The 72,089-nt window shown below is 36.5% G+C and overlaps 2 protein-coding genes and 1 pseudogene across 2 annotated transcripts in view; all 3 read right to left on the bottom strand.

The window, feature by feature from the left end:
* The window catches only part of LOC121421293 (cytochrome P450 2J4-like), a 13,970-nt gene extending 13,311 nt beyond the window's left edge, over window positions 1–659 (bottom strand). The window contains exon 1 of the mRNA XM_041615964.1: window positions 481–659. Within this exon, the coding sequence (XP_041471898.1) occupies window positions 481–647 (167 nt within the window). The 5' untranslated portion in view covers window positions 648–659. The remainder of the gene's footprint in view (window positions 1–480) is intronic.
* A 16,807-nt stretch (window positions 660–17,466) lies between these two features.
* Window positions 17,467–46,841, bottom strand: LOC121421428 (annotated as a pseudogene).
* An 8,168-nt stretch (window positions 46,842–55,009) lies between these two features.
* On the bottom strand, window positions 55,010–61,814 carry LOC121421767 (protein artichoke-like). Its single transcript, XM_041616566.1, has 4 exons — window positions 61,535–61,814; window positions 59,234–61,107; window positions 58,234–58,370; window positions 55,010–56,952 (listed from the first exon to the last, which is right to left on the bottom strand). Exons 1-4 carry the CDS (start codon window positions 61,776–61,778, stop codon window positions 56,169–56,171), a joined length of 3,039 nt encoding a protein of 1,012 aa, XP_041472500.1. The 5' UTR covers window positions 61,779–61,814; the 3' UTR covers window positions 55,010–56,168.
* Window positions 61,815–72,089: the final 10,275 nt, after the last annotated feature.

Raw genomic sequence — 72,089 nt, 5'->3', positions numbered from 1 at the left:
GCAAGTTTACAGTGAACCTAATGGGTTTAGCCAATATGGTATAGGTCCAATGGCGGATCCATGATTTTCCGAAAGGGGGGCACATTTTCGAGAGGAAAATTTGACCCCCCCCAAAAAAAAAAAAAAAAAAAAAACGTTTAAGATTTCAAAAAGGTTTCAAAGGTTTCGCTTTCAAAATGGGGGGTTGGCATACCATACTGTTATTAAGGCATATTTACATTACAAATTTTGATTGTGCCTCTCAAAGGAGGGGGCCGCACTCGTGGACCTGGCCACGGAGGATTTACTGGGGGAGCTGTGACATTGATCAGCACCCCCAGTAACAATAGAAAACTCCTCCGTGGACATGCAGGTCCCTGGGGGCACTAGCCGGCTGTGTCGCCCCCCCCCCCCTCTCCCCTTCCTGGATCCACCAATGGGTAGGCTTCTCTGAGAGAGAGAGAGAGAGAGAGACCAACTGATCTAAACCGTGTAATTTACCCGATAAATTTCGTTAAGACCCCAAGTAGAGGTAGTCCAGACGGACCGGGCGGGAGATTCTTTGGTGACGTCATCAGATGTTTTACCAACCACGCAGCCACGAGTGCGACCAGAGCCGTCACCAATGCATATTGAGCCGTAACCAATTCATACCATTTCAACTCCATGATTGCAATGTTATCTGTTCTGATGGAAAAATAACCGAAAGTAATCTAATTATAGTATCAGGTTCATGAAAGTAAAAGTATTAAAAGGTGTCTGTCCCGTGAAAAGATATAATAATCCGCCAGTATACCAGTTGTCTTTTTGCTTTTTGTGATGCTTTACTGCCTTTAATCCAGGCTCAGCATATATTAATTTTAACGTATAATGGAAAAAAAAGATAAATACTCATGAAAATGTAAGTTTTATCTCGTTCAATTGCTTTTAACTTCCAAAAAGTGAATTCTGTCTTGTTTTGTGACAAGACAATCTAAACAGATTGTAACATGTTCTTTCGATTCGTATACTTATAAATTGAACTTCAGAAGGAAAATAATGAAAACATTCAAAGCCCTATATTTTATTTTACTTATTATTTAACTTATTACATTTGATGCAGACGCATCCACTTAATTTCCATTTGCTTTACTATGGCTCCTTTTTGTGTTATATATGATGAATTTTGTTGTTGGATTAAGACGCACAATGTTATTAATTTTGTATCAAATTAATATAATTACAAGGGCGAACTGTTCTTTACATAACTTTCCATTTTCTGTCAACATCATTCTCTTTTACCAACCTTCTAGTGGGCGTGATGTTGCTTTGTATACAAATAGACGTACAACTCACTTTCAATATCTACTCATTCTGTTCGTGCTCATTCAATATGCAACAACAATGCACATATGTTATTACGTAATCTATCCGAAAGCCACAGCTACAATATACATAAAATGCAACCTAAAAGATCTTAATAATAGTTGTCAAAGGTATCTGTCAGGGTGTAAATTCCTACATGATAAAACGTTGCATTCTCATGACGATGATGGGTGAACCCATACAAGAATTTCAAGACTTGTTACATAGTCAACAATATTGTTACATGTGTAAGCAAATATGTCTAAATCACGACTGGAACAATTATTTTTCCTGTTGTAAACGCTGTTTTGAACACCTATTCCCTTTTAACCAATTATATAACAATGAGCTTGATGATGTAATATCGGCTGACGAACCCCCAGAAAACAATTTTGACAGGCTTTCTCATTTACATTTTGATCCTTTTTTAGCACATGAAAGTATTATCCAAAACAATGATGTTGACCCTGACTTCCAATTCTTTACTGAAAGTTCAAATGACTCTCGTTACTACAGCTCTGAGGAATTCAATGAAATATTTGGGAATGTTGATGTTCCGAGCAGTGGAAAATTTTCCAGCGTTCACTTCAATGCTAGAAGTCTTTTAAATTCTTTTGATGACATTACAACCTGTCTTAAATCTTTGGACTTTACATTTGATATAATTGCCATTTCCGAAACCTGGCTAAGATTCGAAAGTCCCCTTGTATATATGCCCAACTATACTTTCGTTTGTAACAATAGGAAATATTCCAGAGGCGGTGGAGTTGGAATGTATGTACATGAATCTTTTAATTTCTTAGAACGCAATGACCTTAACTTAAGCGAAACAACATGTGATTCTCTATTTGTCGAACTGGAACAGTGCGCAGGGAAAAATATAATTGTAGGAACCTTGTACAGAGCCCCATCTTTAGACATTAATGAATTTATCGAGGAGTTCGACAGCCTTTTGATTCGTCTTTCCAGGGAAAACAAACGGATATTTTTGATGGGTGATCTAAATATAGATATTTTAAAGCATAATTCTAGTTCTCAAATTAAAAACTTTGTAAACTGTCTTTTTAGTAATTTTTTTCTCCCTATAATTCATCGGCCCACCAGAATTACACAAACAAGTGCTACCCTTTTAGATAATGTTTTGACTAATCAATTTGATTTACATACTTTAGGTGGATTGTTATACTCAGACGTGTCAGATCACTTACCAATATTTCACGTAACCGACATGAATGTTATTAAAACTAAATCGAAAGATCACGCGGTACCTCGTAGGGCTTTTACGGCATACAATATTGCGAAATTTAAAAATGAAATTGAAAATTCAAATTGGGGTGACATTTTAGATATGCAAGATACGAATCAAGCATATGAAACATTCATAACCAAATTCCGTGCAATGTATGATAGTAATTTTCCATTGAAAAAAACATCTAGAAAGAAAATTAAACTTAAATGCTGGATGACCGATGGATTGCTTCAAACTATTCGTTATAAAAACAGTCTTTATAAAAAATATATCCATAAACCAACAGTTCGAAACGAAACTAAATACAAAGACTCTCTTAAAAACGTTAACTTTTTGAAACGACAGGCTAAAAAATGTTATTACAAATGTAAATTTGAAGAATATAGAAATAATATAAACCGTACGTGGCAATTGATCAAATCAATATTGAATAAAAATAGAAAAACCACCCCCAACTCTTTAGTTTGTGATGGAAGTGTATCGACAGACCCACTCCAAATAGCAAATACTTTTAATGATTTCTTTGTTGAAATTGGTCCTAGGCTAGCTAACACCACTCCTCAAAATTATACAGATTTCAAAACGTATCTACCTGAACCAAATTCTAAATCATTGTTTTTCAGTCCGGTAACCCAACGTGAAATATGTAATATTGTCATGCGTTTTGGTAATAACAAGGCCCCGGGTCTAGACGATTGCTCTCCTAAGATTGTCAAACTTGTAATCGAATTAATAAGCGAACCTTTGTGTCATATATTTAATCTATCACTTGCGTCTGGGATATTTCCAGATAAAATGAAAACTGCAAGAATTTCTCCAATTTTTAAAACCGGTAATAGAGAACAGGTTAATAATTACAGGCCCATATCAGTCCTTTCTATTTTTTCCAAAATATTGGAAAAGGTTATTTACAAAAGGACCTATAATTTTCTTGAAAAAAATAATTGTCTTTTTAAATCTCAATACGGTTTCCGTAGTGACCATTCAACAGAACTGGCTGTCCTTGAATTAACAAATAAAATCATTGACTCTTTTGAACGCGATTCATTCGCGATTGGAATATTTATTGACCTGTCAAAAGCGTTTGACACGATTGATCATACTATACTTTTAACTAAACTAAATAACTATGGTATTCGTGGGACTGCCCTTGATCTTTTCTCTAGCTACCTCTTAAATCGTAAGCAATGTACTTTATATAACTCTGTTCAATCCGAATATAGGACAATTACATGTGGAGTTCCACAAGGGTCATTACTAGGCCCGCTCTTATTCATTTTATTTATCAATGACATATATCGTTCATCAAACCTTCTTTCCTTTATCATGTACGCTGACGATACAAACATAGTTTATTCTGATAAAAATCTTTACCACTTGTGTGAAACTGTTAATACCGAATTGAGTAATGTCTGTAATTGGTTCAGTGCAAACAAACTCACAATCAATTACAAAAAATGCAATTACATTATTTTCCGTAACTCTACAAGGCATATAGATTTTAATCATGTTGAAGTTAGGCTTAATAACCAAATTATTCCCAGAGTTGAAAATACAAAATTTCTTGGTATTATCATTGACAGTAATTTAACATGGTCACATCACATAAATGAAATTGAAAACAAGGTAGCGAAAAATATCGGAATTATATATCGCCTAAGCTTTTATCTTCCAAAACCGGTCCTACGTACATTATATTGCTCTCTAATCTTGCCATATTTTTATTATTGTAATTTGGTCTGGGCTAACACATACCAAACCCATCTTAAAAAATTATGTTCCCTTCAAAATAAAATTGTGCGTATAATTTCTGTGAACGACATCATACCACTAACAGACACGAAATCTTTATTTCATTCCCAGAAACTGCTGAAATTTAACGACATCAATAAACTTCAGCAATGTAATTTTATGTACAGGTGTTTAAATTCTCAAATTCCAGAAAATTTTCGTGATTTCTTTACGCATGTATCAAATATACATCATTTTGATACCCGAACAAATAACCAAATATATATTCCTAAACACAAAAAGATTATCTTTCAACACAACATCCGTTATTCTGGCCCGAAAATATGGAATGATCTTCCAGACTACATAAAAAAATCCTTGTCAGCTACTAGCTTAAAATTTAAGATTAAAAAATCAATTTTATCATCCTATGCTTGAATATCCTAATACCTTACATTCCTTTTGATCTTAAGTTAACATGAATAATGTGCAAATGTTGCGGCATTATCATTTTTATCTCTCCCTCTCTCCATCATACATTGTTGTACGCTCTACTTGCTCGGTACTCGGTAACTCATGCCCGCCCGCCTTCCTGCTCACTTCTCCCTCTCTCGTTTTCTTCCCGTTTTCTTTTCTACTTCTCTTCTCCTTTCCTCGCCCTTCTTATCTTTGTATTGTATTTTGTGTATTGTATATATTTGTCCACAGGCGTATCCCGCCACCAGCATTATGCTTCTAGGGACATACGCCTTCCTCTTTACACATAAGTTGTTTATATTTATATTCTTTATAGAAATTGATTTGAAGTGTATTCTTGTGAACAATAATGAATGTAACTTTGTAAAATGGAGGAAAATAAATGTTTATTTGAATTGAATTGAATTGAATTGTGTTCTTACGCTTGAGAAAATTGACTTTTGTTCCCCTTGCCCCAGAATGACGAGTAATACCTCTATTTAGGGGTTTTGGGGTGTGCAGAATCCATTTCTGCTTTCTATTTTGCAATATAATGTCATCTTCAGGTCAAATCCAAGATGGTCGCCATAAGACACCATCTTGAAATATCAAGTTTTGAACCCTTTGCCCCAGAATCATGCATTATAACTCTATTCATGAGTCATTAGGTATGTTGATTCAATTCATGTAGTTATTTTGCACAAAGGATAATCTTCAGGTAAAATCCAAGATGGCCGCCAACCGCCATCTTGAAAAATTACTGTCTGAGGCTTATACGTGTTAGAACTAATGTAAACAGATTTCAGTAAGATACTCATTTCTTTTATTAATTCTCAAGTTTTTGTCCCAGAATCATGAATAATATCCCTCTTTTCGTGAGTTATTTGGTATGTTTATTCAATTTCTGTTCATAATTTTGCAATGTAGGATCATCTCCAGGTCAAAATAATCCAACATGACCACTAAACGCCATATTAAGAAAAAAAAACTACTTCCGAGACTATTGAACCTTGAAGAAGTGCTGTCCCTAATAAGGTTGTTGTTATGTATTGGAGCTCATGTAAGGGGATTTCAGTGAGAATGATTCATTTCTTTTAATCACTCCATTTTTAGTTCGAGGTCAAGTCATGTCTAAGATGGTCAGATGGTTGATAGATTTCGTCATTAACCGCTTACTTTAGAATTAAACCATTCAAGGTTTGGGCTATGATTTCGGGAGTTTTGATCCCTTTTTTATTTCTGTGCAACCATACTTTTCCAGTGAAATGACTTTAAAGTATTATTTGAATTAAAAAGTGATTTCTCCGTATTTTTTTCAAAAAAATTTATTTAATTGGTAACTTCCTTTATAATTATTATTGTACTTTTCCTCCTGACAAGAGCCATTGACTTGATCAGCAGGAGTCCACAGTGTGCCCTCCTGCAGAAGATAGGCTCCCCAAGACTGTTCCACGGTCAGGATTGTTCTCATTCGTGAAATGTTTTACGGAAACGATGTCGCCCCTGCCTCTCAAGAAGTGGGAGTACAAGACCTAGTCATACATAACAGCTGCCTGTCTTGTGCATGTAAGGGGTTTGGACCATCCATCAGACTTTGAGACAGTCAGAAATCCTGATAGACTCAAGACACCGACTGTCCTCCAGATATGTATATCAACAGCACACACTCGTCTGGTTAAGGTGGACTCCTCACCTACCTTGGACCGACTGTATGTCACTTGTCCCCTTTCACAGGACAAGCATATAAGCATCAGGATTGTAAAATCTGTCACAGTCATGGCCAAGCTCCTGCACGGAAGTAAGTCCTGGAAAACGTACGCCGACCAAGAAAAGTGGCTAAACACCTTCCATGTCAGCTGCCTCGGACGAATCATGCACGTTAAATGGCAGGACAAAGTGAAAAAATACAGAGGCCCTTCAGCGTACGTGCTGGCATCAAAAGCTTATTCTCGCTCCTTAGTCAAAGGCACCTCAGGTGGTTGGGGCATGTTTGCCCCATGAAACCTTGGCGAATCCCTTCTTGGATTCGCCAAGGTAAGGTAAGCTGTGTGATTGGTCTCACCCCATCGATAGATCACACCTCCGTTTTAAAGACACATGCAAATATGACATAAAACTTGCCGGCATAGACACTAACACTTATGAAGGTGTAGATGATAGTCGCCATCCATTCTATGGAGAGCTACTAAGTACAGGGGTCAAGACGTCAGAAAATAATCGGAATGCTAAATTGGCAGACCAAAGGCCTAGGAGGAAGGCTAGGGCAGCATCTCTATATAAACGTGTCTCAGCGCCATCCTCCTTCATCTGTAAAAATTTGCTCTAGAGACTGCCACTCTAGAGTCAGTGGTGCTCTATAGTCACTCTCGAAAATGTAAGGCCTAGCGCTACACCATCGTCTTTTAAGGCGAACTGATGCCTACTAATCATTGGACACATTGATTTAGAAAAATAATATTGATAAAACACTTTCAAATTGAAATAAGACCCTAAAAGCCTCTTCAGTACAAAGGTATGAATGGACCTTAAAAAAATACACTCGAAATGGATAGCCCAAACCTAAAGAGGATTCATTCTAAGTTGAGCAATTAATGTTGAAATGAACTTGAGAATTAATAAAAGAAATGAGTATTCTTACTGAAATCCCTTTACATTAGTTCTAACACGTATAAGCCTCAGACAGTAATTTTTCAAGATGGCGGTTGGCGGCCATCTTGGATTTGATCTGAAGATTATCTTTTGTGCAAAATAACTACATGAATTGAATCATCATACCTAATGACTCATGAATAGAGTTATTATTCATGATTCTGGGGCAAAGGGTTCAACAATTGATATTTCAAGATGGCGTCATATGGCGGCCATCTTGGATTTGACCTGAAGATGACATTATATTGCAAAATAGAAAGCAGAAATGGATTCTGCACACCCCAAAACCCCTAAATAGAGGTATTACTCGTCATTCTGGGGCAAGGGGAACACAAGTCAATTTTTCAAGATTGCATATGGCGGCCATCTTGGATTTGACCTAAAGATGACCTTATATTGCAAAAATGATTACAGAAATCAGTTCTACACATCTCTAAACCCCTAAAACGAGTCATTACTCATCATTTTGTGGACAGGGGTTCAAAAGTTAGGGTTTCAAGATGGCATCTGGCGGCCATTTTGGATTTATGCAAATTAGCAAAATTGCCCAAACGGCAACTTTTGGCAACCAAGCTGAATTTGTTCTAGGACCCCATAGGAACACGAATCAAGAAAAAAACTTCATCGGAAAGAACATTTCTAGGTTCGGAAAATGTCAAATCGACTATAACGCGTCCCTGCAAATGCACAAATTCTGCTCCCAGTCTGCTCTCATCGATTAAGGGTGCGGAAGTATTATGGGAGGCAAAGTTCACTTCATTTCCATAAACTTTGTTTCTCGATTCTCCCTGCATGGAGTGAAACCAAATGCTGCAAGTACAGTCAAATACCCGCGCAGACATCAAACTATTAAAGGAGAATGAAACCTTTGGAACAAGAGAGTGAAAACAGAAAAATCTAAGGAACAAATCAACGAAAGTTTGAGAAAAATCGGACAAATAATGAGAAAGTTATGAGCATTTGTATATTGCGATCACTAATGCTATGGAGATCCTCAAATTGGCAATGCGACAAAGATGTGTGATGTCACTTGTGAACAACTCTCCCTATTACTTTAATTAGTATATATTTCAGTATAAATTGCCTCTATTATCACATCTATCAGTAGATCAAGTGTTCTTTCTATATAGGAGGGCATGTAATACAGATTTTTAAAGAATACATCATTGATAAAGAGTTTGTATCAACACAAGGAAAATCAAGAGACATTTTGAGGGTATTTTATAGTCAATCATCAAAGGGAAAGTTGTTCACATGTGACATCACACATCCTTGTCGCATTGCCAATGGGAGGATCTCCATAGCATTAGTGATTGCAATATTCAAATGCTCATAACTTTCTCATTATTTGTCTGATTTTCTCAAACCTTCTTTGTTCTTATTCTTGGATTTTTCTGTTTCGACACAAGCCAACATATTCCCCTTTAAGTAAATGTTCTGCAGTTTCTTAAATCGGGTGACAACAGAAAGACAAATATTTATTTATGCCCGGGCATATGTGTTTAGAGTCCTAGAGTGACACAAAAGCGTTGTGCCAAATGAAAGGAGTGAACCGGCATGATTAATGGACCATTTCGTCATTATACAAAATGGCCTCAAGAATATCCACACATATTCAAAATGGAAATTTTTTTTTTGTGTGTGTGTGTGCACTCTAAAAAATGAAGTGCTAATTTAGCACTTACAGTGCTTGTATGGTGACTGCACTAAGTGCTGATTTTCTAGTTTAAATTTGAACGAGAAAATCAGCACTCATAGTGCAGTCACTATACAAGCACTGTGAGTGCTAAATTAGCACATCATTTTTTACAGTGTGCATTCACATCATATCGAGAGAAACGGTTCATAAAGATTTCTTGTCTGAATACTGAATACCTCCACAGGAAATCTAGAATGCCCAATGAGTGAACTGCTTCTTTTGAAGTCAAATTTATATATGTGTACATATATATTATGTACATATATATATATACATATTAATCAATATTGACACAAAAATTAACCACTTATAACCAATATAAATTCACAAAATCATACAATAGTTATGCAGAAAATTGATTGCTCAACATTGATTAAACTGAATGAATTTACAATAAAAACAACGAAAGGTTGGTTGGTTGGTTGGTTGGTTGGTTGGAATACGAGCTATATTAACTGGGTATCGTACTGGTTTTCAAAACACGCAACGAGCCTATATATCTAGCTGGTATTGGTATAATATAGGCATATACGCGGGGTAATGCCATTATTACCACTGATAACTTACAGTAGAGCGTGTCATTTATACCGTGAGATATACTACAAGTATGTAAAAATAAAAGAGATATATACTTACTACAGCTTCAATTCAGAGTGCGAAAAAACATACAATCAATTTCTAGTTCATCAGCCTGTTCAAAAATACATGTACGTATATATCTGATATACATGTACATGTATTTATCGCTCAAAGAGATGATGTCGAGCGAGATAATGGCCCCATATTGCTATGGTATAAGTTCATGTTTATACCATGTAATACAATGGATCAGTGTTATGCACGCGCGCTCAGGTATTGACATATACATTTGCTGTAATAGCTTCGATCCTTGACCCATTTTTTGTCCCCTTTGTAGTGTGTTATGAATAAGGAAAGCCAAAGTGGATTCTCGTATATCCTGAGAGGAGTGTTCCATGACAGGACTCTCTTTTTTATCCGATAGTTACCGTGGCAACAGAGCTACTAGGCCGACCAAACTCAAGGAAACTTCAGTGGTAGACGAGAACGTTGATGAAACGCTCTCCTTGAATTGACTTTGTTTCAATAAATAACCCTCAACCACATCTTTGAAATTCAAAGAATTCAATTTTCTAACATTTTAATGAAAACAATCATTTTATAGAGGCCATAGGCCTACACTGCATTTCAAAGATTTAAAATAAATCTGACGGATCGGCTTTGAATATTAAACAGCCGAACATTTGATTTATTTTCAATCCTAAGGACTATTTTTTAAATTTCAATATATTCAATTGCAATATTTTAGCTTTAAATTTAAATCTGCAACGTTTAGATTCTAAGGATTAACTTTTAAATCTTAAAATATTTATATTCATGCACTCTTTGAATTCAAAACTATAAGATATGTTCTGCTGTTCACTTTTTACAGCTGGATTGATTTTAAATCCTTAAAAATTTAGAGTGTATATTCATGAATGTACCAAATAGAGCCATTAATTCGTCCCCCAAACACAGACTATTTAAGGACAATTTTATAAGCATAAAATTAAATTTGTTTCAAATGAGACTCACTCATATTATAATCACAAAGTTGTAATTATTTTAATTTGTTCTACCCAATTTTTTTATGCAGGAATTTATCCTTTTACTGAGCACCGAAAGCCAGGGCTGGAAGATGCCACGACCCCGCCCAAAAATAAGGGGACAAAAAGCATTTTAGCACCACCCCCCCCCCCAAAAAAAAAAAAAACCACACACTCAAAAGAGAGGACAATTTATAATCAGATTTGGACAATAATTCGTGCTTGCTTATAAATCATATTTACCTGAAGTATATTATAATTATTTGGTCGACACTTTATCTGAAAGAAAGTATAATATAAGACGGAGGAATACAGATTTCTTTAAAAAGTAAATATTGATAGAGAGGCAGATAGGCTGACATAGAAGGGAGCAAAAGGAAGAATCAATAGTTATAATGCATATAATATCGAGAGAGGGGAAAGAAGTTAAGAAATAGAGAGAGGTGTAAGAGAGAGGTGATGAAGAAAAGGTAATCATTGAGAGAGGGGGAGAGAGGGATGATGATAAAGAGTAGAAATGTCTCGTGGGGAGGGATGGAAAAAAAGGGGTAAGGAATTAAATGACAAGGCCACCCCAACATAAAGTTAATTTGAATAAAAAGAGAAAATCCAACACGCATAACACTGAAAATTTCATCAAAATCGGATGTAAATTAAAAGTTAAAATGACATTTTAAAATTTTGCTTAATTTCACAAAACAATTATATGCACATCCTGGTCGGTATGCAAATGAGGAGACTGATGACGTCATCCGCTCACTATTTCTTTTGCATTTTATTTTATGAAATATGATATATTCAATTTTTTCCTTATCGTCAAGTGATACGATTAATTCCTCCCTGAACATGTGGAATTATTGTTTAATACTATATGGTTCAGTCAAGTTAAGGTAAAGAGTCTGTGGTGAATATTGGGAGAGAGAAAGCCCTGGGAAGGATCAGAAGAAATGTCTCGAGGGAGAGAAAAAAATAGCAGGAATAAAGATAAGTGTCGAGAAGAAGGAAAATTGAAAAGGGGGAGGGCGGGGTAATACAGAGGGGAGAGTGAGATAAAGAAAGAAGAGAGGAAGAATAAATATTGATAGAGATGGGTTGCCCCCTATCAAAGTACTCTGGCGCTGTCCCCATTAAGAAAATATACATATATTTGTAGACTAAACCATTAAGAAAAAACACTGGATGCAGGAATATTATAATGTACTTATATCATTTTAATGACATTTGATAAATATATTTTTGAAACATGTTATATACATAGTTGAACTAACTGCATTGAAATAATACACCTGAACTTTCTCCCCACTCACAACACAAAAAATCGCAAAGATTTCATTTTTAATCGTTTGTTGCTGTCAAATCAGATATTTGAATAGCAACGTATAATGTCACACACTTAATATATATCTGTACGTGTGCCGTCAACATCTTCGTCTTCTGCACACCAACCCATATATAGCAGGTCTTTCATGCAGTAATACATGGAACCCACGTTCCCAAATTTGTCATGTCGGTGCAAGAACGCCCTTAGCCCCACATTTTAGCACATCCCATGTGCAAAAGTGTGCATTGCGTAAGGGCGCTTCTGCATCGATGCTGTGCGTAAAATGTTTAGCGAAGGGCGTTCTTGCACCGACACGACAAATTAATGTACACAGCCGGGGACATAATCTTAAAGACCTATATTCTTATGAAATTTTTATGAAAAAAATGAAAACCAGATCAAGAATTGATTGCCCGCAACTCACGGCTAGCACGGAGCAATGTGACAGGGCCTAAAACAGCTATGACAGATCAAGAGTATCTGTTCCAAAAAAATATTTTTAAAAATATATTAAAAAATCACTACTATTTTTGTTTCTTAGAAGGGTTGACCAAGCAGGTTTTAGAAAAAAATGTAATGAAAAGTTATATCTCAATAAAGGATGGAATATAGGCCTTCAATCTTCCTCTATCTTTACTTTATATTTACTCATATGTATATAATACTTCATAACAAGTGTATGATATGATATGAACAATGTATAGGCAGCACATAGTGTTATATTACATGAAGGGAATAGCGTACAACAAAACTATTAATACTCTGAATCACCACCGTAAAATCCACTTCAAAAGCAAATCCACTCGCTTCCAAAACGTAAAATATATATACGAACAGGGGCCCGTAACACAAAGCTTTAGCAATCATCATACAAGATTTTTCTACGATTGGTTCCATTGACTACAATGTACAATTGATCGTGAAAATCAAGCGTACGATTAATCGCTAACCTTTGTGTTTCGGGACCTGCATTTGTCTGATGATTTTCCCCCATGTCAACATTGCCCCATCCAAAAACATTGCACCCCTTGACTCATTCTGCATGTTACATGTAGCCTCAACCGGACAAACAAAAATGGTAGGCAAAAACTGTTTCCCAATTATTCATGGTTGACAATATATTACATATCAAGATGTTACACCTAGGAAGAATGTCATGTAAAGGTCCGTCGCATATTTTATCAGACAGTCTCTTTTCTCCGATAGTTACCACAGTAACAGTACTTCTCGCCCAATCAAAATCAAGAAAAGTTGTCGGATCCGATACCTGATAGACAAAATTGTTGCATTTCATAAAAGGAATTGTCAGATAAGAATCAAAATATTTCGTCCAACAGTCACCGTACGAACTGCACTTCTCGGCGGATGAAGATAAGGAAAATTTCAGCTCCGACGACCTGACGGACACATTGAATTGTTGATGAAACGCTCCCATGGGAAGCATTTCATATAAGAACTTTTTTTCCGGACAAGTTTGTTTCATTTCACACTCCCCTGGGGCCTCTTTCATAAAGACTTACAACTATGGTAACTGTGCCATTATTGTAATTACCATAGAAACCTTGATTGTGATTGGCTGCTGAGCCCTGTTACCATGGTAATTGCCATTATATCAAAGTATTAATAGATGCGAGGCTTTCTGAGACCATCCCCTAGTGATAATGGTACATTGGCCCCACTTGGATATAGGCCCACATAATACAATGATAAACACTTTGCTTCATACTATTTGAGGTAAATGGATAGAATAGATATCCCTGCACATACATGTATATAAGGTAAGAATTTCCACACAAATTCTTGGTGAAAAACGATCTAAAAAAAGAAAATATTGTGTGAATAATACAATAACATATCAGTGTTTGGTAATGTCATTTTCATATATATTCCCGTAATATAATATCTCTTATGTACAGGTTCTTAAGAGTATATATGGAAATAGCATAGCAAAACACATTGAATCATAAACAAGTAGGGAAAAACAGAGCCTACAGTGTAAACCGCAGCACACACTAAAGCAGACATCTCAGCAGACACCGCAGCAGATATCTTTTTGCGATCAGATTTTTTTTACTGTAATACATACAGCATTCGATGTGACTATTCCACCCTCTAAATCTTAGTGATTAATGTTCTGGAAAAGGGTCTGAATACTAAAATCTGAATTTCAGTCCATTTCCTGTAGGAATAATATGAGGATCAATTTCAAATCTTAAGGATGTCATCATTAGCTGCATTTTGAAGCTAATTAAGATGACATCTTAAGGATGTCATCATCAGCTGCATTTTGAAGCTAATTAAGACAAGGCTCGTAAGTAAAGGAGAATTCCTACTCTAGTATTCTTAGCATTATGCCAATCTTCAAATAAGATATTTTTACTTCATTAAAATTACATATTTCATGCATTTACATGTAATTCAAAGTGTGATTTGTTAAAATTCAGGTCATAATTGGATTGTATAGTGTGCTGCAGGCTTAATTTGATTTGTAGTATACATAATTACATATATATTTCATATCTAAGGAAAATACATGTAAGATAAGATTATGACATGACCATTCACATAGCATGGGGGAATACATAGGTAGTAATATTTTCTGTTAATAATAGATATATGTCATTTCTGAAAGTAATTGCAGTAAACACCGACTTCATTAGAAAGTCTGTAAATTCAAGGGTAATCCTCACTAATATCATTCTAGCTCTGGACCCGACACTTTAATAGTAAAATGTCTTGCTTATATTCGTTATTTGTCATCAATTATACAATATCTTTGAGAATCCTTGGGCCATATTTTTAATTCATGCAACAGACAAATTTTAATGGTTGTTTCATTGGTTTTTTGCAAATTGTTACCATGACGGGCATTTATCTTTGAATTGGTTCTATAGATCATGAAAAAGAAAATAATAATACCTAATAATGCATTGTCCTATATATGATTTGTGAGTTCAATCAGGAGTTGTAACTAGTATTTGAAGTGTTTGGTTCTGTTTTCATGAACAAAAAATGCACATACACAGAGAAGAAAATTGGCAAAGTTGGACTCGGGACTTAGCAGAAATATAATAACTGTAAATAAATGTAAATATCTTAAAGGTATTGTTTAACTTTGTGAGCTGCCGATTTAAAAAATTCTCAAACCAAGATGAAACATGTGTACAAGTGCATGTATTAGAACTAATAAACCCTGGAGACAACCATTATTGAGAATGAAAAGTTAAAACTACAAGGCAAACCCAGTTATGTAAATAGGCGTCTTATAGACACCTAAATAGTACACATAAGTGTATGGGATGAAATCAAGATGGTGTTTCTGGTCACTTTATATTTCAATTTTTGAAGCACTAAATAATTTTTTTAGAACGCAATTTTTTCTGGGCTTCATTTTTGTAACATATCGCAGACACAGGTGACAAGTGTGACCTTCTAGCTCAGATTTTTTAAAAGTCAAACCAATGTTAACCAATCACTTTAAGGGAATTACTAGCTTTACTGAAGAACCCCCCCCCCCTCTCTGAAAAGATGAATAAAAATAAGAAAATTTCATGGGAGGATATAAAATCAAATTGAACAAAATGACCATTTCCAGAACCTCAAGATTATGGCAGCTTACTGTTATAGTATTGGTCACTACTACAGAAAACTTGATTTTCATTTGCTTCTATTACATACTACTATGTACATATAACCAGGGGAAAGTTACCTATGGGCTCTGGGTGATTTTGCCCCCAAAAATGCTCAAAGGATCAAAGGAGTGCTGAAAAATTTAAAAAAGAGCCCCCCAAAAAAATTACACATTCCCTGCAATATTCAAGCTTATGTTGCAGTTTTATGCAGTAGGTTTTTAAAAAGTAGACCCAACAAAAAAAGATTAATCATTAAAGGACAAATCCACCCCAACAAAAACTTGATTTGAATAAAAAGAGAAAAATTCAACAAGCATAACACTGAAAATATCATCAGAATGGGATGTAAAATAAGAAAGTTATGGCATTTTCAAGTTTCGCTTCATTTCACAAAATGGTTAAATGCACATCTCGGTCAGTATGCAAATGAGGGAACTGATGACATCACTCACTATTTCTTTTGTATTTTATTGAATGAAATATGAAATATTTTGATTTTCTCGTCATTGTCATGTGAAATGAAGTTTCGTTCCTCCCTGGAAATGTGGAATTCCATTATTTTAACATTTTGTGCTTCAGGCAAGGAGGCCCTAATCATCAAATTCGTAAAAATTGAAATATTTTATAATTCAAACAATCAAAACAAAAAGAAATAGTGACATCATCGACTCTCATTTGGATGTAACTGGCTCGTTCATATAACTATTTTGTTGAAAATAAGCTAAACTTTGAAATGTCATAACTTTTTTTTACATCCGATTTGATGAAATTTTCAGCATTGTGCTTGTCTGCTTTTTTCTCTAATGATTCAAATCAACATTTTTCTGAGGTGGACTTGACCTTTACTTTCTTGCATTTCTTCTCCTTTCTGCTTACCCCTCTATACACCCTCATTATGTTTATACCTTGTGTTTGTTATTTTAATTCTTTTATTTCCCTCACCTTTATATGTAATACGTGTATAAATTTTGTAATGTGTTTTTAAGCTAAGTGTTATAAATTTGAACTTGAATGAAACTCATTATAAGTCATTATAATGAACAATTATCATAATCCAATTAATTCTACTCTAAATGATCTTCCATATTGTATAACATTCAAAGGAATTTCAAATTAGCAAGGCGAATCTTCAACAGTTCATCAAAATCAATTGAAGTTCCTATTAACAGCAGAAAGTTAAAATCAAAGAGTTACATTTAACTGGACTTAATATTGATTGGCACATCATAGCACCATTAGAACGAAAAGAAAAACAAATGATGAAAAAGTCTACATTTCACTTTACATATACCTGGAATAACGGGTGATACACCATATTCAGGATAGCACCATGAAAATATTAAAAGATGTGACAGTTTCAACACAAAACCCCCAAATGATAATTTTCTTATTTTTGTATGTAATTTTGTTGCCAAAGAATCCCTTTTCGAAATGACTATGATAAACATTTAAATCAAAATGATGTTGAGAATCTGTGAGTCCCAAATGACAAGACACTGACCTTCACGAAAAAAATTCAAAGGTCAAAGTTCGCCTTAACATGTAGGCTATTTATATTTTTGGTATATGAAGATCAAAGTCACGTTGCCATTAAAACCTTCACATATAATTCAGACAATTCAATCTACATATCGATCTTCACTGTTTGAAACGTTGGAAGCAGTATAACTTTGACTTTAAAAAAAATTCAAGGTCAAAGTACGCTTCGAGATGAGTATGAACACACACATTTTGGCCAAGTACATAGGGGAAAGTCCCCACTTTCAAATAAATACTACGGGAAGATAAATAGGTTTTTGAAAATACCACTTGCTCTTTCTATACAACTAGTACTGCACTAATAATGCCAGGTACTACATATAAACCCCAAAACATTTTAAGTGTTAGACTTGAGGCTACCATTTTAAGAAGAAATTGTTTTTTTCTCTAATTGAACATTTTCTGTGGCATAAATCTTGTTCAAAGCATTAAAGCATTAGTCACCTGTCACAATTTACCAACATGTAATTGCATTGATAGCATTTTGTTTTAAAGTGCATCCACATACACCAGTTTACATTGCACTTTAGTAGAACTGTCCAGATTAATTTTAGAGGTAAACATCAGATTTCTATGATCTCCACAGAGCCTTGTCCATTCTTTGGGTCAACTTGTTGCGTAACATGAAGGTAATGATAGGTAAGGACATCGTCCATTTCTTCCTTGACTTTGAGGGTGTATTCGAAGCTCTCGTGATCGTAGATCGGACTTTCGAGGGATGCCGACGGGCTCGGGTGCTGGTTCATTTGGACTCGCTGCCGTCGCGGGATGGTGAGCTCGTTGAGGTCTTCGCAGAAGTCAAAGGTGTCGATGACGCAGTCCGGGAGCCCCTCCGCCTGGACGTCCATGGAGAACTGGAAGTTGAGCTTGTGACGCCGCGGCGGCGCCGCAGTGGCGATGTCAAGGGCCTGGAGCTCGTGGGCGTGGTCCGACGTGCGGTCGGGAGTGACGGGGTAGCCTGCCAGAGCCGACATGTGCTCCGGTTCCAGCTGCAGACCAAAGTTGCATGAAAATCTAGAAGAAGAAAAACAAAAGAATTAAACCAATAATAATTCAGGTTCAAAATTTTGCAACAAGAGATCAGTGCCCCTTTACGACACAAGATGCTAATGGTTGGTTCTATTATTCAGCATAGCAAACCATGGCCAAAATGTTACAATGAAAATAACAAATTACATCTCTTTATTCATGGAGGTAGAACCCTCAGCAATGGCTCTGTTTTCATGAAACTGGTCATAAAAGAAAAAACAATTAATTTATTTAAATTTCTGAATCATGGCGGGTGCATATGACTCTCTCAGTTGACGATGACAAATTTTCATTCAAAGAATTTCCTCCCGTCAGGGGCAGAACCAGGATTTTCCCAAAAAGGGGGGAGGCACATTTTCTCGAAGAAAATTTGAAAAGCAAAAAAAAAATTTCCACCAAAATTTGATATTCACTTTTTCGTCCATGTAAAATATGATAAGCAAAAAAAAAAAAACAATCCTCACTTAAGTATGAAAGACATATTCCCATAAAAAAAACATATGATGTGACTTTCAAAGGGGGGGGTTAACTTGTAAAAAATTTTATTATGGCTCTCAAAAGGAGGGCACCATTCGGACATGCCCCCCCCCCCTGGATCCATCAGTGCCTTCCATATATCATTGCAGTCAAAATACTGTACAAGTAAAAGAAACTTGCTAAAAATGTCAAATCGCTATGTGGACTCTAATACATTATTTTCTTTAAAACTTTCAGGTTAATTCTCCTAATTCCACATTTTTATCAAAATCTGTAAATATATTTTTAATGACTGATTGAAATTACTTGAATTAATTTGACCTGGATTGTCTCTTACAAAGGCTTCAGTGGATTATCATTTGAATGATTCTCCTACAATTCGAACTCACATCCAACCCAAATTTCCAAATCCTATAATAATATTGGCCTTTTAAGAGACACTACCCCTCATAATAGAAAGGAAGACATTCTAGCACAACAAACACATCAATTTCAAACCTATCCACAAAAAAAAATATCAAACTGAAAAAATAAAGTCATGACACTCGTGACAATGCAGACTCCCATCTCTCATAGAAAAAACTCACAATGTTGCACTTTGATGAAAAATAGAACAGTGCCACCTGTCTAATAAAATTAGGTATCCATGACAACACAAAAGCTATAGTTAACAGGTTCTGAAATCCTGTGAAGAATAGAAAAAATAGCTACCATGAAAAGAGGTGCTATCACTGAGGTCATGATGTGACTGCACAATGTTTGCGAATCACAAGGTGTTTGTTTTTATATCAATGCTAACTGTACAAATCATCAAAATTGTAGGTGAGAAACATACGATAAGGAGTATATTAACTTTGATTTAACAGACAGCATATAGACCCTTAACCTAATCTAAATGAGGATAATATTTATGATGAACATGGCCAATTAATCTCCACTAAAGCAGGAGAGTTAGAGAGAGGGGAAAGAGAAAAAAACCCAAACCCTGAAAATTAACATCAACCAACTTCCTCAAAACGACTCTGCACACAATGACAACTTACCAATGAGAATTGATCTAAAGTAAAGAGCAATGACAAAATGATAACAGGAATCAATTAAAAGAACTTTGTAAATGCAAATCATGTAACACAGATTCTTAATCGTGTGAATTCTCATCACCTTAAATTGAGTATGATATTTTGAGAATAAAATTATTTTTGGTGCTTTTCACTGCAAAGTTTTATATTTCTATTAAGGTTACAGGAATTCAATGCAAACTTCTTGAAAACCAAGAATTTTTGGGAATCACATTCAGGAAAAGAACATATTCCAGTAATTTGTAAGGTCATATATATAACTTTAGAAACACTATAGAGCAGCTTTGGGCCTGTGGATAAACAATTGATAATTTATTGACCGGCCATTTGATCCCAGTAGGCAACAATGTATCAAAGTTGCCCTGCTCAGATGTCTGATACGGTTAACAATTTCTTTTCTATTACTATCAGGCAAAAAATCTGTTTTATTTTGGGGGGTACTTTAAAGGGGAAGTTCACCCTGACAAAAAGTTTATTGTAAAAATAGCAGAGAAAATATTGCCAAAGGTTTGAGAAAAATTCATCACATAATTAAAAAGTTATTAGAATTTCAATTATTTGATTTGTGACGTCGTATGCGAGCAGCATTCCTACAAGGGAATGGTAAAAAATCAATGAAATGTCATTTTCTCAGAAAATTGAAAATGGTTTTCACTGTACCTTTTGTACATCAATAGACAAATCATTTCACACCCAATCATGAATAGAAAACAAAAATAAGTCATCAGGAACCATACAAAATTTGAAATTCATGCATTTTATATTACATAACATATGGGGCAGCTGCTCGTTTATATGACGTCACAAATCCAAAACTTTAAACTCTAATGACTTTCTTACTCTTTAACGGATTTTCCTCAAACCGTCACCAATATTTTTTCTGCTATTTCTACAAGAAATTTTTATTCAGGGTGAACTTCCCCTTTAAACAACCCCTTGGCTGAATCTGAAACATTGCAGTGATGGGGACCTCCTGGGGCTCTCTTATTTTTCAGGTCTCTTTTTGAGCGTTTCGAAGCTGAAATTGCCCCGAACTCCAGTGTGATTTTTTTTAACCATTATTATGATACTTACTGTGCTTCGAACTTCTTGATATCGACCTGTCCCATGTTGGAAGCAATAAGGTGTAAGATGTTTGTAAGTCCACTCAAAAACCACCTCAGATCAGACGGCAGGTGTGGTAGCCATCTTGTTAACCTGTTCAAAGGTCAAAGGTCATTAGGTATAGGCAATGCACACTTATAAGTGAACTCTTCCCTTTAAGGGAATGCAAAAGTTCATTACTCAATCACATTATTACCTTTTTATTTTCTGTTCTAAATCAAGAAATGTCGGAATATGACAATTTGGGGTCCCTGCACAATTTGTGGTCTTCTTGGCAAACAACTTATGGCAAGAATAAATTTATGTCTTATGTATTTGATTGTTTTATACATGTAAATGTTTTGGGCAATTTGGGTCTGTCACATATATGTACTTACATGTACAGCATACAGACTTGTAGGGAATTTTATCTCGAAAATTTATTTCATCTTACAACTACCATAGTAACCTGTGTCCATCCCTAAATTTCAGGTGGACCCCCTAAATTTTTGTGGTTATGGAAAGCCAATGTTCTTAACTGTCCGGGAAATAATCATCTTCAAAATTCTTTGAAAAAACATGCAATGTAAACAAAATTTTGACATCTTTTTTGGCTTCCCATAATTTTAGCACAAAGTTAGACAATGGTCAATAAAGTTAACCTGGGGGGCGTTTCATGAAAGGACTTGTCGGGCATTTTATCCGACAAGTACCAGTTTATCCAACAATTACCATAGGAACAGTGCCTCTCAGCCAATCAGAATCAAGGAAACATGTCAGATCTGACAACTTGTCAGATGAAAATGTTGATGAAACGCTCCCCTGAATTCAGAATACAGGCCTCCACGTTTTGATTTGGTTGGATTCCTGTGAAGTGGAAGTATGGTACACTGACCTGATAGCCATGCAGTACGCCGTTTCTAGCGGCAAGACACAAGGCAGAGATGCTATGGAGACCATGGAACCTAAACGACTCCTTGTGATGTAGTTCCAGATACTGGGGTTCAGGGAATGGCAAGCCGAATGTAGCACTGTAGATAAGATGGAGAAGATGTACAGATAATTATAGTATAATAAATTAGTATAGTATAGTATGGTAATAGTATGGTAAACTATGGTAAATTTTGCCAATTCGTCTATTGCTTACTCATCCACTCATCACATGGTCTACCTTCACTTTATAGTCTATAGCAAGTCCGACATCAAGATTTCTTCTAACAACCATTTTGTCCAATAGGCATTTGGTCCCAATAATCACTCATCTAATGCAATTTCGCCTCAAAAGCAGTTGGTCTAATACTCATTTTCCTTTCTTTCATTTCGCCCAATTATCACTTACCTGTAGTCAAATAAGGCCAAATAGTATATGGACTATTAAACTGGCTATTTGATCCAACTGGATATTAGACAAAATGCGTGGATGAAATGGCAGTTCGACCCTCGGCCGTCACATGGCAAAATGATGTATCTGAAAATTGTAACTTTTTCAGGTTTTGACATTTGGTGGGGATTTTCAGGGAGTTTTTTCCATTTATCTTACTCTCACAATTTCAAGATAGCTTAGGCTATCTGCAGTACTTTTTTTCAAATTTGCCAACTCGTTTGATGTTATAAGGATGTATCTTACAGATACACTCCAAAAGTGGTGCAGTAGATGTATCTGTTGGTTACACTTTTCTTCCATCAAATGAGTGAGCGCACCCAGCTTCGTGAAATATGGCAAAAGTATGTATCTGCAACATACATATTTTTACCATAATCAGTGAGCCATGAACTTCATATACTAGTTGATGGCAAAATAAAATGTATCTACATCATACAAATTGTGTGCCACAAATTCAGAGACTAGTTCATGGCAAAATAGTGTATCTGCAACATACATCTTTTTCTACAAATTGTACCAACAAAAGTCAGATACTAGTTAATGGTAAAAGTATGTATGTGCAAATTCAACCCTTTTACCAGTTGTCATGTCTTTTAAGTTTTAAAGGCTTGTTTCATACTTCTTTTTGCCATGATATCGCCGTAGGAATTGTATGATGTACAGTATCTGCAGATACATCATTTTGCCATAAACGTAGGACTAATGTGGACTGTTGAATATTTTGGCTGTGTAACGGCCCCCCTGCAGATAGTGGACGAACTGATGGTAAACAAAATGATAGTAGACAAGTTGGTAATTAGACAAATTGGCATTAGACTAATTTAAAATAAACCAATAGTATAGTGCTTGAGGAATAATAGTGCATGATGAAATTTGCATTGTTTATATGGTATATGCTCATTATTACAAAGGTTTGTTGTTCCAAAGGTTCCTTATTCTTATTCCAATGATCATGTATTGCATATACCGGGAATGTGGCATTGTCAGAAAGATGTCAAAGATTAGCATAGTGCATCAGAGGTTCATCATTTTGAAACACTCAAATTGCATATAATCACAATATTTATTAGGTCGAAACTGATAAATTTTGTTAATCCACATATTGTGGCATTATCCCAAAGTTTCGTAACTCCAAAAGTTCTTGAATGCAAAAGACATATTAAGGTTTGTTAATCCGACAATGCACACACAAATTTCATTACTACCAGATCACTAAAAGAAAAAAAGTTTAGTTGTTTTTGAGGTCTCACCTACCTATTAAATGTAAACTTTAAATGGTATTTCAATATCTAGAGTGATATTCATATAACTATAGAAAAACGTTTTCATATTGAAAATGTGAACTGCATTAACACACAATGTATAAAAGTACATTCTTGACGAGTGTCTAGTGGTGTTCACATCTGTCACACAGACAATGTACTCATACGTTTCTAAAACGTGCTCACAATGAAAATGTGAACACACCCTGTATGACTTCTGGTGGTAGACTCTTGACCAGTTTGAGTTTATTGGCGTGGTGTTCACACTTTTCGCAGGGACGATTCTCAAAGAAATCGTTGTCATCCCAATCGACCCACATCTTCCCTTCTATATCTTCTTCTTCTGCTTTGTCTTCATGCAAAATCTCCTGTTCAGGAACAAAAAATATAAACGAATGTTAATTGAAAATGAAAATCTGTAGTTTATTGTTGAAATAGAAATCCTCGGATAATTCATTTTGCCCAATTAATCGTAGGCCCAGCAGCCACTGAGCAGTGACACATCAACATTGCACTATCTGTTGCTTCCAAAAATGGCAGTGACCTTCCTTTTGATTTTTTCCATGATCACAACCCTTTAATATCTCCCAATCCCAATCACAACCTTAACCCTATTAAACCCTGGGATGGTAGACGAGAGTAGTGTTTAAACACAGCTTTAAAAGATTCAAACGCAATTCCGAAATGAGCACTTCTGATTTCTGACTGGTTCAAATTCCAGTTGTGTCATTTTCTTTCCTTGTGCATGTAACTCTTCTACAATGGGCACCATAGGTCTCCAGAAAATTATGATAGCAGCAGTTGAAACGGTTCCATGACATTTGCTCCGACGACAATTGCTCCGCTCTAAATTCAACACACTAATCGAATGACCAACTTTAACCCTGGGTTTAACACTATACCCTACCCTAAACCTAACAATCCCTTAATGCAACCCTAGCCCTAACCCTACATCTCGAAATTAAGCTCGGAGAAATTGTCGCAGGAGCAAATGTCGTGTCACCATTGTAGCAGGCGCACTATTAGTCACACCAATGAAAATGACCACTAACCGACCAAAGCTTTATGTCATTTCCAATGGCATCAGAATCGGCCGGTTTTGGTGTCTGTTTTGTTTGTGTGACTATAGCACCATTCAGGCAATTCTTCTCAGGGAATATTCAGTCTTATTTCTATTTTATACATGTTCTTTGCTTACCATAGAATCTGGGAGATCTTCTACAATGTCATCTTCTCCTTCTTCCCCATCGGATTCCTCAGATAGATACCATCTGCCACCGGACTCCTTCCTTGTTGGGGATGAAGGAATGCTGGGATACGTGGACTCCATGATGGGACTTGACTGTGTTTGGTGCAGGCTGGCAGAGGTGGACCTCCGACGGTTCACAGGTCGCGTCCTTGAAGACCTTGAGGACATCCTGGTGTTGCCTAGACATACCGAGTGGGACCGTCGCTTGAAGACGTGCATTTCGCAAGGAATAAGTGCTGCAAAAGACAAGGATGGTGGAGAAAAAATGAAAAGATTACTCGGGATCTAACAGAAGAAAACATCCTTCCTTGTCTTGCAGAGATTGAGTAGGATTGTTGCATGTCGACATGCATTTCGCAAGTAACAAGTGCTGCAACAAAATAGGGCAGCAAACTCAAGCAATAAAAGATTATAAATAGGGGTCTTTCAAGTATCGGTGTTGTGGTCCCATTGTTTTCAGTGTTTGTTGCCCAATGTTAGAGGTGATGATAACTGTGGGGTGTGTCTGAGGAAAAATGTAGAAATTTCAAGGATGACGACTTTTCTATTTCTAAAGTACTTATGAAATGTATTCAAGAAAAACCTAAAATCACATTTTCTGTTAATGCCTGCTTGCCAGCATTGGTCTTCCAATATTCTTTAATATTTCATTCACACTTACATGTAAATATATTTGTTTTGTTTCATTGTAAATTCTCTATATGTACTATAATGCGCATTGTACCTATCTACCTAAAGAAATTTTTCTTCCTGTTTTCTTCCCTTCTCTTTTTCTAACGCTTCTTATCTTTGTATTGTATTTTGTGTATTGTATTTATTTATATGTCCACAGACGTATCCCACCACAAGCATGTGCTCCTAGGGACCTACGCCTTCCTCTGTCTACAAAAGTTGTATATATTCATATTCTTTATGGAAATTGATTTCACATAAATTCTTGTATTCAAACATGAAGGAATTTTGTAAAATGAAGGAATTTTGTAAAATGGTGGAAAATAAATGTTTATTTGAAATTGAAAAATTGAAAAAAATGTTACCATTGTTATTATTTTCTTAATTCCTTGTAAAAAATATACATGTAGGCTAACTTTCTACATTTTATTTATTTTTATTTATAATTTATTTCTGCATGTCATGGCAATATACATGTACATGTAATCTTGGCCTATCATCAGTTTCAGCATCAATCTCTGTCTTTTTAATAAATAATAAACTGGTTGAAGGAGACATGGAATTAGAGTGAGACTAATATAAAGGAATAGATTAACTGGGCATTAGAAGCGCCGTAGCAAATTTCTTACTCTCGCCTTGTAATCAGAGGGTCATGTGTTTGAATCCCACCATGGCCAAGTGTCTTTTGGCAAGGCGTCAATCCATCCTTTGCCACACTCCACCCAGGTGCTAATTGGCAACCATTGGGTTAGGAAACAACCACCATTGTGATTGGTTTAGCAAGTGTGCACCTAACAGGCTGCTATTGCTAATTAAAAAAATATTAATCCAGTGATCATGACAGGGTAATAAATAACTTTGAGCAGTAGTAGATTGATATTGCGTTTTTAAAAAGTTAATTATTATTATTATTTTTATTACTATCATTATTAGAAAAAGTTAATTTTGACCAAATGCAAATAAGAATTTACATTTATACTTATGAATACTAGTATAATATACTGGTACTACTAAATTAGCAATATCATCTTTAAATTCCTCTTTGACATCCACCAAGTCCTAAGCAAACATATTTTGACTCTTTTATAACTGCTGCCTTATCTCAAAACGGAACAATTGATTTGTTATCGAACTAGGACAAACCTTTGCACACTCCTACCTATTTTGGAGCCAAAAGAAGTTTGACGAACTTTGCACTAGATTGCCACATTCTACCTATTCATAACACATCAAAGGGGGGCCTCATATTAAGGTACAGTATAGCAGTTACACCACAGGTCTAATAATGGGTTTATTATTTTCCCTTTTTTTGTACAACTTCACCAAACATTTATTTAAGTTTCCAACTGTTTATCTTAATCTTTAAATTGTCCTTTTATTAATAATAATAGGACCACAGTGTTCAAAATGTTAGGTTTTTTTATCATGCTGAAATCAAATTACTTAGCATAATCCAGAGCTGTTGTGATAGTGAGCTTTGATATTCACTGTATAGCAAAGACTTTATAATATTTGTGATATACATGTACATGTACATGTATTTCTTCAACTCCATCATTCAAAGTTATCATTAGATTTTGAATTCTCGGGATCAAGCTTTAAAGAATAATTACAAAACCTAAGATTAAAGTAATGTACATGCATAGGAAAAATGGGTTCAATTAAAGTAACAATTATTTCATAATAGATTAACAAAGAATGTTAGATTTAATTCATACACCATATGTTTATGTTTTCTTTATATCAATGAATGTTAGATCTAATTCCCACACCATATGTTTATGTTTTCTTTATATCAATAAATGTTAAATTTCATTCATACACCATGTATGTTTTCTTCATAATATGTGTACAGCACATGCACATGAATATCAGGCATGTGTAGGCAGGTTTATTTCCAATTGGTCCAAATACCAACTTGTCTACTGAGTATCATTTGGTCTACCATCACTTTGTCCACTATCCACATGGTCTAATTGCCAACTTGTCTACTGAGTATCATTTGGTCTACCATCACTTTGTCCACTATCCACATGGTCTAATTGCCAACTTGTCTACTGAGTATCATTTGGTCTACCATCACTTTGTCCACTATCCACATGGTCTAATTGCCAACTTGTCTACTGAGTATCATTTGGTCTACCATCAGTTTGTCCACTATCCACATGGTCTAATTGCCAACTTGTCTACTGAGTATCATTTGGTCTACCATCAGTTTGTCCACTATCCACATGGTCTAATTGCCAACTTGTCTACTGAGTATCATTTGGTCTACCATCAGTTTGTCCACTATCCACATGGTCTAATTGCCAACTTGTCTACTGAGTATCATTTGGTCTACCATCAGTTTGTCCACTATCCACATGGTCTAATTGCCAACTTGTCTACTGAGTATCATTTGGTCTACCATCAGTTTGTCCACTATCCACATGGTCTAATTGCCAACTTGTCTACTGAGTATCATTTGGTCTACCATCAGTTTGTCCACTATCCACATGGTCTAATTGCCAACTTGTCTACTGAGTATCATTTGGTCTACCATCAGTTTGTCCACTATCCACATGGTCTAATTGCCAACTTGTCTACTGAGTATCATTTGGTCTACCATCAGTTTGTCCACTATCCACATGGTCTAATTGCCAACTTGTCTACTGAGTATCATTTGGTCTACCATCAGTTTGTCCACTATCCACATGGTCTAATTGCCAACTTGTCTACTGAGTATCATTTGGTCTACCATCAGTTTGTCCACTATCCACATGGTCTAATTGCCAACTTGTCTACTGAGTATCATTTGGTCTACCACCAGTTTGTCCACTATCCACATGGTCTAATTGCCAACTTGTCTACTGAGTATCATTTGGTCTACCATCAGTTTGTCCACTATCCACATGGTCTAATTGCCAACTTGTCTACTGAGTATCATTTGGTCTACCATCAGTTTGTCCACTATCCACATGGTCTAATTGCCAACTTGTCTACTGAGTATCATTTGGTCTACCATCAGTTTGTCCACTATCCACATGGTCTAATTGCCAACTTGTCTACTGAGTATCATTTGGTCTACCATCAGTTCGTCCAATATCCACATGGTCTAATTGCCATTTCGTCCACGCACCAATTCGTCTAATTGCCAGTTGGTCCAATTATAGCCATTTAGTCCATGTACCATTTGGTCTAATTGGACTAAGTGTTAATTGGGTGAAAAGAATTAAAAGAAAATGGGTATAATAGACCAACTGGCTACGAGACGAAATGGTCAGAGACTAACTCGTGATTAGACAAATTGATTATTGGACCAAATGGTTATTGCACCAAATGGTTTTTAGACGAAATGTTGATGGACGGAATGGCATTAGACTAAATGAAGGTAGACCATGTGACGAGTGGACGAGTTGGCAATAGACACAACGGCAGTTCACCATGTACATGTAGACCCATCGTATGTGCAGGCTACATGTACATGTATCTCTCCTCTTTCTCTCTCTAAAAATATATACATGTACATGTACTGTATTTCAAAACATCCTCATAGAAAATGTCTTACAGTATTGATCTGCGCTAAGAAAAATAAATCGATTGACTATCTTTCCCTAGAAGTATATCATCATTGGCTGAGTTGATGCAAAACAAACATTTCTTTTGAAATTTAATGCATTTTGAAGTGTATTCAGAATACACTTCAAAATTCTGGAATTTTGGGATCCAATTTAAGAACTCCTACCCAAATTAATTTAAACAAACTGAAATGGGTTCCCATCGAAGATAGATGGAAATATTTTAAATCTATGTAAAATGATATTTTCTGTTTTTCTTAATCAAAATCCAGCCTAAAATGTTAAGTATCTTTAAAAAATCTGAAACTGTACATACATGTAGTATTCGTACTTGTAGTGCACAAAGCACAGGATTGATTTTGCCCAGAGTTCAAACAGAAATGGGCAAACAAAGTTTTTCTTTTGCTGGTGCATTCATTTGGAACAATCTACCTAATTTTTAAAGAAATGCTCAATCCGAATCCTCATTTAGTCTTTTATTTTGGTGTTATAATAATCTTAAATTAACTGGCCCCTTGTGTTGTTCTTTTCTTTACAGTTTCTTTGTTTCTACTTGCATTGTACACTGTTTATACTCATGTATGTTTGTATTTTTGTTGTAGGGCCTCCAAGGACAACAGTATATGTATATCAATTACTGATGGAGCCACCCTACTAAAAAAAGACTTATAATTATAAATTAAATAAAATTCATTAAAAAGGAATGTTTGTATTGCATTAAAAAAGTGTAGCAATTTCAAAACACTTCTTTCAAACTACTGAATACAATACAAAAAGTGTAATGTAAAAAAAAACCAAGGCTTTCACCATCCTGCAAAATTGTTCATGATTGAAGATGAACTCAGTGCGTGTAACACACATTCCTGTGTTGTCTTGGAGGGCTATAGCAAACATATTCAAGGTTATCAGAACAGCTTCAGTACTATTCTTAGGTCAGTGTTTACATCGCCGAACAATCCCTCGGCAGCTCGCCGTCTGCCAGAATATCAGAATAAAGGTTGACAGGTGACGATAAAAGATGGTCAAATATTTGAACAGCGGTCGACCAAAAATATGAGATAGCAAAAAAGGGACGGGAATATCCTCTCATTCATATCAAAAGTTAAAGTGCATTATATACTAAAATTATCTTCTCTTTTAATAAAAAGATAAAACTCACATTGAAAACAAGGCAGTGTGTGGGAGCTCTTTTGTAAACTGCCTTTTCCTCCATGAGAGCCACTTTTTCACTGTTCCAGAAACCGGGGGGGGGGGGGGTGGGATGGGGGAGCTAATGGACAGGTTACTAAACTTAAAGGAGAAATCACATGTATACCAACTACATGTAACACAGTGGACTTCGTAGCTGAACAGAGATGACAAAACTCAATGTTTTCCCGGCATTTTTTGTACAGATTCCAAAGGAAATCAGTTAATACCTGACTGGACAAAAAGAGTTTTACAAAATACATACATGTACATGCACATGTACAGTGTTAGGTAGGATGACTGCTAGCTCCTGTACACACATTTAATCAATATTTTTAATTACATGTAGTCCAGGAAACTGACCTTTCACTGAGTAGCAACTACCAACCTGTCAGGCCAAATCAATTTTTTTTTCTCTTTATCTGACCAGCAAATTTTAAACAAATATATAATTTAGGTCAGAAGTCAGTCCTACTGGTGCTATACTGTGACCTACTTCCCACATGTTTAGTGCAGATTAGTACTTCATTCATATTTTATTGTGTCCATTGTTTATAACAAGAATAATCTTGATAGAGTATTATTATTATCATTTTGTATCTTAAGAACTACCAGTAAATTATGCTGACACACGTAATCAAGGTCTTTGCTTACATCATTGTGGAGCGTTGTGGCCCGGTGGATTAGTCTTCGGACTTTGAAACAGAGGGTCGTGGGTTCGAATCCCAGCCATGGCGTAATTTCCTTCGGCAAGAAATTTATCCACATTGTGCTGCACTCGACCCAGGTGAGGTGAATGGGTACCCGGTAGGATTTATTCCTTGAATGCTTTAGCGCCTATATGGCCGCTCAGCTACAGCCGGGTAGTAATAATATACCAAGTATATTTCAGAGCCTCGAGCACATAAGCAATGTGGATATGGCGCTTTAGAAATACTCTCTTTTATTATTATTATTCTAGAATGAAATAAGGTCTGATATAACTAAGGTTGGTACATCTGAAAAGAAAATGAAATACTGTTCATTACACCAACATTTGACAGTCCAAAATTAGGATTGCATACATGTACATGTATATCGTGCTCATCAACCCTATTTCATTTTCGGATAATCAAGTCTTGGGAATAGAGAACCCAGTTTAATTTCAGACCGACGAACTTGGCTTAAGAGTATTCAAACATCACCCAACATGTAGGTAATTGGTAGAATTCAGTTATACATGTAGTTCATTAGTAGTTCATGAGTGCAATATAACTTGTATGACCTCAAACTCATTAATAGACTATGTAACATTGGATGTTAACCAAATTGGTTATCTGAACCAACAAAAAGGTTTCAGGATTGCAAATATAAAAGCAGGATTCTTATTGGTTCATGATGGCTGTTCTGAACAAACTGCGCATGCAACAATGACCTCGATTGGCCATCGGGAACTTGTGATTGATTGCGAGGATTTGTGTTGCGAGGTACTGATCGGAAAGGTGTTAAAATTTAGATGAGCTACATGTATATGTGTTCCAATTCACATTGACATTGTGTACATTAACGTTATCATGTATGGAAATATACATGACCGAATGTCATTGAGAGTCACACTCCATAGAAACATGTGACTTCATATTTGCTGTGTAATACCACTGGTATATACTACAAGTACACGTGTTCACGTACACTTCAAGCCGCAGCTCCAGCTTTGAAGGCCAGGGTACATGTAGGTGTAGTTGCAGTTTGTGTCCTCAAGAAATGCCCTATATAACTCCAGCCTTTATTATTACATGTATATACATGTACACATAACATCCATGCTTTATAGAATTTCTGTATTCCCTTTTTAGCTAATATTTTAATCCCTCATTTTTTCCTAATTAATCAAAATATCATGTCAAGATTATTCCCCTTTGTTAAAGTACAAGTATTCGAAGTACCCGGTATATACATATGCCTGGTGATATTTCAAGTGGAGTTGAAGTGGCTGAGTAGTCTACTGAACTTGACTTCATGCACGAAAATTCTGGGTTCAATACCCCGCATGGCACTTTTCCTTTTATCACACATGTACATCAAAGAAGACACCTTTTCAAAAGTCATTCATGTAGCTGCGTCTTTCCCGCAGGGATCCCACAAGCGGCTTTTCATTACCGATTTTCACATTTTGTAGATTTTTTAGACAAAAAGCCACTAAAAAATATTTAAAAAAAAACCATCACGTCTGTAATGCTGCATTCCTGCAAAAAGATGTGGCAGAGACTTTTGGCAGGTAGAAAAAATGAAATTTTGACTACAGAGCTGATCAAGTATTTTTTCACACAATCTACAAACAAATGAAGAAGATAGTGATTAAACTTACTGTGAGTTTTGAGGTAGAGAAGCGCATCTTCAAAGCCCTGCTTACACATTCTACTCAGCACGGCTGGTTCGGGTGGGTAAAGAGCTCTGCACATTCTGTACAAGTTACTTGGGGTGATCTACAAAAACACAGATAAGAGGTGAATGTTATAAATATTAGACATTTAAAGGGTTTTTTTCTAAATTTTATTAGGACCTGAATTACTTCAACAATCATAATCAAGTGCATCTTTGAAGCACTGTTTACACATTCTATCAAGCAGAGCTGGTTCGGGCAGGTGAAGGTCTCAACAATACTCGGAGTGATCTATAAAGACAGGAAAAAAATAATACATTTTACATATCAAATATCGAGAAAAAACAGAGATTTTTTTTTTATCTTATCTGGGCTCCGTAACACAAAGAATGGCGATCAATTGCTAAATGAATTGACCAATCCACATCAATGTTACATGCACATTTGGTTCTTTCATATCTGCAATCCATCGCAAACCTTTGTGTTATGGAGCCCAGGATTCAGGAGCTATAACTTTAAAAAATACAAAAACCTTCAAAACTACAAACAAGTACCAGTACATAGATCTTCAAGGCCAATTTTTTCAAGCAAGGGAGAGCATTATAACAATCCATTGTAAGATCATTCTACATGTACATGTAAATCCCAATAGTGTCAGTCTAATGCTCGCTTGCCTTTAGGATCCTATACCTTGCAAATCAGTGCACTGCAGAATCCCAATCATACTCGCGCAATTAAAAAGGGATTTCGTCCCGACGCTTCGCGCTGCACAGCAGGGCGCTGCGAGATAACCTATGCGATCGGTACGATCCTCACATTTTGCTGCGTCATACAGCACAGCAGGGGCCCGTTGCAGAAAGAGTTGCAATCAATCGCAGCTCTAAAAATCATGCGCAACTTGATTTTCAACCAATCAACAGCGCGTATTTGGGACTTGCAATTGATTTATTGGCTTACGTTTAAACTCGACTCTTTCTGCAATGGGCCCCTGGTTTGGCTGGGTACAGGGTATACATATACATATGTACACTGTAAGTTATTTGGAGTGATCTACAAAAAAGGCAGAGAAAATTATAATGCAAGGTTTTCGGTTAATAAGGGTCCTAAAACTTTGAAAATACAATGAACTGTTCAATTTTAATTCTACAGCAAACTGTAAACAAAAGGTTTTCAATCAATTGTTCATCATATACACATCCACTTTTGATTTTATACATCAAATGCATTCAAAGTTTCAAACAGCATTTCATTGCCCTGAAGTTTAAAAAAAAGCTACAAAAATTGCACAACTAATTGTGAAGTCAACAGCAAGAGGTGTACTATTTACATGTAGCATAAAAACAATTCTATGGCAAACTGTCCATGAAAGTTTCAATCAATCGTACACATTTCAACATCCACTTTTGATTTTTCACATGGATTCAAAGTTTCAAACAGCTTTAGCATTGCCCTGATGTAAAAGAAAAGATACAAAAAATGCACGATTAAGTGTAAAGTTAACAGGAAATCGTGTACCATAAGTTAGAGGACAAGTCCACCCCAACAAAAATTTGATTTGAATAAAAAGAAAAAAAATTCAACAAGCATAACACTGAAAATTTCATCAAAATCGGATGTAAAATAAGAAAGTTATGACATTTTGAAGTTTCGCTTCATTTCACAAAACAGTGATATGCACATCTCGGTCGGTATGCAAATGAGGGAACTAATGACATCACTCACTATTTCTTTTGTATTTTAGTAAATGAAATATTTTGATTTTCTTGTCATTGTCATGTGAAATGAAGTTTCATTCCTCCCTGACACACGTGGGATTCCATTAACATTTCAACATTTTGTACTTCAGGCAAGGAGGTCCTAATCATCAAATTCGTAAAAATTGAAATATTGTATAATCCAAAACAATGAAAAACAAAAGAAATAGCGAGTGAGTAACGTCATCAACTCTCTCATTTGGATGTAACAGGCTCGTTCATATAACTATTTTGTTAAAAATAAGCAAAACTTTGAAATGTCATAACTTTCTTATTTTACATCCGATTTTGATGAAATTTTCGGCATTGTGCTTGTCTGATTTTTCTCTATTGATTCAAATCAGCATTTTTCTGAGGTGGACTTGACCTTTAAATGTTGTAACAAGTGTATCTCTACGTGTATATTACACGCCCACTGTTAATATTTATTTTCACATCACTAAACATCACAGAGCTTACTCTCCAAGTTAAAAGATGCAATTGATTGTAAGTGTTAATACTTACTTGAACATTGGTATTTGAGATAGTCACGTTGAGGTAGTCACTGAACTCATCAGATTTCGGACATATATCAGCCTCGCCAGAGAGCGGAGAAACAGTGATTGTCTTGCAGTTCTTATCAATGATGGGAAGATTATCAGATATACCACCATCAACGTAACGCTGTACAAAACTTAATAAGGTAGTTGCTTATTCAATAACGAGTGCTCTATTACAATTTAGCTCCAATGGCCTGTTTCATAAAAGAGTTACAACTGTTGTAACTTTGCCATTATGGCAACTACCATGGCAACCTTGATTTTGATTGGCTACTGAGCCCTGTTGCCATGGTAGTTGCAATAATGGCAAAGTTACAACAGTTGTAACTCTTCATGAAACGGGGCCCCAACTGATGATTAAGGAATTAGGCAAATTTTATCTGGGTTACTAGAGGCATGTTGTACATGAATTTCTTACTGAAGGGAAGTGCATGTACTCCATGGCTGGAATTTGAACCCACGACCCTCCATTTTAAAGGTACTACATGTATGTCAGTACCACAAGATCACATCGCCACCAATGATATCAAGCAGTCTGATGAGTGTGATGTGTCAGTTATCATTTCTATTCAGTGATTTGTTTTGAATACAGACATACTGAATAATCTGAGATTAATATATTCACAAAAGAATAGACCTACAGATATAAAAGCTGTTTCAACGGTCACTCTAATTTCACTTTAAAAATGTCTAGAACTGCATTATGTACATGTACTGTAAGTTATATTTTGATTAATATTAAGAATTGAATTGTAATAATAAATTCAGAGATTAGAAGTTTAAAAATACACCATGTACATGTAAATATATTCTAAATTGTGGCCGTGTATTGGTCCTGAAGATGAAACTTGTCAAAACTTGGAGTTTGAGTGGTCCTTTTCAGGACTAACACATGCCCATGGAAGTATAGGCCTACATGCACATGGTGTTCCTTGAAGCATGTAAAAAGAAGTTTCTTTTTACCTCCATGCTTCAAACTACTTCACTCTTCCTTTGCCATGGAAACCTTCAGATTTCAGAAGAACTTTTTCAAAAATAAAGTCACAATAACAGAAAAGAAAGAACAAATATCAGCCCTGAATTACATAATAGGGTGTTTTTGTTATTCTAATGTTATATTTGGAGGTCACTTGATTTTTGTTATCATACATGTAGGAGGACTGCATTGTATTTTCTGAGCATAATACATGGGTTTAATCAAGATTGGTATTGATTGGTTACAAAAGTAAATATTACACAATCATTACAGTACAATTGTTATTTGAATCTAAGTGTCCATTGTTTTCTTTGGTCTACTTGTATGGATGAGATACATGTACGATGTATTTGGACTGATTACAGATGCATTTTAATATCTATCCCTCTAAATTGTTTTGGGTTTTTTTGTTTACGACATGTATACTCCTGTTTTATCTGAGACTTGAAGGCCAATTGATTTTTAAAAGGCCATGTTTATGCTTCCACTTTTGAGGCCAGAATCAGCGTTTCCAAACGTGATTAGTCCAAAACACGGTTGCGTCCATGCTTACTTTCATTTAAACGCTGTTTCAAAACGCCAATCGTAAACTCACAGAAAGGTGCGTTTGTAAACGTCGTTTGACCAGAACCAGGCTTTCTAGGGAAGTATAAACAGAACCACGATCGTAAACGTGTTTAAATGATGTCATTTGGTACAAGCTTCCGTTGAGATGAAAATCCGCGGGCGATTACAGTCGCATTGTCCCATGTTATCTCCACGTAATAACAACACTCGGAAAAAAAAACTTTCGAAAAAAGGCGCGCCCATTTGACCTTGCTTTCCTGCGAAGCCAGCTGGAGATCATGATTTGCTCTGAAAAGTTAAGCATAAACAGCATTCCCAGAACCACGTTTACGATCGGCGTTTTGAATCGACGTTTGGAAACGCCGATTCTGTCCTCGCAATGGAAGTATAAACACACCCCAATTCTGTTGTCCCTTTGGCAATAATGTACACTGTACATACATGCATGAGGTAAACATTGAAGTCCATACGAATTGGCTGAAATGATAACAGTTTAAGCATTCTAGTTTACAAGAAAAAGAAGTAAATATGAGACCCAAATTACAATTGCCGAATCATATCAAGGTCGTTTGGATATTTGTACATTTTGTTACCTATCAATCTGGCTCCCGTAATTAGGTTAATAGCCTTAAATAGCGATTTATTTTTTATTCAAAAGAACAATTCTGATTGTTCCCCATCTCTCTCTTTCCTTTCTAGAATCCAACACAAGTAGTTTCAATACCATAATTTATCCGTATTATTTATTTTGTAATTATCTGTGTTATTGTTTTAATATGTTTTGTGTCTTTATTACCTTGTGAATACATCGCAATTCGGCCTTAGTCACGATGATGTCTTGATTTTTATTCAATAGACCATTTATCTATCTACATATGTATCTATCTATTGAATCCCCAGATTTTGGCTATTTATTTTCAGTTCAATTCTTGGGGCTAAAAATGACAAGCTACATGTACTGTCCTATAGAATATTGTAGTAATATATATATAGAGTATTAATGGAGATAAATATGAAAATGTAGAACACATATGAACGATTAAAAGTTGTATTACAAAGTCTGTATCACAGAAAGCCCTGAAAAAAAGTTAAATATGTATTACATTGTAGGCCCTTAATTTTATTGAAGCAAACAAATAATTTATTTGCTCGCTGAATACATTCTTTTATCAGGGTCCCATCTTACAAAGAATTGCGACTGATCCAATCTATCGCAACTATGGAAAGCCAACAAAGTCAACATATACATGTAAAATGCATGTTTATTTCTAAACAATTCTAGATATGAATGTATATCCATAAATTCATTGATTTCTTGACAATGTGATCTCCTTTGTTTACAAAGGACATTTTGCAAATTTCCTGTAGAAAAACCATGACACTGATGGATTTCCATAGAGTGACAATTGATTGGATCAATCGTAACTATTTCTATAGACAGGGCCAAGAAACATCTTATCTAAAAAAAATTATACAAGGTCCACACAATTGTAATTTTGTACAATTGTACTGGTAGGAACATTACGTTGTCTTTCCAATTCTTAGACTGTTACGGTGCTTCAATATTCTTATTTCAAGCTGCACTTTTGAACTGAAATCTTATCCTTCGATCATTCACATGCCGTATGACTCATTGGACAATGTAAAGAATACATACAAGAGTAAAATAGAGTTTGAGAGAAAAGATAATCATGTCAGAGAGAGATGGAAATTAAGAGGGGGTTTTTTTGTCATAATAATTAGAGCTGTCATCCTACATACATAGTTCTTCATTTGAAAGCAAATTTTTATTTGTCGACAGCATATGATAAAGTTTTGTGCAATAAGATATTTTTTTTTAACTTACAGAATTTCATGAAAAATTGTATATCAAAGAATGATTAAAAGCAAAGTCCAATAAGTATAATCATGAATCAGAAGAAAACATGCTGATCAATCATGGAGCCAGGGTCTCCAAGCTTTCGATCACAGTTCTTCAGCGTGTGTCATGTGCATGTGAAGTGTAAATTCATGTTTTCTGCTTGCTTAATAAAATACTGAAATGTTAAATCACCAATTAAAAGGTCGAAGAAGTGACGACGTTTTCCAAATGAGATATCCAACCTTGCATAATGCTGAATCCAGCAATACATGTATAAGTTTGGGGGTCGAAGAGCAGAGGTACCTTTAAATGCAACACTTTGGAAAGGTTGTCACTCTTCCATTCTTCCAATTGCTGATTAATAGCATGCACAATTTGAATAGCGTTTATGATAATAAGTTTTATATGGGTCATCGAAGAACAAAAAGACAGGAAGCACAGAAATGTACATCACTGTATTTATACATGTAACAAGGAAGAACATGGAATTTTCAATGCATAAAATGGAAAAGTATGGACTTCAGCGTTCGCATTCTGTACATAAAGAGGTCAAGTCTGCTTGTTACATCAGTATTGAAAACAATGTTAAAATGGTGAAAGAAAATTGTACTTACTGTCCCTCGATACGTGGGCGGAAGGAACCCAGAATAAAATGGAATGAAAGCACTGCACAGGATTGCCTATAACGAAAACAAAGAATTTTAAATGAATTATCAGAGTGACCAGAAAAATGTATTAAAAAGTTATTATAATTTTACATCAACAGCATACTGTAGAATTCTCTACAACGTATTGCTTTTAAAAATAGAATATAGAAAATCATATATTTAAGATTTTTCTCCTTTTTACAATTTCAAATGTGAAATACACACACACATACGTGTGCCCTACATTAGTACATAATACTGTCACTTTTCTATTCTCTTATCATTCAGTCTGAAAAAAAACAAATAGGATAGGAATAGTACTACATGAAGTGTAGATTGAAAATCATATTCACATATTTGTAATGCTTGAATGTAATGAACTTTGTGCTATTAGTATTAAAGCATGAACAGAAAGAAAGAATATAAAAAAAAATCAAATACACTGTGTACCTTATCTTATCTTTCACATTACAAGTACACTTCATGTGCTCTTCATTTAATGTGATATCATTACCGGTACTCTAAAATTTATGTCTGTCTTTGAAAAAACTTACAATGCATAAATTTAAAACTCAACTAGAGTGTATACTTTCCACTTGGAAAGTAAAATACAATGTACTCTATATAACTCTGGGTACCGTTTCATAAAAGCTTGTTCCAAAATTTACAAATGTATAGATATCAAGTTCAAAATGAGTTTTCAACTGTTATTGCACATTTACAAGTTTATTTGTCCCAGGTGTATAAAAAAACACCTGAAAATGCCTACTTAGCATATAATTACTGGTATTCACATTTAATATGGACAGGAAAAACAATTAACCCTGGACCCGTATTAAAGTCCACTATGATTGAGGACAATCATTTAGTGAAGGATAGCCTGAGCGAATGGTGGGAATACCATGAAAAAGTTTGTTGACATCTTTTGTGCTCACTGCACATTGTGAGTGACCTTGAACGTGAACATCCTGAAAGTCATATGACATTGCTATTTCCTTTCAATTGTCCATTTGTCCTTTTCCTTTTTTAAACATGCACATGTAAAGAGGAAATTTATTGAGTATTTAGCTACATGACTGTGAATCAATTAGAAACACACGTGTGAACTTGAATTACTAATGACTTTTATTATGTTCAACATCCCCCCCCCCCCCGGCAATCACCACCACACACTCCTTTTTTCAGCAGCACAAAAAATTGAATGATGTTGTCATTGTTGTGAATGAAATGACATTAAATAAGCAATGCTAGAATAAGGAAAAATGGAACACAAATTGCTTCTCATTCAGTGATTTTTCTTGTACATTAACATCAACCAGCATTTGTTTGTCAATTGTCCAAATTAAAACTCTGTGCAACCTCTACTTTTATTATCACTTCTGGGCCCTTGCTGTTGCATGAAAGTGACCATTATGGTAATACATGTAACTTTGCCATCCTATGGTACCTTTCATGGAATCCTTGCTTTTGATTGGCTGATGAGCAATGTTATCATGATAGTTGTCATTGGACGACAAAGTTACCATAATAGTAACTTTTATGCAACAGGGCCCAGTTTGTCTTTTATCGATGTTTTCATTCATTACCACTTTTCATATTGTCTCTTTGCCCGTATCATGATTTTTTTCCCTATCATTTTCTTTTTAGAAATTACATACATGTAGAAATAAGACAGAATTAATTGTGACAAGCTCAGAAGAAAGAGGGGGTACTAGAAAAGACTTGTAGTTGGTGTTTATTTCTTACATCCATGAGGTCCTGTCTCGTCTCAAACTCGGACACCATGACGTTCTGACGGTCGGACATCCTCGTCAATGAGATATGCAGCCTTCCGCTGGCCCTCTTGTGAATGTCTGCGGGTAAGATGCGCTCCATCCCGTCAACGAGGATCTGATGCAGGTTAAACCCGGGATGGAACGGCCCAAGGGACCGGGCCCGGGCCTTGGCTGCCGTCTTTAGGACATCCTCTGTGATTTTACCTGGAATACAGAGGAGAAAGAGGGGATAAAGATGGTTATGTCAGGCTTTGAATACATGTACTTTTCGGCCAAAGGTCACTTTTCAAAAGGGCAGATCTTTATAGAAATTAAAAGGCATGCAAATTATCCTATCAAAGGTACATGTAGTAAAGGGGGGCATGTGGGACCTCGGTTCACCAATAAATGAAACAAAATAGAGTATACCACATTGTATACCTTTATACTAGGCCTACTTAAAGGGGAATGAAACCTTTGGAACAAATAGGCTTGTGTAGAAACAGGAAAATCAAAGAATAAGAATAAAGAAAGTTTGAGAAAAATTTGGACAAATAGTGAGAAAGTTATGAGCATTTGAATATTGCAATCACAAATGCTATGGAGATCCTCACATTGGCAATGCGACAAGGATGTGTGATGTCACTGATGAACAACTTTCCCTTTGGTGGGCTTTAAAATACCCTCAAAATGTCTCTTTTTGCTTTTTCTTATGATGAAACAAACTCTAATATCCATGATGTATTCTTAAAAAAATATGTACATGTATTACATGCCCTCTTGTAGACAGAACACATGATTTATGGATAGATGTGATAAAAGAGGCAATTCTAGTGAAATATATACTAAAGTAATGGGGAGAGTTGTTCACAAGTGACATCACACATCTTTGTCGCATTGCCAATTTGCTATCTCCATAGCATTAGTGATCGCAATATTCAAATGCTCATAACTTTCTCATATTTGTCTGATTTTTCTCAAACTTTCGTTGATCCGTTTCTTTGATTTTTCTGTTTTCACACAAGCTATCTTGTTCCATTGGTTTCATTCTCCTTTAACAAGCATTTACAATCAACTACAAAAATAATAATTTTATCTGGCAATGATTCATATATTACATGAATAAAAAAATAGAACAAAAGGGAGAAAATGAAGAGTATTAAACACATGTACAATACATGCCTTGCAAATGATATAAAAACACAACAAACATGATTACATGTATACTTCTTTTTAAATGCACGTGTATATCTAGAGCTCTATTAGTATATTCAGCAATGTAATTGAATCAAGCCAGGGTCATGTACTGTATAATGTAAACTGGAAAAGGGTTCTTTGTAAACATTGCACTGCAGATAATTCTTTCATCAACTTGACCCATTTTCAAACAAAATGGTCCACATATAATCAATTTAATAGAGGTCACCGGATAAAAATATTGAAACTTAATACCAAACATAAACATTGAGTGCACACAGTCTATTTTTAAGTATTATGCATAGTCATATGTACATACTCTGTGGACGAACTTGGCCAAAATTCAAATGTAAAACCTTTTTGTTTGGAGGCCACTAGATAAAAAAATCTGCCAGGGCATTTAAAGTGCATTGTACAGGACTGTAATTGTGTGATGAATAAACAAACTTGATTGGTAGTGAGCACTATATTGTACATGTGCATGTACATGTAGCGGAAGCAGAGTTTTAAAGGTAAATGAAAGTAAAGGCAAAAAGAAGCTGCTGAAAACTGCTTATCTAAAAAAAGAGCCAATGGAGTAAATTAGAGAGTCAAAAGTGGCCTAAGCTTTCGATCCTAGCAGAATCTTCGTCGGAGGCAAAATGACAAACATATAAAGTGGAACAACCATGATATAGACCACAAACATCCAACAGCAACACTAGAAACAAGGAGACAAAAGGGGCATTAGTGAGAAGAGATGACCAATCAGGTTAATGAAGGGAAGAAAGAAAAGGAGTAGGTAGACACAAAGGGAAGTAGGTGTGAGTAAGGCAAAGAAAGACCTCAAGCCAAGAGGGATTAAGATATGGAGCAGGCAACATCAAACAGGATCTGGAACAAAACAGTGATAAAGGGTATGAGGAAGAGATGAATAACAAGAGTAAATGAATAACAAAAGTAAATGAAAGTAGTTGATTTCACAAGAAAGTCTTGCAAAACCAGGCTTAATTGTCATTATATTATCGAGGATCTACATGTACATGTAGATCTGGTACAGTTAAATAAACTGAACTTTGTGAAATCTTGAAATCTATGCTGAAAAATGTTCACACTGAAGATCACCAACACAGATACATGTATGTAAGCGCACTTGGAACAGTGTATCATTATTGCTTTGAATGTCGGCCTGACGCTTGACCCGAATCCCATCCTTACTTGCTAATTTCTCAGCAATTACGCAATTTCTTCCAGACTGTGATGGTCACACAATTGACAAAACAAAGACTTTGGCTACATGTATTGAGACATTTGATTTCAAGTTGAAATCCTACATTTTTGCAATTAAAAAAAAAGGATTAAAAGTGATAAAAAAAGTATCAAAAAATGAACCATCATCTTCAACGAGCTGAACTATACCACTCCTATCAAGTCACATTTTTACATGCATGATCTTGTTTATACAACATTGCATAAGGGCCAAAAGCAATTGACACCTTGCACACAATCACAATGGGGCCCACTTGACAGATAATCCCCTCCAGAATAAATACCACGGAGATAATGAACAGATAACATAAAAAAACCTCATTCTATTTCTGAAAGACGCATACATATCAGAACAGCAGGGGGATATACATGTGGGCTACGCTATATATGTACGGTACATGTATATTTAAGAATTTTTCTGAAGTGATATTGGTTCACATGCCTGTCAAGAAAAATCATTTACATTAATAATCCATTAACATTAGCAATATTAACATTGTCAAATTCTTTTTTTTTTCATGTCAAGGCTAGCAGAGCTAATTACAACAACTATTAGATTTCACTTCTTGAAAAAAAAATTCATTGACAAACTGAATTATGTTGAAGCCAACTAAAAATAAAATAACCAGTAGAAACTGTCTGTTCTGGGGAATCATTTTCGATATGATTCTCATCATTTCACATCATCGGCAGTAATTCTGACTACAATGTTAATAAGTAGGGGAAGGCGGGGTAAGTTGTGACAGTTTTTGCTTTTTGCATGTTAGAATTGATATGATTAATAATCTTGTCGAAATAAGTACCTTGCCTTGAAATTTCATTCTTTTGAAATATTTTCCACCTATATATAACTTTCTACCCCAACACTGAAAGTCATTGTGACCTTTGAAAAAAACGATGTCAAATGGCTCAACTTGCCCCATATATGGGGTAAGTTTGAGCCACCTTCTGGGGTAAGTTGAGCCACAAAAACTATGTACAAAATGTATGGGGGGAGAACCAGCATGTCAATTTTTAGTTTAAAGTCTCTTCACTTGCTAATTCTCTATAAATACTAACATCCTGTAAAAGGAAAAGAGCAGTCATGTAAATTTGCTCCTTTCAGCCTGCATTTCAATCTATTTTTATGGTTTGTTTGTTTTTTAAGATACATTACCATAGGAATTACCATGGCTCAACTTGCCCCATGCTGTTTGGCTCAACTTACCCCAGTCCGAACTTAGTGCGATAATTTTGTATCCACACATTTATTATGCATCCATCATATAAAAGACTATGACAAGAATGAAGATCCATACCTGGACTAATAATATTGTTATCATGTCTTTATTATATTTAACGACGTGTGTGTTTATAAAGCACTTATCTATTTCACACTCTTTTTTACTTTTTTGGCTGAAATTCATATTTTTCCCTCTAAAAAACTACTTTTTGTTTCAAAGTTGGAAACAATGTGGTGGGGTTAGGGGTTATGCTATGGGTCATCAATACATGACACCACCACAATGTCTGAATCATTCATTATTGGCCTGGGGCTGGTGGCTCAACTTGCCCCTATGCTCAACTTACCCCGCCTTCCCGTACCCACTACCCAGAACAGGATGTTATTTCTGTCTGTACAAATGTCATGCTTTTGAAATGAACAGCCTTATTTTGGATCCTGTCAATATTTGGTGTTCCTTGCCTGAAATTAAAGGGGAAGTTTACCCTGAAAAAAATGTTCATTGTAAAAATAGCAGAAAAAATGATAAATATTGGTTAAGGTTCAAGGAAAATCTTCTAAAGATTGTTATGAGAATTTTGAGTATTGGATTTGTGATGTGACATAAAACGAGCAGATGCCCCATATACATAAAATGCATGAATTTCATTTTTATTAATGGTTATCAAAAACTGTTTTCTTTTCAAGATCAGATGTGAAAATGATTTTGTCTATTAATATACAAAAGGTAGAGTAAAAACCATTTCAATTTTTTTTTAGAAAATTACATTTCATTGATACACTGCATTTTACCATTCGCTATGTACACTGCTCGCATATGTCACAAATAATTTTTTAAAAATTCTAATAACTTTTTATTGCAGTGTATATTGATGGATTTTTCTCAAACCTTCAGCAATATTTTAAATTATTTTTTTATGCTATTTTTACAATAAACTTTTTGTCAGGGGGAGTTCCCCTTTAAATCAAGCCAAGGCTACATTATGTGAGCAATTTCATAAATATTTGAAATTTTGAATAGTACCAATTACCTCATGACTGGCGAAAATCATCTTAAGTCGAAATAAAAATGGATCAAATTGACAACATCTAGGAATGCGTAAATCTCATAAAAGATAATCCAAAAAGATGGCATGGTGGTGATGGTCATGATGGTTCTTTGCTTTATATTTTTGTTTGAAACAAAGTAGACCCTCACACATGTAGATACTGAGCTAGAGTCAAATAAATTTTAGTAGTAGTAGTAGTAGTACATAGAAGTGGGCATAGAGAATAAATAGTAGATCTGTATTCTAGGCCTAAATTTTAAACTTTAGTTCATAAATGTGGTTGCCTAACTTTAACATGCTAAATTGCTATTAAACATAACATATTTTAGATCTCTAAAGTTAGAATCTTAATCCCGGACCTTGTATGATTTCCATGGCTTTGTGATGTTCACAAGTCAAAACAATTGAAATTACTAGAACTTTACACTTTTCTGTATTTATTCACGTACATGTAGGCCTACAAGTAACTCTAAAACTCTCCTGAAGTCATTTACATGTTGCCTTCATGCACATGACTTCAGCCTAAGGGGAGTTTTCTAGCCGACCACAACACAATCACCAACACCTACAGGGGGTGGTGATTGTGTTGTGGTCGGCTAGAAAATGATTTGGGAATCAATTGATGAAGATCTAACACGATTTCTGATTGGTTACATGACAACACACCCCCGACCAGCCCTTTAATTGGGCCAATGAAGACGCTCGACAGGTCCACACCCAGTCGATCGAACCATCCGTGACGCCGCGCCGCGACGCGTTTCAATTCACGGAAGAAAGTAAACACAACATGACTGAGCTGAGCCTGTACAAAAATACATTTTGAAACATTAAAAACACCAGATAAACGTGTCCAAATGATACTCATACATATCTTAATATTTAGAAGAAATATCAGTGATCAAAAATCCAAATGTACTGAAATATCAATCAAATAATCTTCCATCGATCGTGGAATTTGAAATGTGCATGACAGTCATGACACGTCGTATTTTAACAACAAACAAAAAAAAGACCGACCACTCGCTTTTTGGTGTCGTATCTTTGCGACTCTTTTCAACAAAACATAATAAAAACATGCATTCATTAATATACTAGAGAGCATACTAAATATGATTATCCTTTTTACATAAACTGATACATTTTTAAATGGATCTAAACTTACCGAGGTCTAACTCTTCACAGACCAACACTGTGCCGAGGAGAGCACCGGCGGATGCGCCGGCAATTTTATCGATGATGTGTGGGGCATGTTCACGAAAACAACTCGCGACACCGATATGATAAATGCCCAGAAATCCACATCCTGCAAAAGAGATATTCATTCTTGAAGAACAGCTGAAAGTTAGGATTCAAATGACTGACAGGCCGAGAAAAAATGTGTTAAAATACGTCTTGCGTTGACTGCGTGGCCCGAAAAGTTACTCGTGATCGTATTCGTTCTTTACAAACCTCAAGCCGGTTGTAGTTTGACGACGACTTCTTGAATATATATGCACAATTACTAGTAATCGGCCGTCGCGGCGGCTAGGCTGCGCTGCATGCATAATTTGCACTCATGGCGCTGGCTCGAGTTGGCCCGCTGCCCGCGGCCGCGGTGAGGTAGGTCGAGGTCAGATGCCTCTGCACGTGATGACGTGATCCATACTACGGTTTGTTTAGTCACGTGACAAATGGTTCGACGAGAATAAGGGGGTAACACCCTATAGAGTATGGTGTTAATCTATAAGATGTACTCATTCGATTCAAATACCTCAGTAAGCTTTACCAAATGATTCAGAAGAAAATCATTCTCATATTAATTATGAGCAATATATTTTATTTTGAAATATTACCTTAAAAAAATCAGTTTAAAGAAGTAGAAATATCACACGCTTGGTTTTATGGTAAGAGTTCCCCCGTTTTGAAGGCATGGCTACGTCATCACTTACTAGTAACTTCATTGGACAAGTCATCCGGTCAACAAACTTTCGTCCTGCGTACACAGTAGAACTGTTTTGGTACGATTCAATTAAACATACCGGTAAATTAAAAAAAAATGAAATGACTTTTGACTGATTGGTTTTCAGGATTTGATAGGTCCATGATCTACGATTGCACTTTTTCAATTGCTCTCGCTCTCACTCTCCATCCAGTAGGCCTCAAGTTATCTCATTCATTGGTTTCACTTTCAGGGGGGGGGGGGAAGACCCTACATCTTACTCCTGTGATCGAAGCTTCGTAAATTAAAAAAATATAGAAGAAATAAAGTTTTTAAAAATCTTATTTTTTACCCTCACATCCTCATGTTTGATTAAATGAAAATAGAAATGTTTTTAATTGATTGAGGAGATTGGTCTGCTTAAAAAAAACATCTTATCAAAAGGTTTGCAATATTTTTAAATAGCAGGTAAACCTTCCATGTTTTTAAAGTGTCGTAATACCATTCTTATTGTTTAACCTTACATATTTTTGGCTTTCCAATTTCTTATTTTTTATGATCCATAATTTTTATAATGGTTTGTGATAAGCAGGGGCGGAAATCTCTCTCAAAAGGTAGGGGGGGGGCAAAATTAAAAAAAAAGGTTATCACCCCAAATTTAAAAGGTCATTTCGACGAAAATAAATTTGACAAGCTAAAAAAAAGTTTTCATCCCAAAAGTAAGGTCATCTTGTCCAAAAATACGTTTTATTTCAACTTTGAATGAATGCATTTCTTACCAATATAAAAAAACACAAATAGTAGGGGGCATTTGATATTGTGCCCCCCCCCCCTACTATTTGAGTAGGGGGGACACGTCCCCCTGTCCCCCTGGGATTTACGCCCATGGTGCTAAATGGGAATATCTATATTCTCTACGCTTATTTCGAAATAAATCTGGAAATATATTTTGTTTGGTTGGTTCAACATCGCAAAAACTCCAGTGTTGATGTACCACCAGCCTCTAATATGTCAACACCAGAGAAGTATTGAACAACACCGGTTTGGAATCAAACCGATGATGTTTTAATACTAATTGATGTTGTATAAACTGATATCTGGTGTTAGAAGCTGTTAGGACGCTGAAGAAGCGTCCCGGGTCGGACTTGAAACTGTCCTCCGTTTCAAACCAGTAAGTCCAGATGATCAGATTTACTATTCGTAATTTGTAGTATTTCTTCCTGGATGAATCAAAATATACATCAGTTTATCTGGTGGGTGTTTGGTGAAAAATGTCAGCACTGACTAAATTGTAAGTGCTGACAATTTCAGTGAATCCTTGGTTTTGATTGGCTGAAAGGCACTGGCCTCTGACTGTTACTATGGTAACTGTCGGAGAAAGACAAATTATCAGTGCTGAAAACTTTCATGAAACGATCCCGTGTGTTAGACCAAAACCAAACTGGTGTGGACATTCCGGACTGGTGTTAAATCAACACCGGATCGAGTTTTTGCACTGAACCATCAAATCAAAATATATTGGTTGTTCAGCAGATGTTTGAACTTTGTATTAATTTTACACTCTCTAAAGTCAATTATTGCTTCTGACACCATACCGGTTTTCTTAATGTGGTTGTTTATTCCTTCCTATATAATTATGTTTGTTTGATTTTGTTTGTTTCGCTGTTGTTGTTTTTATAATTTCGATTCGTTCTTTTTCGTTTCGTTTGTTGTTGTTCAATGTAGTTTTGATTTGTTGAGGTTGTGTTGTTATTTGTACAGTTACCAACGGCGTCTCCAGGAGGCGGGGATATATCTCCCCTCAACCGTTCAGCTCCTCCACCCCCCCCCCACCCTCCCAAGATATGTATAAGTTGTGACGCCAATCATTTACCCCCTCCCCTCCGCTAACACACACACACATGATCAAATCTGTTCTACAAGAGTAACTTTGCCTTTTAGAAACTTATGACGCCCATGGTAGGCCAATCGATGCATAGAATCAATGGCGTATAGATGGAATGGGGGTGGGGCCTTCGGGCCATGAACCCCCCCCCCCCCCGCAAATAAAATGGATTTTGAACTACAAAGGTCCAAAGTTTTGCTCAATCCCTTCGCTTGCTGACAGTTTTTTTTAGAAAGTTGCCCCATTCGCCATGTGTGCAGCCTCAGTCCTCAAAGCTTTTGGTTAATTACGCTACTGCGTAATGATGAGGTTGCAATAATAAGAGAAGTTCTATCAGTATGCAGTTCTGTGATTGAAAGAAAGATTTTGTTCGGATGTACAATTTCTTTTCTTTTAAATATCGGCAAATTTGCGGTATATCTTCCGATACTAGCAAAGAAACAATCTCTATCTAAACCTAAGGAAACTAAAATTAATGAACATTTTATTGAATTTGCAATGCATGATTTTGTAGCGATTCAGATTAAGAATGAAAATGAAAGTTTTTCATCAATTCTCTTCCATCGTTTATGTTAATCTCATTTCAAAGACATTAGAAATTGTGAGGGGAAATGTGGTTGCCAATTGCAAAACTGTTCAATAATATTGTGAGTCTACGTCATTCGGTCTGATGTATAACGTCCAATAGATATAAGCAACTGTTAAAATTTTGAAACAACATCGTCCGACCCCCTCCCCCCTCATTCCAACGAAATATACGAATTCCATACGAAATATCGTCACCTGCAGTGGAGTAACTACGGGGGCACGTGCCCCCCCCCCCAAAAAAAAAAAGGGGGGAGAAAAAAAGAGGGAGAAAGAAAGAGAAACGTAGTGGGGGAAGAAAAAAATTACTAAACGCATGGTCTTAGGGAATTCCTACCAAAAAAGGAGCTTCAGAATGGCCCTCTTCGTGTCTGATTTTCAACAATTTTCAGCTCGCGCTTCGCGCTCGCAATATTAGTGAGATACGTGTCATGTTCATGATTACAGTGGCTACAAAAAAATGCTTTATGTGTGTTGGTGTAATTCTAACAAAATCAGCAAGCGCTTGGTGATTTTAGGTGACTGATATGTATGCTCTTCATGAATTCCTTAAAAAAATGTTCCTTATCTCTATTTTGTGTCAATACATCCCAAAATTTCAGCTCGCACTTCGCACTCGCATTGTTTGTTTTGTGAGACATGTACATATTGTGATTATAAAAATGTGCTTATAATGTCCCTTTTTTGGTCTGAATATCAAAAATGTTTAGCTCGCGCTTCGCGCTCGCATTATTTGACAGTCCTTAAATTGTCTCAATTAGGTCAGTATACCTGGCCATTCGCGCGCCCACCAAATTTTGCTGGCACCCCCAATGCTGTGACAAATGGAAGGCCACTGTCTATATCTGTATGATATAAAGAAAACATCACCCTGATAAAGCGTCAAAGCAAGGCAGCAAATATTGATTAAACTGTTAAACAACAGCGTAAAATCGCTGTTTAAAAATTAAGCACATTGGTTTCAGCCCGTCACTCAAACAACTATTAAAGAAAAGTTTTGAGCAAGTTGTTTAAAGCCTTAATTAAACAACAAAAATAACTTTAAACGATTGTTTAAATGTGTTATAACAGGGATTAAACATTAAAGGGCCTTTTTACAGTAAACCATCATTGATTAAACTTGTCATGTTTGTATCGTGTGTGCATTTTAATAATAACGATAAATAACAGCATGCATATTTATCCAGGATAGCCACTTCAGTTTCGAAAACTGTTCTCTCACACCATAAAGAACGCTGTTTAGAATTTCAAGACCATTGTTTAAGCCCGTGACTTTAACAACTGTTGTTTATGCGTTTACCCAAGTTGTTTGAAAGAGATCAAACAATTCTTTAAATGTTTTAACATTTAAAAAATTGACGGGTTTGTTTAAAAAGTCTAAACAACTAGTTTAAAAGTTTAAACTAAAGTTGTGTAAAATGACGGGCTTAAAAAAAATTAAACAGCGTTTATACACTGCAAATTTTGAGCTTTATGCCCAAATAATGTCCTTTAACATTGTAAAAGACGTCAATGGCTATTTTGACGTAACCTTAAAAAATTACCATATATAAATTTGCTAAAGTAGAAACTTGTGATAGACGGGTTTTCCCCTACATCTAAGGATTACAATGACGGACGATAAAGTTTTAACAATATTTTTTAGTGACGGCCTTAAAGGCAAAGTTTCCCCTGGTGATAAGTTAATTTTAATAAAAGCAGAAAAAATAGAGACAACATTAAGACTGGTGCACGTTGGTGGAAAATTCATCAAAGAATTAATAAGCGAGTTGTGAAGATTTGTGACGTCATATTTGAGCAGCATCCACATCATGCAAACTAAAATACCATAAAAATGAAATATGATGATCATAAATATTTTTCTTATTGAATGGGTGTGAAATTACGTGTCTGGTGATTTATTCATATCACAAATCACTTTCTTTTTTTTTTTAGATAATGGCATTTTAATGAATTGCACATATGAAGGAAGAAGTGCTCTTCTAAATTTAGGTCACAAAAAAGAAAATTCTATCTCCTTGGTTCTTTAACGGAATTTAATCAGACCTTCACAAGCAGTGGTGTAATGAGCCTAAAATTTTGAGGGGGCTAGATATGGCCTACCACGTGTAATGGATAAAAAGTTGCGAGTAAGCGAAGCAAGCGAACAAAAAAAATCGATATTTTTATTACAAAAATCAAATTTTGCGATAGATTGTACTAGAAAACGATATTATTCCACCCACCTGTCTTTCTTTTTCCTTTTTTTTTCTTAGTCGTAAAAGAAATGGGGGGGGCAAGAGCCCCAAGCACCCCCATCTGTGGGCCAGTGTGCACTTAGTATTTGCTTCTCTAATACTCTGCTTTCTAGAAAACAAACTTATTACCGGGACTTATTATCAAGGTGAGCTTCCCCTTTAAGCATGAAACAGCGTTTTTAAAATGTAACATTCGACTCGAAATATTATCTTTAAAAGGTCACACACCTTTAAATATATCGAACAAACAGAGTGATACACGTGTAGTTTCATTTTCACGGTCTACCAAGAACTTAAACAAACATACCGTACCATCAGATAGATAGAAACTGCTGATAATTTTGACAGGTGTTATGTAATTGAGGAATACTTAAGATTACAATTACATAAGAGGTGTCTACAAATGGGCGGTGTCTAAGGATATTAAGGTGTTATCATAGCCTTCAATTCGTAAACGATCATCATTTCTCGACACGTTAGGAAACTACGATTTATGTTTTTAACACTGTAAAAACTGTGGTGTTAAAACTGACACCAGATGGTGTTAATAGAGGACCACATCCTGAGTTGTTAAAATTACACCCTAGAGATTGAATCTAACACCAAATAGTGTAAATGTAACAACCAAATGTGTCGTAATTACACCTATAGGTGTAAAACTAACACCACCAATTTAACACCGGCGTAAAACAACTGGTGTGGTCCTCTATGTACACCGGTTAACACCACAGTTTTTGATGTGAAAGGTCAAGTCCACCCCTGAAAAATGTTTATTTGAATAAATAGAAAAAATTCAAACAAGCATAACGCAGAAAAATTTATTAAAATCGGTTGGAAAATATGACATCTTCTGATATTTAAAAGTTCGATCGCTTATTTTTCACAAAACTGTTATACGCACAACTCAATGACATGCAAAATAATGAGAGAGTCGATGATATCCCTCACTCACTATTTCTTTTGTTTTTATTGTTGGAAATATATAATATTTCAATTTTACAGATTTGACAATAAGGACCAACTTGAAAGAAGCATAAAATGTTTGTTAAGACATGGACATATTGGACCTATACAGGTCCATGCATGGTTAAGACAGTGGTAGCTCCACGTGTCCAGGGAGGCCGAAATAAAACTTCGTTTTACAGGACAATGAGGAGAAAATGGGAATATAGTCAATGGGTGATGTCATCAGTTTGCTCATTTGCACACCGACCAGGATGTGAACACAACTATTGAGACACCGTGAAATTAAGCGAAACTTAAAGGGGAATGAAACCTTTGGAACAAATAGCCCGACAAATAGGCTTGTGTAGAAACAGAAAAATCAAAGAATAAGAATAAAGAAAGTTTGAGAAAAATCGGACAAATAATGAGAAAGTTATGAGCATTTGAATATTGCAATCACTAATGCTATGGAGATCCTCACATTGGTAATGCGACAAGGATGTGTGATGTCACTGATGAACAACTTTCCCTTTGGTGGACTATAAAATACCCTCAAAATGTCTCTTTTTGCTTTTTCTTATGATGATACAAACTCTTTATCCATGATGTATTCTTAAAAAATATGTATTACATGCCCTCATGTAGAAAGAACACATGATCTATGGATAGATGTGATAAAAGAGGCAATTCAAGTGACATATATACTAAAGTAATGGGGAGAGTTGTTCACAAGTGACATCACACATCTTTGTCGCATTGTCAATTTGCTATCTCCATAGCATTAGTGATCGCAATATTCAAATGCTCATAACTTTCTCATTATTTGTCCGATTTTTCTCAAACTTTTGTTGATCTGTTTCTTTGATTTTTCTGTTTTCACACAAGCTATCTTGTTCCAATGATTTCATTCTCCTTTCTAATTTTACATCCGATTTTGATGAATTTTCAGTGTTATGCTTGTTGGATTTTTCTCTTTTTATTCAAATCGACTTTTTGTTTTGGTGGACTTGTCCTTTAAAAATGTACAGATATTTCCAATAAAACACAGAGACCGTATGTGTGTGCAACTTCCATCAAATGAACCCATTACAAAGTTCATATTGTAACCACCTTCAAATGTTATGTAATAGATAGCTCATCCGTTATCTTTTTGGAACATTCGTGTTACGAAATATCGTCACCTGTACGAGGTCATTTGCCACGTGAAAGAGATTTTTCTGTTTACATCAATTATCAGTAAGGTGGCATGTCTATATAAACAACACTTATAGAAAAAAAGATAGGGAGGTAGGTGGGTATGGATGGATATGGTGGATGGATGGATGGATAGATAGATAGTTAGTTAGATAGATAAATAGGTAGGTAGATAGATACATGTATAGAGTAGGTAGACATATAGATAAATAGATAGAAAGATAGATAGATAGATAGATAGATAGAAAGATAGATAGATAGATAGATAGATAGATAGGATAAATAGATAGATAGATAGATAGGATAAATAGATAGATAGATAGATAGTTAGATAGATAGATAGATAGGTAGGTAGGTAGACACAGATAGATATATAGATTGATAGATAGATAGAGATAGATAGATAGATAGATAGATAGATAGAAAGATAGATAGATAGATAGTTAGTTAGATATATAAATAGGTAGGTAGATAGATACATGTATAGATCAGGTAGACAGATAGATAGATAGATAGATAGGTATTAGATAGATAGATAGATAGATATATAGATAGATAGACAGAAAGATAGATAGATAGAAAGAAAGACAGATAGATAGATAGTTAGTTAGATAGATAAATATGTAGGTAGATAGATACATGTATAGAGTAGGTAGACAGATAGATAGATAGATAGAAAGAAAGAAAGAAAGATAGATAGATAGATAGATAGATAGATAGATAGATGGATGGATGGACGGACGGACGGACAGATAGATAGATAGATAGATAGATAGATAGATAGATAGATAGATAGATATAGAAATAGAATGACAGTAGATAAACTGATACAGACAGAATAAAAAAGGTCAGATTTTTTTAAAAAAAACATGACAAGGAGAAAAATAAACGTTATTTCGCAGGAGTTTCTGCATTTATTGTTAAGCCAAAATACGAATTTCACAATATTCATGAACAAACAATATAAATTAATCAAATTGCCAATGTGACAATCTAATAGCAATGATAAAAGAATGAATATGCAATGTACATGGGTACAATGTAACAAAGTGCAGGGCAAGCTCAGGGCCTGGGAACGATTTTTTACGGGGGTGCTGACGTAAAATGATTTGACAAGCAAAAAAAACCCTAAAAAAGAGTTTCACCAAAAAGTGAAGGTTATTTTGATCCCGAGAAATTTGACAATCAAAGAAAGAAACAAGCAAACAAAAAAAGTATTTCACTAAATCAAATTTTCCACTCCTATACCAGAATTCCAGGGGGTGCACTGCCTATAGAGAACAATACACGCAGCACCTCTATAAGAAAATAAGAAGTTGCGAGAGAGCAAAATATTAACATTTTCAATAGAAAAATCCAAGTTTGTGATGGATTTTGACAAAATAATATTCGAAAAATAATGTCATATTTCACCCTTATTTCCGTCTTTTCTCTTTTTTTCTTGATCATGATAAATTTGGGTCGGCAAGAGCCGCCCCCCCCCCCCCCCCTCCATCAATACGACCAGCCCATGATTATAACAAAATTCTTTGATAAAATAGTAGCCAGATGATTGAAAGAGAGAATGATAAACATAGGGCAGGAGATAAGCCAAAAGATGGGTAAAAGAAAAAGTCTCCAAGTCAGAAGTCAGAGGTATTATTTACATCAGGGAAATGAATAAATAGACTAACCCACTGTACAATTTTGTTTATAAGTACAAAATATTATTTACAACATGACACTTAATTCATCGACCGATTTAAAAATTAATGATTGATTTTTGCCTATGTCTTCCTATAAGTCAAAGGTTTAGATTGATAGGCTGATCATCAAAGATGCAGTCATTACATGGATTTGTAATGCCTAGAACAAAGTCCAGCAAATTGCAATCAACTTCCCTTCAGGTACCATTACAGCTGCAGCCTCAATTCAATCTTGCGATTGGGAACGGGACCGACAGATGGATGACCCGGAAACGCAACACTTTCAGCAATCACCTACGGTGGACGCAGGATTTAAAACAGTTCACGGCCGTAGTTAGGTGAAAGAGTTTTTGGCAGCTCCTAGTACGGATGTGACATACGTTCTGAACGCGGATTACCAGCAATAATCTGATGAATCTTATCACCTTCTTGCCTAACGTCTTTAATAAAGCCGACAGCGCCCTCATTTTTCACCAAGATACCGACAAGCTTCCACTGGTTGCGCTCCCTTATCGTCACTGGTGTCCCAAGACTGTCCCAGTCCTTGTAGTCATCAAGATGCTGTTCGAGATGTCCACAGAGATAAGGCTGGTGGACCTCATTGGACGATCCACACTGCAAAGATGTCAACTGGTAATGCCGTCGCTTCTGCCTTCCTACAACTTCCGGTGTCTTTGAGTGGTCAGTCCACCACCCTGATGCGAGGACACGTTTGCCAATCAGCTGCCCAAACGCTGGTGACTGTCCCAGGATATTGATGGCCGAAGCAGGTCCCGCAAGGTCAACCGAGGGTGACATCTCAAGAAGAACCACCGCTGACTCTTGAGGGGCTGCGTCTGGTAACACCCTGTGCATTCGCAACACGCGATACGTTTCTGCAACCAGGAGGAACTTGGTGAGTGTGCCTTGTCCAGCTGAAACTTTGATTTCCAAATTAGAGGGCGCTGTCCACACCTTGTCTTGGCAATTCCCGTCCAGAGGTTGCGGGCATCTTGATACCAGGCGCAAGTAGGACTTGATCTTGGTGATTCGTGTGAGACATTGGTATGAGGTAAGGACGAAACTTGGAGATACTAAGGCTCCGTTGCAAATCGGTGTGTCCGTCGCCGAATCCCATATTAGCACCACCCATGACCAGCGCAATCTGAGAAAATAAAAGACAAGGAAATTGTTCAAATACAAAAAACAAGGGAGGGAAACAAATACTTAAACTTTATTATAAATTAATATGATCCGTAACCACCTGAGCTATGGATTCGCGGGTCATGAAGCATCGACGCCATTGTACGCGAACTGTTTAAAGGCAGACACAATAATGTTAATTGATGTTCACTGACTATTGTTTTTATAAGGGTACGAGAACTCCTTAGTAAGTGAAAATCAGTAAAACTGTATTTCATGCAACGCTCCTATATAGAGCATTTCATCAACATTTAGTTGCCTAAAAGTCGTCATATCCGACAACTTTTCTCGATTATGATTGACTGAGACTGTTGCTCTCGGTTTATTTTGTCATTTCCACAATCTGGTCTGGCGCCATCTTGCGACCTTAAATGACAACTTAAGTTTACTATGGTATAACAATCATTTATATAATATATGATTCCAATCAAATCCACAAACACTTTTTGGGGCACTTGGCCGCCAAAAGTTCCATAAACGAGAACAGGAAAAATGAGAAATAGGAAAAGGAAAGAAAGGGAAGTTAAAGGGGAAGTTCACCCTGACAAAAAGTTTATTATAAAAATAGCAGAAAAAATAATAAAAAATATTGCCGAAGGTTTGGGAAAAATTCATCAAATAATTAAAAGTTATTAGAATTTCAATTATTTGATTTGTGACGTCATATGCGAGCAGCATTCCTACATAGCGAATGGTAAAAAATCAATGAAATGTCATTTTCTCAGAAAATTGAAAATGGTTTTCACTGTAACTTTTGTTTATCAATAGACAAATCATTTCACACCCGATCATGAAAAGAAAACAAAATTAAGTCATCAGGAACCATACAAAATTTGAAATTCATACATTTTATATTACATAACACATGGGGCAGCTGCTCGTTTATGACGTCACAAATCCAAAATTTTGAACTCTAATAACTTTCTTACTCTTTAACGGATTTTCCTCAAACCTTCACCAATATTTTTATTATTTTTCTGCTATTATTACAACAAAGTTTTCTTCAGGGTGAACTTCCCTTTAAAAGAGTGAGTGAATTGTGACATCATATTCCTATTAAAATCTATTACTTGTTTGAAGCGACAACCAAAATTTTGTAACAAAATTTTGGTTGTCGCTTCAAACAAGTCGAAAGAAAATCGCTCGCTCGTTCTTTATTTTTCTTTCTTTCCTTTTTTTTAAATGCTGCCCCATACGCAAGAACTTTTGGCTTATTACGTAACTGATGAATGCACAGACCTACCTGTCTAACTCCATGTAGTTGGGAGGAGAAGGGGTCAGAATAGAAGCTGGTTTGGGGGTAGTGATTTCAGTTATCATCGGTAAATTGACGAGTTCATCTCCAATGCAGGAAACTTTTGATCGGACCAGGTCCATCGTCTGTGGGTGGAAAAGGAAGACATGAAATAAGTGTAAATAAACGATCGGAATAAAGATTACAAAGAAGACTTTTCTAAGTTTTCTCGGGAACTGAATCGCCAAAAGGGGCTAAACAAATATAGGGCAGAATCAACTTAGGAGAGACAGGTGAGGGAAATGTTTCAGATGATCCAACCGAGATAACTATATTTCATTTGCTCTCTGGCTCTAACGGTATATCTTCAGAAGTCTGGAAACCACAACGGCAATCAAACCCCTAACTAGCCCAACTGGGCGATTTTGATAGCCAGCGTACGCCGCTGTTCGCATAGCTACCGCTAACCGTTTCTAATGCAGTCATAATTTTCTCAATAGGCCTATCAAAATTTCAATCGTAATATCAATAAATCGATTTCTTGGTGTGAAGGATATCAATAAACTATTTTTTGCGATTATCAAATCAAAATTCTTGATATAAAGAGGCTGACAAAATTATACAACGACCAACAACATACTACCCACCAATCGGTGACACGACATTTGCTCCTGCGACAATTGGTCCGGGCTTCATTTCGTCTAAGATGGAGGGTTCGAGTTAGGGCTGCAATAAGGGTTTATTTTAGGTTTAGGGTAGGGTATGGTAAAAACCCATGGTTGAAGTTTGTCATTCCATTAGTTTGGTGGAACTTAGAGCCGAGCAATTCTCGCCGGAGTAAATGTCATGGAACCATACATTCATTAGCATATTATGCTCGATCATGCCACTGTCGAACCAGCGATACCGACTCCTAACCGACCGATGGCTTGTCATTGGTAATAACGTAATAAATTTGATCGGTCTGGAGTCGGTTTCGTTGGTGTGACAAACATTTGACGCAACAAACCTTTACACCTTGCAGATGATCTGGAGAGTTGCATCTGGTCTGGTATTCATTGTCGAATCTGATTCTAGACCTCCTGGTCAGATCAGTCAGGTAATGGATTAGGCGGCAGTTGCAATTCCAGGGATTACCAGCCAAATCCAGCACCCGCCCGGGCAATATGTGAGCAGAGAAGTCCTGAAGATTTGTAAGATTGTTGTGAGACAGTGTCAGGTTGAAGAGGTAGAGCCGGGAGTCATTCCTGACAGAGACCTTTGTTAGGTTGTTGTTGGAAAGGTACAGATAGCGCAGATTCCCTGCTACCTCAAAGTCCTCCGAAGACATCTCGCTGAAGCGGTTACCGATCAAGTTCAGAGTTTGGACAGACTGGATGTGTTTCAACCATTTCATCTTCCCATTGGTCAGTTTATTTTCCGCAAGGTTCAGGTTGCTCAGGGCACTTAGACCTTGAAAAGCTCTGTCTGAGATCTCGGTGAGGCTGTTGTTCTGCAGATCAAGCGTTTCAAGAGTTCCTAGAAGCCTGAATACGCCATCAGGTAATCTTCCAAGGGTGTTGTCGCTCATCATCAAGCGATGAAGTCGGTTGAATCCCCCAAAGGCATCAGGTACGATCCGAGAGATTCTATTTCTGGAAAGAGTAAGAACTCGCAGGCTTGGAGCACCACGAAACACACCCCGCTGAAGCTCTAGTAGTCGATTTCCTTGTAGATTTAACCACGTCAGTTGAGACATAAAGGAGAATGGCGTTGTTTTCAGTGCCTCGGGCTCAATGATATAAAGTTTGTTGTCAGCAAGGTTGAGTTCCATCAGAGCTACAAGACCTTGAAAAGCCCCACTCTGAAGATGGCTAAGACTGTTTCCTGACAGATCTAAGAACTCCAAAGCGACAAGACCAGCTAAGGCGTTTGGCGAGATTTGTGAAATGTTATTATCGGTAAGTGTGAGAAATGATAAACTCGGGATGTTACCGAAAGTTTCAGCTGTGATGTTCGGCAACCTGTTGTTCTTTAGGTGTAATCTCGTGAGATTCGCTAAATCAGTAAACACACCGCCCATGATGGCATCAACAGCGTTGAAGGATAGGTCGAGTTCTTTCAGTGCAGTAGCTCCTCGGAAAGATAAACCACTCAGAGACGTCAACATGTTCCCCGACAGATCTAAAAATGTCAAATAACGTTGATTCTGAAACGCATTCGGTGCAATAGTTTTGATGCGGTTGAAACTCAAATCAACTGTCCTTATGTGGGTATTGCTCAAAAACAGTGTCGGGTCTATTCTCGTGAATTTATTCCACTGCAGAAACAGCTCCTTCAGTTTCGATAATCCGGTGAAGATCATCGGGTTCTTTTCATTCAGTCGATTATACGAGAGATTCAAGAACGTCAGCTCACCGAGAGGCTGAAAGCAGTCATCGGGAACACCCCACAAGATATTATCGCTAAGGTCGAGTCTCTCGATCTGATGGTTGTTGCGAAAGATGGTTTCCGGCAAGGACCGAAGGGAGTTCCCCGACACCAGGAATGTCCTCAACGCAAGTGCATCATGTAAGAGATCCGCATGCAGAGACTTAATGCGATTCTCGTTCAGATTAAGAGCCGCAAGGTTGGACAACCCATGAAAGGTAGCGGGGCTCAGCTCCGTGATTTTGTTTCCGTGAAGATCAATCTGGATTATCTCTCGTAGACCGTTGAGGGCGTCGTGTGGGACTGTCCGGATGTTTCTTCGACGTACAGGTGTCGGGTCTGGGATGACGTAGGTCCGGGGTCGTCGTAAGGTCAGGCTTCCCCTTAGGGTGTGTGATCGTAGACCTACCCGTAAATCTTTCTGTCGACGTCTTTTGGGCTTCTGACTTCCAATTAGTATCAGGTACTTGATATCTGAAAAGAAAAATGAAGAGCATTTTTCCCTTTATGATTAGCGGGTAAATACTGGCCTATTCTGCAGCACCTTCTTTTAAAATCGAATTTCGTCTAGGAAAGTATACCATCAAACAAAGATTGCATCTAAATTTAACATCCATTATTTACAGAAAACCCTTTTTATTTTAGATATACAATTGACTTATTTTGTTGGCACAACATTTGGGGGGATTTGTGGAAATTTTCGTTGAAATCTGTTTTTAAGAACCATCTTGTTAATTCAAAAGAACCCCCCCCCAAAAAAAAAAAAAATTTAAGTCACATCACGAATGACATCACAAGAATCATATCCCTTTTGAAATAGGAATACTTAGATTGATTCGTAAGTAACTTAAAGAAGTTAACATAATTTTGTTGGTACGTGTTGACAATGAGCGTTACCAACCTGAAGAAATCGGTTGTGGGATGTCCTTCCTTCCCCAGCAAGCTATAGCCTTGCTACCATCTACCCAGTCGTTTACTTGAATATAACTCGACAAGAGTGCAGTCGGTGGGGGTGCGTTGCGCGACACCACGAAACAGTAACAATGGTCTGGGCAGGAGTCTAACGTTGATACTGTCGAAGCGCCAAGTGGGATGAAATAGAGTCCAGCAAAAAACGCCGCGAAGCGGGCGAGTATCCTGGCCATTCTGAAAGCTGGAATGATTCATGAAATACATAATAAATATACAGTTGATATTAAAAGAAATGCGAAATAAAAAATAACTAACTTCTTAAAAACCTAAAGCTCATTTAATGTCACATGTAAAGAGGGTCATTATGGCTACGCAATCCACTAAGAATACTATTTTTCTTGATTTGTCTTTTTGGTTATTGTCATTGGCGCTTCTTTCTAAATCGATTCCAACAATCTCTAGAACTTTTGCATTTGTTACTTTTGTCCTTAGCCGTCAGCGGTAATAGTAGGAGACAAGGAAAGGTTCGACTAATTTGCCATTTTTAAGCACCTTATCCCTTTCAAAAAATATTCATTCCATTATCCAACGCCGTGCCAGGGACGCGCCTACCCTCCCCCCCCCCCCCCCCCCCCCCCTCCCCCCCTAAAGCAGCGAACAGAAGTTTCGTATCAAAGGCTCCCTCATTATCCCACAAGTTTTATGAGAAAAATTGCCCAAACTGACTGTTGACTCACGTGAACCGCGTGACAGAAAATATGTAGGGCGGATTATGGCTTTTAAAACGCCCCAAGAGGATCGGAAATGCGCCGCTGTGTATATTCGGCAGGGACTCAGAAGGCTTATAAAGAAATCCTTTCATCGTATTCAGAGATGCGTGAAAATGGACATTGTCTTGTGATATTTTTTTAAATATTTTCTTCTCGTGAATTTTTTGTTCTCCCTCAGGAATTAAGAGTTGAAATTATGGCGCGAACGAGGGGAAAGAAGATCTGTGCTTCAAATTCTGAAACAGATTGAGAGAGAGAGAGAGAGGGGGACAGGGGTAGGATGCAGTGATGACTATGTTACACAAGTATGTCTGTCTGTCTTTTTGTTTGCTTGCTTGCTCGGATGAAATAACAAATGGGTATAGAGAGATAGGCAAAGAGAAACTAGAAATGAGTAAAGAAAAGAAAAGAAAGAAAAATTGAAGAGCAGATATTGGAGTGGGGGGGGGGGTCAGAGAGAAGATTTGACATAAAGAAGAAAAGAGGTAAAGAAACAATACAAGGACAAAAAATCAAGGGCAGAGAGGAACAGCAAAAAATCTCTTTTTTCTAGGATCTTATTCCCTTGAGGGGGGAAGACAAGTCGGTCATTATGAAGTCTGAGAGCGTGATCGAGAGGGCACTTGACGGATAGGTGAGGGGTGACTGCCTTACATGTGAAATATGACGGACTTTATTTCACAAAATAGGGCAACTTTTCAATGGCGTAGACAGAAATAGGGGGTGTATAGCCCTCCCCCTCCTTTCCATTTGTTTTCATTATTCTATTCCTAATGAAACAATGAATTGAGTATAATGAGTATAGACTTGAATAAAAAGGAGTGTATGTGAAGTATAGATTTAGACGCTGAAAACCCTACGTCTTCTGTAGGACACCCCCCTCACACACACATACACACACACCCAAACCCACACACCCATACTCAAACCCACACACATCCTCACATACACAGAAAAATTAAAGTTTCATATTTTGGTGTAGTCATCTGTATTATTAACATGCATGTTCGGCGATTCATGGGGAGGGAGGCGTTTGGTTATGACGTGGGGGAGGGGATATACACTTTATTTGACAAGCATAATTAGGAGGCAGAATAAGATCATTTCTATCTTTTATAATTTCATCAGAAAACAAAATAAATATTAAAATTTCATTTAATGAAGGATTTATCATTAAGACTTGCTATTACAGGTCTGTGCTTGGGCTATTTGAAATTTTGAATAATCAATTGAACGCCATTTTCTAGAGGCTGGGGAGACGCTGGCGAATGGAATGAAGGCTTGGGGCACCGGACCCCGAACATTTCACGACCAAGAAAATGAATAAAAAGAAAGAGGAGGAACAATGAAACAGGAAAGGAAAAAGATAAAATCCTAAAATATGAAATGATTTTCTGAAAATTATGTACAGTGTTGTGATCGCTTTCACAAATCATTTCGAAAAGGACCTCAAAAATAGCTTATTGAAAATTCCACCCTAAGTCGCTATCTTGTACCCTTTTGGCTCACTGTGCCTCGGGGGGAGGGGGTAGTATTTCGGTGATCCACACTATATCCAGGGGCGTATCTAGGGTGGGATGGCGGGAGGGGTATAGTCATCCTTTCACTCTATGTGATCTGAACACGGACTTCGTATTATGTTTACGAAGTGAGAATTGTAAAATATTGTTAATTGCATCGACTCAATTTTATTTGACCAAACTGTATTTGTATTTTGTTGAAAATGAAATGAAAACGAAATTCTTTTCAGAACGAAAGAGGTATAGACCTGCCTCCTTAATGGACCCCGCCAGTTACCTTTAACGGGTGAGTGACGGGGTTGATGGCATGAGAGGTGCCCGAGGGAAACATAATAATATCGTCCTAGATGATTTCAGCATGTTCAGTATATAAAGTACGGCCAAACAAATGAGGCCATTCTTTGACGAGAGATGAGCATGTCGTTCTCAACGATGCCGAACACTTCAAAATGTCTCAGGCTTATCACAGCTTACCTCAGGTAGAAAAAAAAGTTCAAGTTTGCACCCTTGGTGGTACATTGACAGCTCGTTTGGGGTGAAATCTTGCACCTCAAGTAAAAAAATGTACCTGTTTGTTTCTTCTAATTTGTACCCGGGTGTGCACCTTTTCAGGTAAAATCCCGACGTTCAAAAGAACGGGTGCAGTGTAAAGGGTGCAACTCTGCACCCTAGTAATTTTACTAACTATATCTATATATTTTAAAGGCGTATGAAACCATTAGGATGCATAATTGAAGAAAAAAAGTCTCATAAATCGACCTTTTTTTCAGGCACACAGTAAGGAAAACTTTCAATTTACATCCTTAAAGCATCACATCCAGCACTTTGGGGTACAATCGTGTGACTGTTTGCAACCTGATTTTCACGTTTTAAGGTGCAATTTCGGCATTCTTAAAGTCTGTGAGGGGTCCTACTCTGTACCCTACACTCTTAAAACATATCAGTCAAAAATGACTAGTTAATAGGGTCAACTCTTATTCTAGTCATATTTGACTATTTTACTATACAACATAGTTATTTCTGACTCGAACAGGCTATATATCAGAAATGTCAGAAGTGTCTCTAGACAATCAGTTGCACCCAGCTTTCAAATGAACTAGTCAATTTGAATGATTTGTTTTAAGAGTGTATATGATGTAGCTAATTGCACTCTTAACGTTGCAGGAACACACTGTAAGGGTACAATGTTGTACCCAAGAGGGTGTCACAGTCTGTTTAAAGCCCGGATTTAAAGGGTGCAAATGGGGACATTCTTTACTGGGAGATTGTCATGTCATCGTCAAACGATGCCAAAAATCTAAAATCCGCCCATGAGATACCCAATACTACTTTTATAGAGTCCATAATCACTTTACTATATCTAGAATACCCCTTTTTGGAAGACAAGTGAATCTGAAGAATTCACTTTTTCCGAAATTCGACACCCCTCATCGACCGATCACTACCTCATTTTCTCTTGTCATCGTTTGACCCGCGCGACCTCAGGTCAGAGGTCAAAGTCAAGGGTCGAGCCGGTGGAATGGGTCGTAATTCATGGACTGTAATGGCTCGCTGATTTTCATTTCCATTTTGAATTATGGCTGAAGGTCGGGTGCAAATTGTTGGAGATTGGTACGCTACATTTAAAAAATCATTACAATAGAACTGGGAGTTGTGGCGTGCGTTTGTCGTCCAAGCTTCGTGGACACGATTGGGGAAAGTGGTTCGAGGTTCGAGCACTGGTTGCGTTTCGGATGGTCAAGTTAAAGGTCGGCCAAGACGTATTCTGATTGATAAACGGTTGAAAAACCTCAATTACACACCCACACATAATACGTCGGGTTATCACGAACTGACGAATGTTCATTAGGTTCAGGTTTATTGGAATACAGTTTGAAAATTATATTTCTGCAAGAATCTACACTGTTAAAAAACCGTCCTGATTTTACAGAAAAATAAAAGAAGATTTTGCAAAAAGCAATACCAGAATCATTCTTTAAATTCATGAAACAGGAATTTTTCTGCAATTTAACAGAACAGGTCTGTTAGAAAAAGGGGAAAAGAGTGTTTTATTTAAGGAAATTTGTAAGATTACACACACCAAATACCAATTTCCTGTAAGATTACGCAATCTGGTAAGATTACAGGTGTTCTCGAGACTCTGCTGCAGGAACTTCTTTTAGTTTAAGGATAAATTTTCTAACAGTGTAATAGAAGAGGAAGAAGAAGAAGAAGAAGAGTAGAAGAAGAAAAAGAAGAGGAAGGAGAAAAAGATGATGATGATGATGATGATGAAGATGAAGATGATGAAAAAGATGTAGAAAAAGAAGAAGAGAGCAAAGATTTTGAAATAAACCTCAAGAAACAAAACCTAAAAATCTAAATGTCCTTATCTTATTCTCCATAATTCTTTTTTGTAGAAATCGATCTCAAAGTTTTTTAGAATGCAGAATTGTTCTCCCATCATTCAACTGTCACGTGATTTCCTCTAAAAAACGAATAATTTTAATGTGATGAAAAGCGGAAAATGATACAGCACAGTATACATAATATCTATCAACCGATCTTTCGCTGCCGCTCAGATTTCGCATTTTTTGATGAATCAGTCGATATTTTCCTGTCATTCCCTTTTGGTTCAACCCTGGCTTCAGGCTAATATTTTCCAGGCGCCATGTTTCACGAAGAATGCTGCTCTCATTGCACTACTGTACTCTTCATATTTCCCGAATCTCCAAACATTCTTTACTTTCTTCTTCATATGACACTGGGAATGCGATATTTGTCTGGCACGGTATATAATTTCCACCATCGACTGCTAAGACGTCAGAAGGGCATATAGTCAAAACTATTGCCCGGGGAAGTTGAACCCTGAACTTCGTTGATCCCCTTTAGCAAAGACCAGTGCAGTTTCGAGAACACTAGCCAACGGGGGGGGGGGGCAGAGTACTCTCCCTAACAGAATTTTCATGGCCTATCCACTCCCACTACCCCCCCCCCCTTCCCTCATTTTCTGAAATTTTGTTGACGGATTTTTTTTTTCTTCTATTTTGGTTGTAAGGATATTTTTGACCCTCCTGACGACTTTCCTGGTGCGCCACTTCTCGAGAATATCATATCTTATTTTGTATAGAAGTTGTCACTTCCCAAGCAGGGGCCGCGGAACGGTTTACAAGGGGGGGGGGGCTGACCATACAAAAAACACAATCATATGCCCATTTTTTAGTTTATGTACACGGATTTGGAAAAAAAAGTGGAGGGGTTGAAGACCCCCCCCCCACCCCGCTTCCACGGCCCCTGACATGCGTGTATTTAATTGAAGTACGATACATCATTCATGTGTTATCTCATATTTTTTTAGACAACACATGTATTGTTTAACTTTGTGAGCAGCTGATTTAAAAAATTCTCAAACCAAGATGAAACATGTGTACAAGTGCATGTATTAGAACTAATAAACCCTGAAAACAACCATTATTGAGAATGAAAAGCTAATACCCTTTTCATAAACCCAATAAAAATAAGCCGCCTAAGAGTAATGCGGATAATTCAATAAAAATTGCGTTCATAAACTCCGAAAATAAGCCGCATTATTTTTACGAGCGCCCGTCCTGAAAAAGGCGGATAATCGCCATGACAACTGGACACGCCCCCTCCGATGCGGTTGTGTTGGAAAAGGGTGACCTTGTGACCGCACCATGGCAATTATCCGCATTATTTGGAAATGCGTTCATAAACTCAAAATCTTATCCCGATGCCGCTATTATGCGGCTAATAGCAGCATCAGAGTAATGCGGATAACTCTTGTCCTCCTCCAATTTTACGACCAAATTATGCTGCTATTAGCCGCCTAATTCATTTTTATTGGGTTTATGAAAGGGGTATAAAACTACAAGGCAAACCCTGATTTTGTAAATAGGCGTCTTATAGACACCTAAATAGTACACATAAGTGTATGGGATGAAATTAAGATGGTGTTTCCGGTCACTTTATATTTCAATTTTTGAAGCACTAAATAATTTTTTTCGAACGCAATACTGGGCTTCATTTTTATAACATATCACAGACACAGGTGACAAGTGTGACCTTCTAGCTCAGATTTTTTTTTAAAGTCAAACCAATGTTAACCAATCACTTTAATAATGCTTTATTTTGAATTATTACATCGAGTTAGATAGTTTACTGTAATACAAATACCATAATATATAAGCGATTTCTTTTCCAGCATCGTTGTATACACCCTTAGTAATGTAATACAGAGCATTTCACCCCAAGCAAAGTGTACTTTTCGAATTGTAGTGCGTGCAATGGGAGCTCGGTTAAACGCGGAGTTATAAATTTGGCCCAAAAATTATCCAATTAGGTTTTTATTAAGGAGAGGTAAAATATATTACCGGGAATAATTCCAATACGCTTGTCAATGTCAAGCTATACCAACGATGCATTAACATTATTTTATTCAATATCAGGTAATTTTGATCATGGATATTTGAAATGGCTTCGAGAAAGAGGGATACGATCAAACCACCAAGGTTTGATGAACTACAGTACATATTGTATTCACTCATATTTTATTTAAAGTCCAGGTGCCTGAATTATGTATGTAATTGAATTATGATGAAACGTATATTTTATGGCATTCATAAACTCGCAACTTGGCGTCTGACTGTACAGTAAATAGGCCTATATGGAGTGAAATATAACACTGGATTAAACCATGTACTTTGGTAAAAAAAAGGCATAAAGCTCAGCTGTATATCAACATAATATATAGGGAAGCGTTAGTTCAAATAATGAAGTGATATGTAAATATTGTGTTGTTGTCTTGTTGTTGCTGTTCTGAAAAATTGTAAGAATAATATGTATTCACATGATGAGGGGGAAAGGAAGGAACGGTCGCAGTATAGTGCAGTGATATTAGTACTAGTAGTGGCGTTAGTAGAAGTAGTTGTGGTATAGAAATGATAATACGGTAGTAGTAGTAGTAGTAGTAGTAGTAGTAGTAGTAGTAGTAGTAGTAGTAGTAGTAGTAGTAGTAGTAGTAGTAGTGTAGTAGTTGAAGTAGTAGTAGTAGTAGTAGTAGTAGTAGTAGTAGTAGTAGTAGTAGTAGTAGGTAGTAGTAGTAGTAGTAGTAGTAGTAGTAGTAGTAGTAGTAGTAGTAGTAGTAGTAGTAGTAGTAGTAGTAGTAGTAGTAGTAGTAGTAGTAGTAGTAGTTAACAGTAGTAGTAGTAGTAGTAGTAGTAGTATTAGCAGCAGCAGCAGCAGCAGTAGTAGCAGCAGTAGTAACTTAACATTTAAATGGTTGGAGGAGTGGCAACATTTTCTAAATGTTGCACTTACCACTTTAAATGGTTCTACACAACACTTAAAATGTTGTATTTAGCTTTATACAAGGTTGGATGTAACATTTGGAAAAGGTTGTCACTCCTCCAACCTTTCAAATGTTGATTTAAAATTTTTCGATTTTTTAGAGTGCAGCTGCAGCAGCAGCAGCAGTAGTAGTAGTAGTAGTAGTAGTAGTAGTAGTAGTAGTAGTAGTAGTAGTAGTAGTAGTAGTATAAAAGACTCAGTAGTCAATAGTCATCAGCATTATCGATCAGTTTGCCTTAAAATAGAATGATGACTGATTACGTGAATAACTAACTCGTAAAGAAATCTAAACAAACTGATTGGGCAAGCAAAAATAAAAGGTTATTTATCTTCTGTCCCCTGCATTCTGCCCCCCCCCCACCCTCCCCCGCGCCAGCCCCCTCCCCGCGCTTTTCGAGTAGGTTATATGCAATGAGGCTGATGAACTTGAATCTCTCTACTGAGAGATTTAAAGATGAGGTCACGATGAAACTCGTTTACAAGACCAAGGCTGAGTACTAACAGATTTAGGTGACGAAAACTTGATGGGCGCCTAGCCGTGTTGGCTATCCCAGCAAGGAACAGTTTCAGGTATATACTTTCCCCGTAAAAAATATATATATATTCTGCATTTTATAACAAAAAATAAAAATGGGTTCAGATGAACGATAAATTGACTTAGTATGGACTGCAAAAATATAACATTTTACAAAAATTCGTTATTTTTTACTATTTACTGGGCCAGGGAAAAGATGAGACCCTAATAATTATGAACAATTGTTTTAATCGCCCCGTAACGCCGGCCGCCCTCCCCCTTCTCTACGTGTGTTTCAACTGATCAAGATGGTCAGACTGAAGCTTATTCACTGTGATGGGTCCCGGGGAGGTAGGGTTTAGGGTAGAATGATCAGGATTTCAAGATGGGGGTATTCAAAAATTATCAATTGGGGGGTGTTTTTTAGACAAGCCGTTTGAAAACAAAAATACACCCCCGAATCAAAATCTAACTGTTCACCCCCACAAAAAATACAAGAAAAAATTGACCTATACTTCAGACTTTTTTTTCATCCTCAATTCAAAAAGAGGGGCCGTGAGGGGGCTCATCGCACATACTAATTGAGCATACCTCCCAACTTGGATCAAAATGGGGGCTCCACCCCCCCATCCCTGATATACCCCTGGTTATGGAGTTTTGCACCTCCCTCAAGTCCCGGGTGAAAGAGAGGAAGAGAGAGAGAAAATCGATCAAAGCAAGAATCTGTGCCACAAACAACGACTCTCGAATGTACTTGGTAGATCGAGGCTATAGTGGACCCGTGCGACTCTTGACACGTCCAGTCCCCCGAGGTCACGGCTGAGTACCTGGTTGCCTCGCCGATGGCTGATGCCACTGGAGCACTGGGAGGCTCAGGCATGACCGACATAGGCAATCTGATATTTTACAGTGTGAAGATATGATGGGGAGGGTCAGGGGAATGTAGACTTTATCTGATTATCATATGTCTAAAAAGAAAGAAAAAAATGTTGTACGATTCAAAAGTGACATCCATTGTTATCCTAAACATGCATTTTTTGTATTTATGTTTTTATTAAGAATCAGATCAAATTACAGTATTTACAGTTATTCAAGGAGATTAAAGAAACATAAAAAAAATACATTTACAAAGTTTAGAAACAATTTGAAAAAAGTCACAAAGGGCTTCATCAGGTGGGAGGCTGGGGAGGGGGTGCCATCATATCAGATATACCCCCACCCCCCCCCCCCCCCCTCCTCCCATCCCACTTTTCGGGAACAAACCCCATCAAGTTCCGGAGTAATACGCCGTAATCAAACCATTAACTCTCTCAGAATTAAGGTTTATCTGAAATTTGTAAAGATGAAGTTCGCAGCATGAGAGCTTGTATTGTTGCACATAACGGCGATAATCCATTATATATAAAGATACACTTGACCTGATTTATGCTACACAGTACTTTAGAAGGCAAAACATAAAAAAATCCCCATCGTGGCTGGGGGGCAGACCTTCCAACCCCCCCCCCCCCTTCTCACTGCTCAGTGGATGCCCCGTACCTTTCATGCAAACCATCAACCATTTAGCTATTCAAATTGTAGATATTTTTGTGTTTGGTCATGGTGGTATCATTTAAATTTCTTCGAATTTTATGTTCGAATCTCACTGTGTTCAGACTATACTTGAAAACTTGTAGAAGCGGGTCGCCGCCCCACCCCGGCGCCAGATACTACGCCAGTACTCACTATAATGCGAAATGACTAACGAAAACATGTTTGATTGATTGATAACGAATTTATTCATTCCAAAATTTTAACAAAGTTACAAAGTAAAGCAATATATAATATAACATTTTGAAATGAAATAGGAACCTTCTGGGAAGCAAAGCTTGTTATCGAAGGTTTCCTTCAATAAATAAGACATATTAATGCAAAAAACAATATATATCTATATATAATATACAAATCATATCGTACTTGTTGAAGTTCAAAATAAATATAATATACAAGTCATCATATCTTTCTTGTAAAAATTATATGTAAATCCTTGTTAAATATGTATATTTTTTACATATTCTTTCAAGTAGAAGATAAACAAGGCTGGATTATATTACAAGATATGAAGAAAAGTGAAAAGGACACACAAGACAAAAACGTTGCGAAAACAGGACGTGACAGAACGGTACAAGAACAAGACATGACAAAAAGTTATACCAAAACAAGACAGACGAAATATCACAAGAACAAAAAAAGACAACAACAACAAAGGACAAAAACGAGTAAAAGAAAAAAACAAACAAACAAACAAACAAATCTGCACAGGTAGAGCGAATGAAAGGAGACAGGAAAAGAAACGAAATAAAGGCAGGAGGTGGGGGGGAAACAGAAGATCCATAAGATATCCTAAGTATGATGAAT

The sequence above is a fragment of the Lytechinus variegatus genome, chromosome 9 (assembly GCF_018143015.1).
Source record: "Lytechinus variegatus isolate NC3 chromosome 9, Lvar_3.0, whole genome shotgun sequence".
Taxonomy (NCBI): Eukaryota; Metazoa; Echinodermata; class Echinoidea; order Temnopleuroida; family Toxopneustidae; genus Lytechinus; species Lytechinus variegatus.
Note: the sequence above shows the minus strand (reverse complement) of the source record. Positions and strands in the feature narration are given on the sequence as shown.

Excerpts from the sequence above, each read along its gene's own strand:
- LOC121421767 (XM_041616566.1), bottom strand. The coding sequence starts at position 61,778 with ATGGCCAGGATACTCGCCCGCTTCGCGGCGTTTTTTGCTGGACTCTAT. Across the intron at positions 58,371-59,233 it reads ATCATCTGCAAGGTGTAAAG|ACGATGGACCTGGTCCGATC; the intron begins GTTTGTTGCGTC and ends TTCCACCCACAG. Across the intron at positions 56,953-58,233 it reads AACTACATGGAGTTAGACAG|ATTGCGCTGGTCATGGGTGG; the intron begins GTAGGTCTGTGC and ends TTATTTTCTCAG.